This window comes from Saccoglossus kowalevskii, chromosome 5 (assembly GCF_978046115.1).
Source record: "Saccoglossus kowalevskii chromosome 5, keSacKowa6.1, whole genome shotgun sequence".
Classification (NCBI taxonomy): domain Eukaryota; kingdom Metazoa; phylum Hemichordata; class Enteropneusta; family Harrimaniidae; genus Saccoglossus; species Saccoglossus kowalevskii.
Window position 1 is genome coordinate 18147601 of NC_140645.1, and position 72089 is coordinate 18219689.

Consider the following 72089-nt stretch of genomic DNA (forward strand, 5'->3'; position numbering starts at 1 on the left):
TCTGTTTGATGTAAACCGTTTATGTTCACCATACACTGAATAAATGAAGTTCAAAACATGAAATAAAAAAAAATCAGACAAACATGCTCAAAAAACGCATCTCCAAATAAACACTGTACATACACCACAATTGGGATTAACTTTAATAGATTCAGTTGCCATGAAGTCATTAACACCTAAAACAATTTCTCCTCATTCGTAGATAAGACCGCTGTCTGTGAGCATGTAAACTCAAATTTAAAAAAAAAACAATCTTGATCAATGGCAGATTTGCCTTTGAGACAAAGACCAATCGACTATATTAGAGGGAGCGGGTTACAGATGCGATTGCCATGAAGACAGGAAGTAGTTTACAAATGATAGACATTTTGCTTACTCAGTTTGCCTTCTATATAGTTGATTATGTATTCTGACTAGACCGGTTGGTTCCGGTTGACTTGCCACGAGTTCTGTAGAGGTTATTTAGGATATCCCTATAAAAATTTCTTGTCCGAGAATTACAAATGAAGGAAAAAAAGATGAATACTCCCTGTAAACTGTTACACACTATGAATAGATAGGAAACAATATCAGAGTTAGTAAAAGACTCGATCAATCCAAATATCCAGGTAAACCCCATAACCAAAGACAACTTTACACTTAGTATAATTTGACGTCTTGTAACCGGAGGGCTGGTAGTAGAATTCGATTTAAGCAATATGCTACTCTTGCTATGTAATTTGGTGAGTATTACAATATAGCAAACCAAATTACAGGAAAGAATGAGAAACAGTGGTAAGTCAAATAACATCACCAATGACAATGGTTCGGTAATCCAACATATGCCGATCCCGTACCCTACACTGAATGGGGTACAGTCACATACATCAATATACACTGAAACGCCAACTAGAATAGCTGGGGACAACCATGCATACGTCATATAAAATATAAACCGTTTCACTCGGTTTTTTGAGGAACATGCCGAACCAATTGACTGAGAAAATTTGTGACAGAGATCAACAGCTAGAACGTTCATCCAGAAAAAACAAACCAGCCACAGATAGTGGGAAGCAATTGCAACACATTTACAAATGATGACGTGTTTAGTTTTACCGATGGCTGTTAGAAACAAGAGTTGTGCCAGAAATAAAGCAATTGTTAAATTGACAACGAGCCCACTAGAGAGTGTTCGAAGGTTTGGAAATACCATATATGTGAGTAATGAAAGTAAGCATGCAGACAAAGACAAGGAAATTCCAATATTGCTGATGATCGTCTTGCGAACATCGTATTTAAAATTGTGTAAATCCGTGAACGTAGTGCTATCTTTACTTATGCAGATGTATGCAAACGAACCATTCTTACTAAGTGCAAACCGAGAAGCTGGTATCACAAGTTTTCTATCTTTGAGTGACAGCTCTCTGTCATTTATAATGAAATCAGTATTTGCAAGAACTAATAGCGTGAAGTGATCTTGGCAAATTAATACGTGATGCTTATCTGAACATTTCTCGATTGAAACTTTACTGTGATTGACCCTGCAATCCTCGCAACATTGTGAGTTTATCGTGTGAGTGTTTATAATGTCAACCACGTGTCGATACCCTTCATCGGAATATGCCGAGAATGGAATATTGTCCAATTGGTCTGCATCAGATATGAACAAAGAATCGACAATTTCCACAGTGTCATTCGGACAAAACACACCCTGGTCTCTAAATTCCTCAAGATGTGCAGACATCATATTGGAAGAAGGAGACTGAACTATGTGAAACATATCTGCCAGATCACTGACCTTTGCTAGAAATGTCACTGAATATGTTTCATTGCCATGTTTATGTAGCATTACTGAACTCAAATCAATATCAACTGATGTCAAGTTCGTTTCAATTTCAAGACTGGCAAATAAAGTAACGTTACGAAGCATGATGTTCAGTTGGGTTTCACTCATGTGTTCATGGCAGTAGCCGATTTGTATCAGATACTCATTACTAACTTTGGTTGGCGAACGATTGTTTGTGTCCACGACAGGGGCATCAATACAGTTCTTCGTAACCTGATCAAACATGGTATTACCTTTGCATGGATTTTCCCACAGATCCGACTCACCGTCACTATACAGTTCAATGTTGCCTTTCAAGTCTACTTGAAATAGGACATTCAGAGGAACATTTGTGTGGGGATTATTATACGAATATCCGTCCGTATTCAGTCCACATCTGAGCTGTTGATCAGCGGGATTAAAACCATTACATAAAGCGCAGAATACATTCTTATATGTATTTGTATTCAATTTCACAACGGAGAATGGCATGGTGCGGCACAGGTGGTCATAGCTGTGATGGTCAGAATTGTTTGAAGTAGATGGACACCAGTCTATTATATCAAAATAACACGAATGTGTGCGTGACATATCGTTAGGCTCTGGTGAATAAGACCTTCCACATCCATAGTCATTCCTTAACGTCTCTATCAATTGTACTGTGTCATATCTACTGGTAACAGCCACTGCGGTTTCCAATGATGGGTTTCTACATTCCCATTTCATTTTCCAGAAACTTACTTCAGTCATATTTATACCATGACAAGCAGCGCAGTAGACATTTTTAAATACTGTAATATGACCTCCTTTTCCATGTTCAACAGGTGTTGATTGGAGAATTGTCGAATTTGCTGAAAATGTCAGATGAAATCATGATAAAGAATTGTTCTTAACAGTGACTGCCACGATCACCAGGAATTGGAAATAATATAATAATAGTAACTGGTTGTATAGGAAACCATATGCAAATAAATAATACTCTTACCTTTATAGACATTTCTACACATCATTTTCAAGTTGGTATCGATCATCTCATTTGCTGGACATCTTGTAACCATGGACACGAAATTGTAGTCAGGGGAAAATTCTACACACTCGGAAAAAACGCTATTGTAAGGGTCGAACCCTTTGCGGAGCAGTTCCCCAGCCAGGATACCGTATTTGCTTGAACTGTTGAATATGCAGACCTCAATGAAATCAGGACAACAATCTCCATACTTAATGCAATCAATATTACAATTGCACATCCATTGAGTAATATCTACTTCTAAATTTGTCGATGCATTGCAAATTGGGTTACCACTGATGTTACACGAGTTTAGCGCATCGATACCATTCGGACCTGGACATGCTGAAGCTATATCATATATGGGGTGAGTCGTAGATAGTGTCAATTCTACCGGGGACGACGTTGACGTTGATACGTTATTCGACAGTTCATCCGTGGAAAACGGTACGTAACTTCTCCTCGAACGCACAGACCCTACATTTCGTGTACGCCTCTCGGGTTCGTGGAAAGACTCCGAACTGAAACTCACTCCTTTAGTAGTAATGTCAGACGGAGTTACCCCGAATTGTCCGTGTTTCATAAATGTACACGATATTCCGACTAAAACCATCAATAGAAGATTAATGAGTGTCAGTGATCCCATTGTTCTGGCTAGTTGCGAATTCTTATTCCGGACCCTGTAATATTGAAAAGCTTATTAATAATAAACAAGTTTGAAGTTTTCGGTTGTCGAATGGCAGCTATGGCAATTAAGTGACAATATGGGAACGGGGGTGGATCGAATGCACAAGCAATCCTCCGTGAAAGTATCTATCGTAGTTTTTGAAAATGATAAAAATGTCTTGAATAAAATAAGAATGCTGTTGCTTGATCACTATATAATACGTTGTAATATTATTAAGTGCAATATTTACGATGCATACAAGTAAAAAACGTTTTTGAATTCCCCACACCTTCGTGATGGAGATAGAAACATTATCTATTTTATTTTGTAGTGCGCATCGTTGTTATGCTACCAATTCGAACAGAAGCGTAGCGCCGCGCAGAACGACATGGCATAACCAAGTTGATTCAGTAGATGGAGAAGGTGAACAAATCAGGACTACGACAAATATTTCACGTTCTCAAATTTTTACGTTTAGTAAATACGAATATATTGCTCGTCAACTCCAGCATTGGTGCTAAGGATAACACACATAGTCATTTGAAATATGAAAGTGTTTGTTTTACGGAATCATAAAGATGTAAATATCTAAATCAATTATGTTAACTTTTTCTTAATATTCAAAAACCCTTCTTTCATGTGCAGATTCTTAGTCGTTTTGTTGGTCGTGCGCACTGTTATTAGCGACTTTAAGCACATGTCAGCAAGATTGCGTATAGTGCTGAAATTCGTGTTAAGCAACCACGTGTGTTGTAGTCAAAATATCGGTGTCTCCCAGCACGGCTAAAATCTATTCAATTTCCGGTGGCTCATAATTTCTGTCTTCGTTTAGAATGAACCAAACTACGAATGACTTTTGTTTTACCATCATGTCATAAATCTTTCCAACTACAATTAAAGCTAAAATTAATAAGCATCGTCGGGTAAGCATTAGAACAATTGTGGTTTTATATTATGTTCACCAGTAATATTTACATGCCTTTTCCATTGTACTATACAATGCTCCTGTCTGATCACATCTACACGATTTGAATTCCAATTTCGGAAAGACAGTAGAATTGTGTTTTTCAGTTTTAGAATTCTTATACAATGCTTTTGTGTATATGTTTCTGGCTTCCTACATATGCAAACTTTCGTTTTGTCTAAATACGTATGGTAAATGAATGATTTGTTTGTAATATTCTGTTGTAGTTTGTTTTTATAATATGCAACTATGTATTTATAAATGAATAATAATAACAAACAAAATCATGGTAGATCAGACCACAAAACATACATAGACAACAAATTGTTGGCCATAATATATATTATTTTATAACCGCTTTCAAATAATAGAAGAAGTAACATTATCCAGATTTTTAATATTTCCGTCTACATGAAACAAAATAATACAAATGATCTACGTAATCATACGTTTTCGATTAAAGGGTCCCAAACATATCACCTCAATTGCATGTGAAAGTTGAATAACTAATTTTCATTTGAGAAAAAAAAATTAAGTGAAATATCTGAGCATCGACTTGTTTAAAAGTCAAGTTTTCTTTCTGGGTACTAGCTTGTCAACTGGATGTCTGCTATGGGCACACAGCGGCGTTCGTTCACAACTCTTAAAATAATAAAGAAATAATAAAGTTCTGCATTTCTTTCATAATTTACAAGCATTCAGAAAAAATGGCATGCGAATAATGTTCCACAGTTTCATATATATAACAGTATTCTACTGAACAAAATCACAATGATTGCATGCAGGTCATTCTTGATTTCCCTCCCACAATGCTGTCAGCTTCGAAGACAGCTATTGCATAATAAATTCTCCACACATGTACCGTTCTTATACTAGCGAATGAACATGCTAGTATGTATTTGTTTGACGATGATTGTGATAGTGTGAAGCGTAACAAATCTATAAAACATTAAGCCTGGATCGCGATAAAATGACGTACGTACCTTACTGAGACGGAGGTATTTCTTCGCGAGTCTGTTGACAGAAAGGAATAATGCTGAAGCAACGTTTAAGCTTTTTTAAATGTATGTGAAATCCGGGTCTACGACACAATATCCACAACCAATAGAAACGCTAGAACGAATAACTGATTGGCTATCAACACGTAGTCGGATAATACATTCAAATACAAAGTTATATTTATTTTAATTTTTTGCGTTTAATTTTTACATCAATGAGAAATGAAATTCTAATAATTAAAATGGTACAATTACTACATAATCTATTGACATGAACAATACAATACACATAATTGTTTCCGTTCGACAAATGTTGTTCTTTTAAAAAGACTCAAAACACCATAGCCTACTTGTATACTGTGATTTAATTACATATCCAATTTCAATATTTTTTTACTATAGTTCTTTACTGACTCAATGTGAACATTTTGGTTTGTTATGTTGAATCTACCTGGTATAGCAGTTTATTTATTTGTGTAACGTCATTAATATTACAAACGAGCTATTAGGATTCTTTTGAAGATTTATTTCCATAAAACGACGCAAAATCCAGAAATTTGTCGGATAATATGTAAAAAAAGATAACGCCGTAAAATCAAATTATTATTCATGGAAATCGTCGCACAGTGATATCCAATGTAGTTACTTTGTTTGATTGAGACCTTCTGGTTTTTATAATGACTCATCGGATGGATGTATATCCATCATGGTTTGGTCGATAGAGGGCACGCCTTATGCGTGGGACGTACACAATTTCACCAACGATAGGCTTAGGGTATTTTAAACCATTCATCCTCACTACTCGCTTTTTCTTTGTATTAATATATTGGCAAATTGTGTTTTCTTTAATTATTGTGTCGCACGTGTAACGTAATGTAGAAAGTTATTGCTTGCCTACCATGGGCGTGAGAGGCTGAATATTAAGACCGCTGATGTTTATCTGTTGTTCATATTTGTGGCAAAAGAAATAAATGAATATGTGCATTATCGTTTACACAAAACATAAGATAATTGTCTTGTGCTCGTTTTTTTTTCTGTAGAGGATATGACAACTCCTATCCTCGGGGGCGGACATCCGGGCATTTTCACCGCCTGGCAACCAGCGGCGGTGAAAACAAAGGCCCAAAACTCGCAGAAAACGGTACTTTGGGATGATTGTTGAGACTCCTCTGAACAGTGTAACAAGATTAGCCCTACGTGTGTAACATATATAAATTTGGTTGTTCGGGATTACTTCAAAGTTGAGTTTGTGTTGTTTTCTCGAATTTTCACCGGCTCGACCGGCGTTCCACAGCAGCGCGCACAGATCCCATAGAAATGCGTGGCACAGTGGTGCGCGTCTTAGCAACGTGGAACGTCTTGTGACGTAGCTCCGCCCCCGAGGATATAACAAAACATTTATAATCATTGGGGTTGGCCGGAAGATTTGTTCCCCTTTATGTTTGTCTCCTAATATTGATGGACAGGGGAACTCATATTTGAAAAATAAAACAAAATTATAACTAAAAACCTTGAAGCATCTACAATCGATTTGCATTTCTGTAACTAGCTTGTGCTGTACTGTATGTTGGCTCACAATTTATGTGCAGGCGGTTGTCTAGCCACACGAGGTGGAACCACAGTATCGCGAAGATGGGGCGCAAGAATCCAATCTATCTATGCAGCTAGTTATTTGTGATGCCGTATAAGAGATTGTATTGACAATCATATCCCATTCTAGGGCATATTATTTCAAACAATGGAAAAATAATATCACAGACAAATTACGCACATACGTGTATTTTAAATCAAGATCCTCGACCAAAAATATTTTTCTTCTCGAATATGATGGAGCATACATCCAGTAATTGCTTGCTGTTTCGCGTGCTACACTTTTCTTCAAAGTTGAATTGGAAAGAAGGCATAATTGCTTCTGCGCGCTACCATTGTGTACGTAGAACTTGAGATTTGGGAGATGAGTGTTTTCTATTAAATATGGCATATACACACATTTGCTGCCTCCTGGAAGTTATATTTTTTTTAATCAGCCTACCAGCGAGATCTGCAACCATTAAATCAACCTGTAGCTCAATGTCTTCACGACACAATTTCAAATATAGCCGCAATTAATTTTTTTCAAGGTTATAAACATAGGCATTAAGTGCTACATAAATTAGCATAACTGATTGAAGTGCGTTGTTCATGATTTGCAATGAATCATGAATGACTGGGCATGCGCCATATCAGCTATATATTGTCTTTACCATAATTATTAATAAACGAAAACACGCTTTGTGCGACATATATGTTTGAGGCGAGAGCCAAGCACAAGTATGTGCATTTTAGCCCAGGTTGCAAATTCTTATCTCGCAACAGTGCTTGAAATATTACAATTACGCATATTAAAAAGATCCCATGACCTCGCATGGTCATCAAATTTACATATTTCTTGTCAGCTAACAACATTATTGAATCTGAAAGAGCGCTCAAGATATTACTGATATGTGCATTATAATAAGGTTATATGATATATTCGAGATATTTCTTGCCCGATACCATCATTAAATCACTGGTTGCATGTTTCTCTCTGTAACAGTGCTTGAGATATCACGGATATGTATATTAACAAGGTCACATGACATTATATAGTATATATGTCATGTTAGACTTCTTGGCTAGTTCCTTCAGTATAGCATCGGTTGCAAGTTCTTATCCATAACAGTGCTAGAGATATTGCTGATATGTAATTCATGAGGTCACATGACCCCAATTACAACATGTACTGTCAACTACTATTTCTGCATTAAAAACACAAAGTTTGAGTTGCAGCTCCCTTTCTTGATGTATTATGCATTCCCCTTTCAGTATACAGTGCATACTGGACACTCCCCATTTCCCCATAATGCATTTCTTAATATGAAAACAAAATGGAATAAAAACATCAAATATCTTTTTCTTCAGAACGACTTGGTTTCGAGATATTGGCAGTGTGGATGGCCTACACAATGCTTGTTTTGTATTTTTTCTTAAATAACGATTAAATAACATACAAAATTCAAATAAAAAATAGCTACGTTGACGAACAAGTCACGTGATTTCGGAAAAGTCGGGAAAAAACAATATGATTTAAATCTCGACAGGCTTTGAAATTGTCCTCACCAGCATTGTGACTCTGTGAGTCAAAAAGCAACAACTATTCATAGATTTTATAGATATTCCTGTATATGGACTTTGTCAATAACAAAATACGAATATTTATCTTGTTCAAAGCAATAACCATTTTAAAACAGTATTTCATGGTTTTATCTCTAAAAAATAAACGAATTATCCCAAGAAATAATGACTTCAGTTAACATTTGGAAAATAGCATGATAGAGAAAGAGGGGCGTTGGATGAAGTTTCAGCAAAGTACAGTGACATTTGGTATTAGTAAAAAAAAAGCGGAATGAAAAAAAAAGCCTCTGAAGATAATATGCATTTCAGGCGTTTTGTGTGGGCTTCATAACGCACGACACTATTACAATAATTGCCTTCGCCTGTAGCATGATTCTGTATGTCAGAGAAACAACAGCTAAATGAATAATTTACATTTGTACGGATGCTTGTGCGCTTATAATATCACAATAATATCATACACACATCTTTTTCCAGCTTTTTAATCTGTGGCCAATCGCACTCATTACCCAATTTGGACACTAATATCAATACGCGTTCGTTTTACTCATTTTGGAAATATCTCTTCTAATTTGGAATACTGAAAACAATCGACTTGTTATACGAACATGAAGTTCGTCGTCTTTAAACAATCTGCACTATGGGTGACCAACCATGACCATGTTTCAATACTGAGAATGATATGAAGTTATTACGAGGATACCTCAAAGTATAAACACAGACTGTACAGCGGCAATATCGCTGCGCGTCGGTCGATGCGGCGGCGTACTGTCTGAGTGTATACTGAGGTATCCTCTTGATAACCTTATTATTTTACATCTTTTACTTTCAAGGATACATCATAGGAATGCCGAAATCCAAAAAGTTTAGAACAGAATCAGCGAACTTCTTTGTGTGGAGTCCGGTCAAACCCTGGTGGCAACCATGTTGTTTCTATTATTAGAGGACGCTTCCGCGCGTAATCGTTTCATATTTGGAATCCGCGTTTCCTTATATGGTAGGATGAAAATACGCTATAAAATACCGCAAAATTACGGCACGCTGTAACTTATGGCGTTACGGTGACAGATGTATGATACTCAATGTTATACATATCGCAGAATACATCCTTCTCCACTTTGAGTCGTTGGTTCATTCTAGCTTGTTTCTGCGCCCTCTGGACCACAACACCATATATTCTGGTACATTTATTCTGAAGCATGGCATATTCCATGTCGCGGGATTTATCGTGGCTGGGATTTGCGCGTTTTATTTTTTCGAACCAGTGTCTCGCATGCACGTCGTGATGCGAAAGTGAAACATTTGTCAGAAAGAATAGCGACGCGCTGTAAAATCCTGAGAATTACTTGTGGTAGGACGCGACTAATGGGGTTCCCAGGGATTTGAAACAAGAAAATTTAGGCGATTTTGTATATACTTTCATGTTACATTTTGATATTGAGGTCGATATGCTACAGGTGTATTTGACCCCAGAAGTATACTACATGTACTTCTTTCTCTCATTTGCAATTTACACATAGCTATGAAGACCAGTTTAAAACGTGGGAGTCGTCACCTGCGCATGCGTCAGATGGCCATAGCGTGTCATTGTTTACAAACAAGCGTCTACCCAGTTTTTAGCGTGTGTTGTTATCGTCGCTTGGGACTCAATTCCCGCTCGTGCGCAGGTGACAACCCTCCCGCTTTAATGAGACACGGAAGTCAGTCTTTTCAATCGAAATATCTGAAAATTGGAATAGAATAGTAAATACAGATTGGTCACAGAAACGAATGAATTATTATAAGAACTAAACAATGTTGAAATATTACATTGAAAATGATAGCAACAAAATAATGGTTTGACCAATTCAAAGGTTGGGAGGCCAGAAAAAAAATTGCAAAATCAATTTCTTCTTGAGTTTTAAGCTGGATTATTTTCTCAAGATGATACAGTTGTAATGTTGTATTTGTCTTTATTCAAAAAGAAATCTATCTTCCCCAGAGTCGAGGTGTCACGTGATAACTCGTGTCGATATTCCGTATCAATTCCATTAAGAAAAAAAAAACAGAAAAAAAATCATGATTTGACACACTCCCAGTAATTTCTTTCAGTTGTGTGTACAATACATCTAAGTTGAATTGCTGAACGGTATGTCAAACAGCAGATGTTGAAGATGAGTAGGTTCCATTATTAAGGCATATACATACGCACATTTGCGGTCGTGATATTTGCAGAATTGATATTTGTTTAATCAACCTATGAGAAATATATGAAACCATGAAATCAACCTGTATGTCATTATTCTGATTAAAATTTAAAAGTTCACATTGCAATTTTTTTGTTGGGGGGGGGGGGATTTACCTTCAGTTACTGAGCGCTTTTGGTAACAAAACACACGAATAATGATTTTGTTCTACCTAAGCAAACAGCAATTCAAAGCAATACTTCATAGTTTGTAAAAAAAAATGGTTGAAGGGAATTTATACATATCAAACAATAATGACATCATTACGCATCTGAAATATATTGATAAGACGTGAGAAGATCGGAAGAATTCACAACGTGGCGTGTTTGCTAGGCGTTAAAATATCTGCCGATATTTGTGGCTGTAAATGAGTTCTACCCCGCTGTGAAATGAAAGTTAATATCCAATATAAAAATAAGTTATGAGCGAGCAAAATATAGTAGACAATATCCAGCAAAGTAAAGTAACTTTTAAAAGTAATACAATCAGTGCAGATTAAAAACAATATCATCTAAATGAGGTACGCATTTTCAGGTTTCCACGTGGGATTCAGATGTTTATTCAAAATGCGTGGTACAATTACAATAATTGTTTTCACCCGTAGGGTGATTCTCTATGTCAAAAAAGCAATAATTACTATATAAATCGCTTACAATTACACACACAGATGTACGTATGATTATATTATCACTCCAATAAAATACAAAACTTTAATTTGTGTTCATTCCCTGGATTCTTGTATATGTATACTCGTATGTATATGTTGGAAGTTTTTGTTTCATCCGTTGAAAATGTAATTCAAATATTTCGACAAAAATAATTCTCGCAATCATGGTGTTATGCTTGATATTGCGAAAATTATGTCTCACTAAAACCAAATAATTTTATTACATAATTGGTTAGTGTATTATATTATCTAAGAGTGTTTTACGTTGGCAATGTAACTAGTTGAAATTACCAGAAGAATCATGGGAAACAAATTACCATAGTCAATCTTGGAGCTGTATGATTAAGGGCAGAAAAGTACATTCAACTAGGTAAAAACGACCATCTACAAGATGTGATTAATTGGGTTTGGTGTAGAAATGGGGGTGCGTAGAAACCTTTTGAAAATACAATTTTCGTGATACAAATTGTACACACCAAATACTTTCTTTACGATTTAATTTCAAAATGACTTTCGTCATTTAAGAAAAAAAAAACTACACTCAGTTTGCTTTAACATGAAGAAAATTTCCCTACAGTCCAAATGAGCGAATTTGTAAAAACGGCTTACCATGATTCAACATGGCCGCTTATTTTATTGCGGTCGCTATGACGCAATGGTAAGTTACTTTTCCATAATTTGAATTACGTGTCTTAGCACTAGATTGAAGGGGCAGGAAAGTGGTACGACATAGAAATAAAATATTGGGCAAATTGTCAACATTCTGTGTTTCTAACTTTTGCCCTGACTCAACTCTAGTTTATTAACTTGTAATATGCGTCGCGAATTGAATCAACAAAAAAACAAATTAATTAAATAATTTTGCCGTAAGTGGGCAGAGTATTTTTCAGCTTCATTGTCACCGTTTGGTCATTGAGCGCAATTGAAGACGTTTGTCAGAAATGAGTTCGTAATGTTATTTTACTAATAAATAGTTGATACAGTACCATATTTGTGTCCCATGTGAAGATTATTCATCAAATAAGTATTACATATGTACCGATTTTATCGCTAAGATTGTATATTGTATATTTGAGAAATCACTGCGTGAATCAGATTACGCGAGATCTCGCAAACTACAGAAAATGGCTCTTTGTGCCATTCCTTTATTGAATAATCACAATTGTGTATCAATACCAAACAATTACAAACTTGAATAAAATCAATTCAGATATCGTATAATAATAAACATTCACCATGTTACTGCATAGGAAGACATAGAGGATACCACAGTATGCACTCAGACAGTACGCCGCCGCATCGACCGACGCGCAGCGATATTGCCGCTGTACAGTCTGTGTTCATACTTTGAGGTATCCTCGTAATAACCTCATATCATTCTCAGTATTGAAACATGGTCATGGTTAGTCACCCATAGTGCACATTGTTTAAAGACGACGAACTTCATGTTCGTATAACAAGCCGATTGCATGGGGGTCGGCGACGAAATCTGCTCACTATCCCTTGCGCCCCATAGCCACAATGGGTCGCGCATTTTTTTCGAGGGGCGACCTCCCTTCTGCCCACCCACTCGTGGTAGATGTTGCGACCATAAATGTAATATTATCAACAACAGAGGTACTAACCCAATTTTAACTGTTATTATTTTGTTAAAGTTTCTAATTATTTGGTTATGCAAATACTAGTTTTTGAACGCAATGAATTATGACCAAAACCTCTACACATTGAAAAATATTCAATCAAATGTGTTACATTTTGAAATTGACGCATACAAACTTCAAGCTACCGGTAAGCTGTTCCCAGTGAATGAAATACCCATAGTTCATTTGCTAATTGATGAATGACAGTGAAATGGACATTAATATAACGAGATGAGTACGTATCGTACATGTATACACGTGTCGTGGACAGCTTATTTGTCTTTTTATCGTCATTTAAATATTGAGATTGTAATAAAATTCATAATCCTACTGTCGATAACGGCACCTTCAATGCTGTCTTATGTTTTAACGTTCTCGGCACAACTCATGTCAGAAATACTGTGAAACCATTATTTGTATGTTTTGAGCATATTCACTGTCTTTTAATTTCACGAATTTGTCAAAGAAACAATGAGTTTTATTGTTATTTTACATGTTCACGTAGAATTAATTTAGCGGATTTTACTTATCAGCGAAAATAACAAAATTAAAGCCCAGTGAATAATTAATGCATTTATAGTACATTATCAAAACAATTGAACATTATTGGTTTGAAATAATGTGTGTTCATTCACTTATTAACGATTAACTCAGCTTTGTCTCAATGAGAACTTCGGGCGCTTTTAGAATGCAAATTTGTAATATCTGAAAACAGAAAATCTGGCACTTAATCGTACATGTCATTTTTCGAAGGCAGTAATGCTTGATACATGTTATTGTAAACATTCAGTAAGTTTACTGCCCCGTAAAAACACACACACACACAACATTCACAGAAGACACAATCCTCAACTGAATTGTATATCCTCGGGGGCGGACATCCGGGTATTTTCACCGCCTGGCAACCAACGGCGGTGAAAACAATGGCCCAAAACTCGCAGAAAACGGTACTTTGGGATGATTGTTGAGACTCTTCTGAACAGTGTAACAAGATTAGCCCTACGTGTGTAACATATATTAATTTGGTTGTTCGGGATTACTTCAAAGTTGAGTTTGTGTTGTTTTCTCGAATTTCCACCGGCTCGACCGGCGTTCCACAGCAGCGCGCACAGAGCCCATAGAAATGCATGTACAGTGGTACGCGTCTTAGCAACGTGGAACGTCTCATGACGTAGCTCCGCCCCCGAGGATAGTAATCCGGGAACATGTACACTGGGTCCAATGAGGGCGCTATCACACTGAACCACTTATGTGATGCGACAAACCAAAATTATTGTTATAGATATTGCTAAACTCTCATAATCTATATCATGGGATAAGCAAGAAGAAGACATGATTGGCAGAGTAATCAGTGCATAAGCATGGAGCACGTGGCCGTCGCGCTGGGCATGTGCGACATTTGTGTTGATAAACAGTGATTTTCCCACAATTCAATACGCTCTTCTAATGGAAATCACGAGTATGAGGTTTGACCTGGGCGCGACTTGCACTGAATACCGCCGGTGACTCCTTCGATGCCTTCCAATCAACTAAACATTATCTAATTAAAGCTTGGAGACGTCTCAGTTTGTACTTGTCGATCTGCGAAACAGTCAAAGTCGCCATCTTTGTTTATATGAAACCCATATATCTCGCGCATGCGTGGCGCGACGACTACCGCCCTTTAAAATACAGAAAATTAGCAGTAATTGCAAGTCAGTAACCCAAATGATGCCAGGAAACAAGTAGGTCTAGGTAGCATTGCTGTTTTGTTTTAACTGTCCCGCACTAGGTGGTCCGCTTATGACATTGCATCTGAGTCGTTGAACGCCCTCAATGTATAAAGAAAAAATTTCATGTTCCAGACAGTCGAGGCGCTGTGAATATCTAGAATTCAAATAACAGGGTATATCTAGCTTCACAGTACCTGAAGTGTATTCTTATGGAAATAAAATAAAATAGGAATACAATGTATACAGTAACGACATAGATTTGTTCCTGCATTTGTACAAACCAGCTGAACACACATTTAAGATCGCACACACATCGTACGACCTGTGAAATTAAAGCGGGAGGGTCGTCACCTGCGCACGCGCGGGAATTGAGTCCTAAGCGATGATAACAACACACGCTGAAAACGCAAAGGCTCATGGGTAGACGCTTGTTTGTAAACGATGACACGATATGGCCATTTGACGCATGCGCAGGTGACGATTCCTTTGCTTTGAAGCGGCAATATATATTTTTTTCACTATACTAACCCGAAATTTTGAGACAAAATTTGTTCAATGCCAGATCTATCATCATTACTATGTTGTTTGATACAGGAAAGGAAGTAGTTCGCCGACCATAACTTTTTATTAGAACGTTGTGAGCAACAGTATACAATACTTAAGATTAAGTCAGTTTCGAATTAGGTACTCACTTCAAATCCTTTTACCTGTTTGATGTATACCATCTTTACATTAAATAAATGTACACACTGATCAAGTTATTAACAGCAAAATTAGCCAATCAATTATAGCGTCACAGCTGGCAGTTCCCTGTAGCTATAAAAGCCATGGTGTTATTGGCCATGAGCCATGAGATCTGTTTCAAACGTTTTAGTTATTTTAAGCAGTGAGTTATGAAGCAGGCGTGGTGCTGGGTGATCAGCGCCAACAAACAGTGGACATTAGAGAAATATTTATTGAACTGGAAATTATGTATACTTTAAATTAAATTGAACACGTCAGTGTAAACGTAGTTAACAACTTGGGACATCGGGAAATGTTTTGGGGCTATACTCTCACAATACCCTCCCCCTATGATGAATCCTGAAGTCCAAACATGTACGCATTTTCTTTTTTATTCTTGTTGCGTTTTTGTTTCATCATTAGAGGTACTAAACTTCGCCGATTATTTTTACTTTAAATGGTCTGTAGCCATACTGTACGTGTGCCTCGGCCAATCATGACGTAACTAGCCTGGAAAATATAGGCATGAGAGTGGTGCATTTGCATCTAAATTCAAAGGAAAAAGCAATGGAGAAGTACCACTTTTCATAAATATAATTTCAGCTTCGGCATTTCAGGTTTGTTACACTGTTCATGGAAGTCTCAATAACAATCCCAAAGTATCGTTTTCTGAGAGTAATATTTCTTAATAAGCGGGTGTTTTGGATCTTCCAACTCTTGTATCGGTAATGGTAATTGTTTCACTTTCAATTTAAATAATGTTTACACAAACGAGTCACAATGGGCAGCTCTATTGGTCTGAGTTATGTCTGTTTATTCATGTATTATCAAAAGGATTTTTGTCAAGTTATAGTATAGAGATGATACTATGGCACCACTTCAAATAGTCGTGACGAATTGTTGCAGTTCACCGCATTTATGAATAATTTTAATTCTGCTATACAGTACACAGATGAGACATAAAATATTGTTTTATTTATCCACCTTTGGAATCGTATTTCTGCCAAAATTAGAACATGGCATTCCAAAATGCATCGCACCATTTGACGCCGTTACGTGCCTTTTCGAGATGCGAGATTTTAATAGCGAGTATTTATAATGCCATTCCACTATGTGCCTTGACTTTTGGATGATTTTTCACTAGTACTATGCCCCTTGGCATTTACGACATTCGATTCCACTGTGCGCTGTGCCATTCTACAATGATCATGCCAATCGAAGCAACCTCATTCCACGTTTTCGCACCCTGCCTTCTGTCATTTGAAGCAACCCATTCGTCAAATGCGCCCTCTGTCGACAAATTGAGGAAAATTTCGCAGGTCGAAAATTCGTCATTTGAAGGGCAATCGTTTCTGAATCGAACGAGACGTTATTTGTCAATAGCGGCGCCGCTTTTATAACACAACGATGGGGAAGAAGCTACTCAACTATCAACATAGCATGATTTGAATCACGGAAGAGCACATTCGACCAGCATAACTAAATCAACTGGCGTCACTAAATTCTAACATATCAGCGACGGTCAGAAGAGCGCAGACTATAAATGAAAGTAGAACATATTTTCATATTATATTGTATAACATTTGTTATTGTCATAGAACCATAATATGTATGTATATTATGACATTTTCATACTTTTAGATTTTAGTTTGTAAGTACATGAATAAAACGTCACGAATTAAACGTGGGTTAAATTGCGAAGCAGTCATTTCAGCATATTTCACGCTATTGTATTACACTTTCGGCGTCTGCAATGCGCGACTGGGCTCGATCTTTTCCACACACCCGCCATGGAGGAATTTCCAAACTTCGAATCATGCGAATACATTATGTGCATGCATACATAATACGTAATATCCAATTACTCAAGTTGATCTGTTTCGCCGAGTAATGCAACTAACGCTAGTCAAAAATATTTTCTCACAGCAAATTATATGTACATCGAATTACAAGAAGGACTTTAAAATTGACACGAGCGTTGACTTTGCATCGAGATAGAGGGCGAGCAATATTTATTTAATGCCCCCGCCAGCACTAGAACAATTGATCAGGGAATGCGTTAAAACACAACAGGCTGTAATATTAAAATCTGATTCATTTTGGCAATATGTGTTATTAATTCTGGGAAAAACACATTTGATAGAGAAAAAGATACAGCAATATCATCGTGAAAACAAATATCTAGCTCGAAATCTTATGAAGAAAAAAAAAGTGTACAGTCGTCCAACCTTCCCTCCTGACCATTGTTTCAAATGGTCAACTTCTGAACTATGACATTAAAATTATCGTATCGATGTGACAATTTGTCACGTTTGCGACAGTTCATGATCAATATTACCGAAATTTTGATTCAAATTAATAAACATAGTTTTATTGCCAATTCAACACGATTCTAGGGATGGTTGATGAACTCCCATACACGAAATACTAGTAATATATACTTCTGAATCTGTAAACAGGAAGCACAGTAATTCAGAAAATAAATCCTAAAATAAATAACCGTACTTGAGAGTATAGTTTGAACTTTTATTCACAAACGTACGCAACTTTTTTATTCTGGTTGACAGTAGAAATATTTGTGACAAAATTCACGTCCCTCCGAATGGACGCCATATTTCGAGCCCTGAGTGACATTAGCTCGGCTAGTAGGCAGTACGTACGCATTTTAAAGCTGCTTATATTAAACCTCAAGTACACATTAAATTACACTAACATAACATACACATTAAATTACACTGACATATGTTAAATTCTGACTGGGCTCAATATCGTTGAACCAGTTAGTATTCGTGAAAGAACGGATTGAAATGTTTATTCCCTTCCATACCAAATCAGTAAGGTAAAGCTAACGAAGGTCTAAACCCTCCTGATTCGAGTTTGAATTGAACTTTGTTTTGTCTTCGATTTTTATGGCAAATTGAACACGTTAAAAAAGCACTTGCTTCACTTGCTGCTTGCCACATGTTTTTTCCCCGAGTATTTGCCTGTAAAATAAATACACCAGCGAACAAATAATGCTATGACATACGTGGCAACGTATTATATTTTAGATTGCAGAATCCGATTTATTTGGTTCGATGTGACTGTCCAGCTGAAAAAGATACGGAGTGTTCTATTTCAAATCACCACCACTTGAAAAACAAAAACAATGTCATGTCGGCGTTGCAGCTCGTCTTGCTAATTTTCACAAAGCATATATCGAGCGTCAATATCGAAGTACTGTCAATGTTTATAATTTTCCGTCGCAAAGAGACATGGCCAGACGATGTATAAATGTAGTCATAACGTTTGATATCAACTAAAATGTATTTTAAGAACTGGCCAGCCATGTATAAACAGGGATATAGAGAAAACAGGAAAAAAAACAGATCTTGCCACATCGTGATACTGATCTTTGTCATTTGTCGTGGCAGTTTGTTCGACATGTGAGGTAATTCCAATGCAGCAATACTATCGATGCTATTCATTTGCAAATCCTTTCAAGTTCAAAGTCGCTGATACACGCGTCTTGATATAACCTCTTTTTTCAAACACAAATTGTTATTGTTACGATCCCAAATAAAGTGCATGTCACGCGTATATCATTAGATGTTACGGTGTACATTGTGTTTAAAGGTAAACATCTGTTTGCTGATTTAATTAAAACTAACAAATTTATTATATCTTGTTTCACGAACAAAATAATATTCAACATTTAAATTTGCTCGTGCTGTACTGAACAACTCACGAATTCAAAAATGTTCGCTGTGGCAGGAAAGCAAGTCCGCGCTTCATTAAAGAGTTACGTCATCAAAATCGCTGATTGTAATGGTAGACGCAAGAAGTCGACTGAGAATAATTCTTTGAACCAATTTTAAATCGTCAGTTATACGAAATAATAGAAAACTCCCGGAGTTTAAGTGTTTTTACCATGTAATAGCACATCATTGACCACTTTCCTCTAAATGTCACAAAGTCGCATGTATTGGATCAGAAGACACTCAGTTTAGATAATAATACCGAAAGTGTATTGCGCACGTCCGGTGCGCCCATAATAACATATGATTAAAGGAAGTACAGATCTCACTAGCATACCTAATTCATCGCCGATAACCATTGTCTTCAGCGGCGTAACATCATACGTATAAATATCCATAATGATATTTACCCTGTAGCAGATGTGTTGTACAGTGTGCCTGTATCAACTGTTTCAATTTAAAAACATATTTGGACGAACCTACAATTAGGATACGTTCTCCGGGTTGCCATCGACAGTGATGTTATTGAACTTGACCGTACTCATTAATGAGTACTAGAAAAAATCTAGAATTGGACGACAAATAATTCGCGCTGTTTTGGGTTTGAAGGCTGCCGAGTTCATTTTGTGTCGCACTTAGACAGTTGGATATTTAATTTATAGGTTTTTATTGCAATCAAATGCCCGTGGCTCAAAATTCATAAACTATAAATTAAATATAAAGTAACAAAAACAGTAATAACACACTGTGTTTATAAATTTCATAACGTAATTTAAGGGAATGAAAAAGGAAGGCTGCAAGAGATTTCAATTCATTTCTGTCTTCAGACAATAATAACGTTAAAAACTTCTCATATGAGGGCGGGGTAAAATAATACCTAGGGATGTATGTTTTCCTAAATTCATCAAAGAAGGGACAAATCAACAAAAAGTGTAACTCATCTTCAATTTCTACCTTTTCACAAAGTGGGCAAAGGTGTTCATCTCTTGGGATATCATTTCTCTTGTCGGTTTCTATCCTAAGACAACGAGAAGAACAACGAAAATGGGATAACATAAACCTATGATAGGGAATACAAATAGCAAACAAATAACACTCGGGCTCAAGCTGTGTTTTAAAATTTCAATAATTGTTAAGTTTGTCCTTGCCAATAGTCTAGAAACAAAAAATGTTAACAAAATTACTGGCAGGAAAACAACACTCCCAAATACTTATAATATGATGTGGTTATAAAACCACTTTTCATTACTTGAAATCCTACTTCCCCCTTTAAAAACAACAACTTTAGTCTTAGACAGATTGACAGACATTTTCCAAACATTACAATATTCACTATTCAACAGCCTCTGTAACCCAATAATCGAATAAGAAAATAAAACAACATCGTCTGCAAATAATAAACACATAATTTCCACGCGATCAGGTGATAACTGAACCCCTGCACTAATGTCTGTAAATGAGAAGCAAACTCATTTACAAAAAGGAAAGGGCTCAGTATGCACCCCTGTCTTGTAGAGATAACCAATATATGATAATACATATAGCGCCCTCTGGTGGTCATATATCCAGATACTTTTGCTCTGTATGTTTGTTCGTGTTACAGTGGAGTAAACCTCATGTCTGTAAGTTTCACCTGACCTAATAGTCTGTTGTTTTATTAGCGAATATTACATGGTGGCAGCGGTGTTTTGACTTACAAAAATGGCAGATCAAAACCAAGCAGTTCCAGGAACACCACTACAGGCAACTCAACTACCAATTCCCGAGAAATTTGATGGATCAACCGGACCAAAACAAGCAGAACTGTGGCCAAAATGGCTGAAACGTTTTGAACGCTACAGAATGGCTTCAGGTCTCCAAAACAAGACAGAACGTGAACAGGTCAGTACACTACTGTATGCTATGGGAGATTGTGCAGATGATATCCTCACAACACTGCGAATTGACGAGGAAACCTCCACATATGAGGATGTGAAAAAAGCTCTGAATGACTATTACCAAGTTCGTCGTAATATAATAGTGGAGCGAGCAAGATTCAATAAACGGGTCCAAACACATGGGGAACCCATTGATGTCTTCATACAAGATTTATATCGCTTAGCTGAAGACTGTGATTATGGTGTGCTGAAAGATGACCTTATAAGGGACAGAATCGTTGTAGGAGTTTTAGATGACTCACTGTCTGACCACCTGCAAATGAAATCAACCCTTACACTCGCTATCGCTGTACAAACATGTCGTCAGGCCGAAGCTAGAAAACAAAGTCGTGAAGTAGTTCGTGGGGACACTAGTATAAAGCCAAGTAATGTTGATTTTGTAAAACACTCAACTGCATCCCGTAGAAGTAACCAGAAATATAAAGCACAGCCAAAGAAAAGTGACAAACATGGTTACAGCCGTACTAGCACACAAACACAAGATAGCTGTCGATGGTGTGGTGGTCAACGTCACGATCGTCGTATATGTCCTGCCAGAGACTCTACATGTCATAAATGTCAGAAATCCGGACACTTTAAAAAAGTTTGTCGTAGTACAAGACAAGAAAGCAGTAAAATAAACGAGGTACACAACCTTGAAGAGATACAGATTCCATTTCTCGGAGAAGTATATGGAAGTGATGACTACTGGAGTGCAGAAATAAAGGTAAACGGACATGACACACACTTCAAATTAGATACTGGTGCTACAGTGTCGGTCATTAGCGACAAATTACCATGGCTGAATGAGGCAAAACTGAGTTCAACTCGTCAATCGCTTCGCGGACCAGCAGGTACGCAGCTTCCAGTAATCGGTACATTCCGAGCTACACTAGTGTACCGTGAAAATAAGAGATCCGAGACTGTTTATGTGATAAAGAACCAGGCATGTTCATTACTCAGCAGGAATATGTGCGTTCAACTGGGACTTATCTCACGTGTTGATGAAGTGGGAAAATCAGACCCAAACACACCAACCAACTTCAGAGCAGAATTCCCAGCATTATTCTAAGGTCTAGTTAAAGTCTGAATATCACATAACACTTTGCGCTGACCCAGAGCCAGTATGTCTGTATACACCGAGAAAAGTACCACACCCATTACTGCCCAAAGTGAAGACAGAAATTGAGGCAATGCTACAACAGGAAGTAATTTCTCCAGTGCCTACTGAGCCACTGATGTCATCATCATTTCCATCTCGTCCATGGGAACGAGTGGGAATGGACCTCTTTCAATACAAATCCAGAGTATACATAATAGTGGTAGATTACTACTCTCAATGGGTGGAAATAAAGAAACTACCAACGTTAACATCCGAGTGCGTGATCACTACGCTGAAAGAGATGTTCGCTGAACATGGAATACCTGAGATTGCAATGTCTGATAACGGACCACAATTTAGCTCAGAATTGTTCAGTCAGTTTGCAGTAATATATGGATTTGTCCACATAACCAGTTCACCCAGATATCCACGATCCAATGGTGAAGCTGAAAGAGCAGTACAAACTGTCAAAGATCTGCTCAAGAAAAATGAAGATCCATACCTCGCTCTTCTCTCCTACAGAACCACACCACTACAAAATAATCTTGCGCCAAGTCAGCTACTGATGGGAAGACTACTACGCACACAACTACCGATGCTCCCAAATACTCTACAAGCACGACTTCGCAATTAAGATCTTGAGAAAGTGAAAGAGAGTGAAGACATCTATCAATCTAATCAACAAATTAAGTTCAACCAGTGACATCGAGCGCGTGAACTTCCCATACTTCACCCCGGTGACAAAGTATGGATTCGAGATCAAGACCGACATGGTCATATAGTAAAGACCACTGAACATCAACGATCTTATCTTGTCAAATCTAATCAAGGTATTGTTAGACGCAATAGGAGAGCACTAGTTCACACTACTAATGAACTGGAATCTCCAAAATCTAAAGCTCATTCATCTCCAGTGAAATACACACCAGATTCTACTGATCAACAAACAAACACCCAATCTATCACTGCAAATGATCATCCAAGCAAACCTGGTAATGGCATTGTAAAAACAGGGTCTGGAAGAATTGTGAAGATGCCAGTACGTCTAGATTTATAGTAATGTCACCAAAGCAGACATTGAAATTAGTTTAGCAGTTCATTATTAGTGAATATTATGTTAGTTGATATATTGCAGTTAGAGTTAATGAATTACATTATGTTGTGTTGTATTCAGAGAAAAATTCGTGGACTTGTTACGAACAATAGTGAGAACACTTGATACAGGACATTAGTTTCAGTTCAGCCCTTCTGTACTTTAAAGGGAGGTGTAGAGATAACCAATATATGATAATACATATAGCGCCCTCTGGTGGCCATATATCCAGATACTTTTGCTCTGTATGTTTGTTCGTGTTACAGTGGAGTAAACCTCATGTCTGTAAGTTTCACCTGACCTAATAGTCTGTTGTTTTATTAGCGAATATTACAGTCTAACACCAACAGGACAGTCAAAGAATTCAGTGAAACCATTTAAAGATTTCACACATGCTTCGACATTACTACAAATAACATTTTGAACATTTTCCCAAATTTAATAGAATATACCAAAGCCTTTGACGCTCTACAGTGTCAACGGCTTTGAAAAAGTCAATAGAAGGCACAATAGAATTTCCCTTCACTTCTGGTAATATACTTTTGAATGATTGCCTGCAAAATAAATACTATCTAATATCTATGGTTGAATAGCCTTTACGAACCCCAGTTTAACCCTCTGTAATTTTATTAAGAACAGCTGACCAATTAACTAGGCGTCTATTTAAAATGCCTGTGAAAATTTGCTAAGTAGTGAAGTACCCTATAATTCTCCGTACTGTTTGGAGGCTCATGCTTATACAAAGGAATAATAATAGCTCCCGTTCACTGCTCGGGGAAGCCATTTTTCCCCCCACATTTTATTATATTTATTAGTAATATATCAAAGGTTTAGTTACTTCTGTTGTCACATTTTTATTTACTTTCCCCATCATTTCATATTTATGTGGTCTTTCTATAACAGTAGCTCATCAATATACAGCCCCAATTATTGTTGAAATAAACAACACTAATATTCTCAACGCTTGTAATAAACATGAGCTTTTCAGTTTGATATTATTGGCACTGAACCATGCCTCGAGTCAATCAACTTATAAATAAATACCACTGAAATCAATCATAGACAGTTGTGTTAATACAAGACTACGATCCATTGTATCAAAAGACCCTTTACGGTGTAAAAATTGCAGTTAATTTGTGTATACTCAGTTACTCTCAAGCATAACTACGGTTTCAATGTAATGGGTTTTTCTAAACCAAGATTGACGATCTTTCACATAAGAATTAATTTGATTATAAACTGCACGCTACAAGATCTTAGATAATATAAAAATACTTTATAATGTATGTACTTTCCAGGGTTTACTTGTGTTTATCCAATCTTGTTCTATTTTCCGCGACACCGTGTACTGAAAAAACAACAACATGTTATAGCTTGTGTCCCTTTGAATATATAAGCTGGATTTGTTTCATTTCATAAATCTATTTCATTTCGATTACGGAAAGTAACCTCCATGTATTCATAATTATTTGATGAATCATGATACTCAATTTTCTCAATAATTGTTCAACTTGAGTTTTTTTGTCGATGTGTCGCGTCACTGGGGGTCTCCAGACGTCATACGATACTGTTAACGTTTGCGAAACAGATACCCTACCGCAAATTGATTTGATGTGGTGTATTCAATAGCGTAGAATTGGGGAAATAAATACGTGTTTATCATGAGAATGCAGAGTAATTACGAAGGCAGTGCCTAAATGCATATTTTGCGGTGTTCCTAACATAACCATATTATTTTACATCGTACTGCTTGTAATAACGCAAATGATAGATAACAACCCAACATATCAGAGACAAACGTTTTCAAAAACTTGCGCAGGTGTACACGGTAGCGTGCTATGCCGCCAGGATTCCATTTCAGTGACGTGTTACACGTGGCAAATTATTTATCAACGCGTTCAAAAGTCGACGACGTTTAAACTTTGTTAATGCTGAATGTATAAAAATAATTAGTGTCACAAGTTGTAGAATCGTGATAGCTTCGTGTATCGACATCGATATAATTTTATTTCATTAATGGCATAGAATTCTACGCGTCAGGGCCACTCGTGCATCAGGGCCGAGTTGAAGAGATCAGATTAAGTTGGTTTCCATCTAACGATCATTCTACTCATTAGCATTTCTCCTTTGTAATTGCAAACACATGCGAACACATTTACCAGTTGTTGAAAAGTAGCGCCAACGCTACAAATATATTTCTACAAATAAGGATAAAGAAATTATTCTATAAAAATATAAAATTGCCACAGCCGGACAAGTCTAAAATGCATGTTGTTTTTTATTTTATTTGAACAAATTTGTCTCATCTATTCACGTCATTTTGACGCGATTAAAGTTCTCCATCGCTAGAGGACAAAGAGGAAAGACGTATTAGTTCTTCCAAAGAATATTGTGATAACGACTGACATTATATTGTTATTGTTAATAGCTTTAATGTCGAAAGATTGTATATAATCGGTACTAGAATTCTAACTGCCAAAATGAACCCTTTTGCGAAGCACTCCGACCATAGCCGCGGTTTAATGTCGTCACACAAATAAGATAAGCAAATTGATATAAATTTGTGTTTCAGGTACTGGTCACATGATGAGCCCAGACGTTTATATCAAATCAGTAATAAATTTAACGATAAATACAGTGAAATTGCTATTGAATATGCAATCAAATCGGTATATACAATTGAATCACTTATTTACCCCTTTTTGCTAAAAGAGTTACAATAAATCACGACAAATTGTTTTGACATTACATATTGTTGTTTTGTATATGCGTTTATTGTAATAATTGCGCAATTTTGTAACAAAGTTCAAGATAATTACTGGCATCAATTTCTTACTGAATGCTACCATGAATACATTTTTTGCATTTGTAGTTTGCAACTGAATCTTTGTTGACAGTCACCTAGTCATTCCAGCGTTCTTATTGGCTGAGGTAAATGTGTCTTTTACCCGGATTTCAATAAATGTATCATCTTTAACGGAGCTGCAGCATTACTTCTCCCTGCCATCAGAATCACAGAAGGGATAATCCTGTTTCAAAGGTACGTACGTTTAGCACTATCGCTTTTCCTGACTTTGGATGCAACTTTTGACTTTCTGATAACAGAATTCCTATCTCAGTTACGATGGATCGCGATAGAGCGAAGAAATATGAAGTCTTTAAAGTGGTTTGTAGGCAGAGCAAATTAAGCGAAATGAAATTTATTACTGCAGTAAATTTATTTTTTAATCATAAGAAAATCCACCGTCTGTCCGAGTTCAATTGCAAAATTGAGATTCAAAAATTGACATTTCGCATGTAAACTGTATCTAAGTTGAATAACTAATTTTCAATAATGAGAGACATTTTGAAATATCAATACTTTTCTAACTTTCATCAATTTCACCGGACCGTTTTTCCTTATCTATGTATGTCTTGACACATTTGTTGGAACACATTCAAAAACAGACCATTATTCACATCTAATTTGCTCGAACATGATCTCACCAAAACCAAAAACGAATAATAAGCATTCTACGTATAAACGCAAGAAGATATTGTTATATTGACGAGTTCGTAACATTGGTAAACTTAACTCGTGGCATCTATATTCAGAATACAAAGTCAGATTTGATAATTCTAAAATACAAAATGGCTTTAGTTCACCCATTACTACAAAGTTCAGTCAATCATTATGCAGATGTAACACACAACGACCCAACATAAAGATGAATATTTTCTATACACATTGGAATGTGAAAACTCTATATATCTCATATCCGTATAAAAGAATTGGTAGGATAGAGGTATCAAATATCTTCCGCATAATAGAACCATCTGAGTGAACCATCTTTCGGGAACATGACGCTGTTTTTTCGCTTATTTGGAAATTACTTTCTCCAGGGAAGTTTTCAATTCATTTGATGTAAAGGCTACGCCATAGAGGTGAACTATTCCAGAGCTTCTGTGGACCAACATCACAATAAAATGAGTTGTCAGTCTTTGGGGTTGTTTCGATGTATGATTTCACAGAGCTATACATAAATTCGTGAATTTAAAAAAGAATTCCCCCAGCATTTCAATCTTGGTTAGTTCGAAAGACAGCGAAATATGATCTACTCTATCAAATGCATTTTTGTAGACGATCAATCTCACCGACCACATGGATAAGACACTTATTTGCGCGGACCGTGCCAATATTACACAAACACTGCCATACGCTAGTTAAATAATAACACATGTTTGTGAGGGTAATATTATGATTTGTTGTCTACCTTCGGCTCTGGCATCATCAATATTGTGGTCGTCACCAACAACCCGAGTGCAGACAACAAATCGTTATATTGCTCGAATGACTATGTGTTATTTATTTTATCACAACAGATGTCCACCATGTACAATTACGTCTACCATATATCACACAAACACGCTCTGCCACAAAATAACAACATTTATTTTTGAAGTATGCAATATTCTATATATATTATAACAAGTTTCACATACATACATTGTTTACTGTAAAAAAACTGCGAAATACACACAGTAAATGCTATTTTCAACGGAGGATTCTTTCTTAGTAACCGTGTTTCAGCAGTGTGACCCACTCAATGTATCGAGTATAACATTTTTAAACGAATTTGAAAATTCTTAAACGCGATTTTTTTGGCTACTCGCTAGATAAAAATGTCAGAGTGCCGTGGAAATGACTGAAACTACTTTCTCGTGAACGTACTACACCTTTTATACACAAGTCACACAGCTCAGAGCTTTTTCGATTAGCATCGGCGTGGAACGCGTAGAAATGCACATAACGTAGAACGCGCCGTAGCGATCCCGGCTGCGACGTTTCAGTGGCGGCTTTACCGTACATTTTTGCTTCATAAAAGAATGCAATAAACATCAAAACAAAGTATCTTACTCAATATCCATTCTGGCACGTTCGCTGTCTATTTCGGGTGGCTAAAGTTTCTTCAAAACCTTTAAAGTATCCCCGAAAACAACAGCGGCCGGTGCAGCACCAGAGCAGCGAACGACAATTTGTTTAGGCAGTATCGTTGTGCAGTAGTTTCATTGACGTCATCCATGTGATAAACTCATGTAATATCCACTTGGCGGGCAAAATACCATGTAATATCCATTTTTATTCGAAGTCATGTGACCGAGTCTCAACTAATTACAGCGACGTAACAGCAGTGAGATGTGAAATTGTAGCTTGTTTTCTTCTAACATACCGTCAATCATATTTTTTAAAGATTCTCAAAAATTGTTTGTAAACATATCCCAAATATATTTCATGACCAGTATGATGGTTGGTTGTATATTCTGTGCGGTTCGGACCTACTTTGCGATATCAGGTATTCATGCACATGCATTGTTTAATTTGCCAAGTTAAATTTAGTTTCTTTTGCTTAATTCAGTAGATTATTTTGTTATGCTTAGTTTAGTATATTTAGTTTGTTATGTTTTGTTTAGTAGATTTAGTTTGTTATGTTTATTTTAATAGATTTAGTTTGTTATGATTAGTTTAGTAGATTTAGTTTGTTATGCTTAGTTTAGTAGATTTAGTTTAGTATGCTTAGTTTAGTAGACTTAGTTTGTTATGTTTAGTTTAGTTTAGTAGATTTAGTTTGTTATGTTTAGTTTAGTAGATTTAGTTTGGTATGCTTGGTTTAGTAGATTTAGTTTCGTATGATAAGTTTAGTAGATTTAGTTTGTTATGTTTAGTTTAGTAAATTTAGTTTGTTATGCTTAGTTTAGTAGATTTAGTTTGTTATGTTTATTTTAGTAGATTTAGTTTGTTGTGCTTAGTTTAGTAGATTTAGTTTGTTATGCTTAGTTTAGTAGATTTAGTTTGTTTTGCTTAGTTTAGTAGATTTAGTTTGTTTTGCTTAGTTTAGCGGACTCAGTTTGTTATGCTTAGTTTAGTAGATTTAGTTTGTTATATTTCGTTTAGTAGATTTAGTTTGTTATGTTTAGTTTAGTAGATTTAGTTTCTTTTGCTTAGTTCAGTAGATTATTTTGTTATTCTTAGATTAGTAGATTTAGTTTGTTGTGGTTAGTTTAGTAGATGTAGTTTGGTATGCGTAGTTTAGTAGATTTAGTTTGTTATGTTGAGTTTAGTAGATTTAGTTTGTTATGTTTAGTTTAGTAGATTTAGTTTGGTATGCTTGGTTTAATAGATTTAGTTTGTTTTGCTTAGTTTAGTAGATTTAGTTTGTTATGTTGAGTTTAGTAGATTTAGTTTGTTATGTTTAGTTTAGTAGATTTAGTTTGGTATGCTTGGTTTAATAGATTTAGTTTGTTTTGCTTGGTTTAGTAGATTTAGTTTGTTTTGCTTAGTTTAGTAGTTTTAGTTTGTTTTGCATAGTTTAGTAGACTGAGTTTGTTATGCTTAGTATAGTAGATTTAGTTTGTTATGTTTAGTTTAGTTGATTTAGTTTGTTGTGTTTCGTTTAGTAGATTTAGTTTGGTATGCTTAGTTTAGTAGATTTAGTTTCTTTTGCTTAGTTCAGTAGATTATTTTGTTATGCTTAGATTAGTAGATTTAGTTTGTTGTGGTTAGTTTAGTAGATTATTTTGTATTATATTTTGTTTCACTGTGTTCATCTCGTAGACAACAACACAAATGAAACCCAATTATTACATATCGCAAAACAACAACTCGTCGTTTCATGATATTATTCAGTCAGCTAAGATAAAAACAACATTATTTTCGATACACTGTGTTGAAAAATAAAATGTGATTCGAGTTACATAGGAGAGTCTATACACCAAATTGTATAAACATTAATCACCATTGCATAAAAGAAACTGGCGCAAGCACGTGACGTGACAATCAGCAAACAATATTTAATTATCAAATTGTGTAACATTTTACAGGATCTGGAAAAGAAATCCGCAACTAGGAAGAACAATGGACTCACTGACAATATTTAATTTTATATTGATGGTTTTAGTCGGAATATCGTTTACTTTTATGAGACATGGAACATTACAGGGAATGAAATCTAGGCAGGACTCTTCCTATGAAACCGACAAGCATCAGCGAATTATTGATTCTCTGCGTTGGAAAAGAAGTAATGTGGCTCAGCCTACAAATCAAGAGTTTGATAATATATCAGCATCGACTTCGTCAATGGAGGAATTGAAACCAACTATGACCTACCCCCAGTATGACACGGTTCCGCCATGTCCTGATTCGAATGGTGTTGATATGTTAAATTCGTGCTACAATAACAACACTCGTGTCTGTAATGCATCGACAAATATCCACGCGACACTGCCTATATCTCCGTGGATGTGCAATTGTAATATTGATTGTATTAAATATGGAGATTGCTGCCCCGATTTTATCGATGCCTGCATTTTCAATAAGTCGGACAATTTTAATACTTTGGCTGATGATCTGCTTCGCAAGGGATTCCACCCTAACTATAGTGTTTTTTCTGATTGTATAGAATTTTCACGGGATTACAATCATGTATCCATGGTTACAAGATGCCCACTAGACAAGACGATTGATAGTGAGTTGCGCATGATGTGCACAGATGTCAACGAAGGTCAGAACATAATTCATGCATCTCATTATCAGTTAATAATAACCCTTCGATAATTATGTATTTATCAGTCCCTGTTTAGAACACTTATTTATTATGATTTGATGTTTTTTACAGAAAACTCCTTAATTCTACAATCATTACCTGTTGAACACAAGACTGAAGAAGGGATCACATACTTTCAAAATGTATACTGTGCTGCTTGCCATGGTATCAACTTGACGGAAGTAAGATTCTGGAAAATGAAATGGGCATGTAGATTTCCATCACCTGAATCAAAAAAAGCTCTTGTCAATAAATATGACATATTTCGGTTAATGGAAACACTAAAGAATGACAGTGGATGTGGACTGAAACTTATTCCACTACCTGAGGACTTGTCTCTTACACATTCGTGTTATAAGGACGTGATAGATTCGTGTCCATCTACTTCAAACAATTCTGAACACAACTATGATCAACTATGCCACACCATGCCAATCTCTGTTGTGCAGCACAATAACGATAAATATCGGAATGTGTTCTGTGCTGTATGTAATGGTATTAATCCCGTTGAGCAAGAACTTGAATGTGGATTGAATAGAATACCATATTTGGCGTATCCGACCGGATCGATTCTTTCCCTAGATGTTCTGTTTCAAGTTGATTTTAAAGGCAACATTCAAATAACTATTGGCAAGGAGTCTGAACAGTTGGAACATCCATGCGAAGAAAATACCATATTGGATATGGCTACGATGGACTGTATTGCTATACCTGATATACCTTCGGTAGACAGATACCATATGTTGTCATATAAAGTCAGTAGACATACCTTCATCGGTCAGAACTACCTAATACGGATCGTCTTTTGCCAAGAACACATGGGTGAAAACCAAATGAACACCTTGCTTCGGAACGTCACTTTATTTGCTAGTCTTGAATTTATGCCAAGGCTGGCATCAGTTGACATTGATTTGAGTTCAGTTCTGCTACATAAACATAGTAATGAAACATATTCAGTGACATTTCTAGCAAAGGTCCATGATCTGGCTGATACATTTCACATAGTTCAGTCTCCTTCTTCCAATATGATGTCTGCACATCTCGAAGAATTTAGTGACCAGGGTGTGTTTTGTCCGAATGGCAATGTGGAAGTTGTCGATTCTTTGTTCATATCTGATGCAGGCCAATTGGACAATATTCAATCCTCGGCATATTCCGATGAAGCATATCGACACGTGGTTGACATTATAAACACTCACACGTTAAACACTCAGTGTTGTGAGGATTGCTGGGTTAATCACAGTAAAGTTTCAATCGAGAAATGTTCAGATAAGCATCACGTATTAATTTGCCAAGATCAATTCCAGTTATCTATTCTTGCAAATACTGCGTTCGTTATAAATGACAGAGAGTTGTCACTCAAACATAGAAAACTTGTAATACCAGCTTCTCGGTTTGAACTTAGTAAGAATGGTTCGTTTGCATACATCTGCATTGACATTGATTGCACTACGTTCACGGATTTACACAATTTTAAATACGATGTTCGCAAAACGATCATCAGTACTATTGGGATTTCCTTGTCTTTGTCTGCATGCTTACTTTCATTAATCACATATATGGTATTTCCAAACCTTCGGACACTCTCTAGTGGGCTCGTTGTCAATTTAACAATTGCTTTGTTTCTGGCACAACTCCTGTTTCTAACAGCCATCGATAAAACTAAACACGTCATCATTTGTAAATATGTTGCCATTGCTTCCCACTATCTGTGGCTGGTTTGTTTTTTCTGGATGAACATTCTGGCTGTTGATCTCTGTCACAAATTTTCTCAGTCAATTGGTTCGGCATGTTCCTCAAAAAACCGAGTGAAACGGTTTATATTTTATATGACGTATGCATGGTTGTCCCCAGCTATTCTAGTTGGCGTTTCAGTGTATATTGATGTATGTGACTGTACCCCATTCAGTGTAGGGTACGGGGTCGGCATATGTTGGATTACCGAACCATTGGCATTGGTGATGTTATTTGACTTACCACTGTTTCTCATTCTTTCCTGTAATTTGGTTTGCTATATTGTAATACTCACCAAATTACATAGCAAGAGTAGCATATTGCGTAAATCGAATTCTACTACCAGCGCTCCAGTTACAAGACGCCAAATTATACTGAGTGTAAAGTTGTCTTTGGTTATGGGGTTTACCTGGATATTTGGTTTGGTCGAGTCTTTTTCTAACTCTGATATAGTATCTTATCTATTCATTGTGTGTAACAGTTTACAGGGAGTATTTATCTTTTTCTCCTTTATTTATAATTCTCGGACAAGACATTTTTATCGGGATATCCTAAGAAACCTCTACAGTACTCGGAACAAGTCAACCGGAACCAAGCCTACTCAGTAGAAAACGTTTTACAACAATACATAAGCATAGCACATAACTTCATTGCAGTTTGTAAGTGCTTATTTATGTTACCATTGAAGATCTTTTCCAAAATCGATTGGTATTAGTTTCAAGGCAAATCCCCTCCTAAACGATTTTGAAAATTTTACTTTAACTATATTTGCGTATTGTCTGACCTGCTGATTATAACTAACAGAGTTGAACTATAACTTGAAAAACAATCCCGTCTCCAGGACAACCAGTTCCAAACTACTACCAAATCATTATCGAGAACAAACCGTCCAAATAATGTTATCCAGCTCACTATCAAAACAACACTGATAAGTAGATAAACGCCTTGACAGAGGTTATGAATCGGAATACATGTTATTACTCAAAATGGTAGAAGTGAAAATTTTAGTCATATCAGCATGTGTGGTAATGCTATGTGTACTCAATTTGGACCCAAATTATAGGGAAATTTTGACGAATACTATTTATATTGAAGTTATATAATTATAAAGCCTTAGGTTAATTGGATAATATTTTTACATTTCCTCTGTCCTCTGTATCCACCCAGGTTGTTAAAATTCAGATAGCAGCCAGATGTCGCAATATCACAAAATATGTTCTAAAGCACATTTAAATGTTGTGAGAGGATTCCCCACTATTTTCTAAACCGGAAAATGATGTTTACCGTACAGTGATACTAAAAATATTATATATATAAATTATGGAAACAATAATTAAAAATAAATAAGTATGTAAATACATACAAATTTATACCCTCTTACATATTATTTATAACAGGAATATATATGAATATGCTTTTACCTTTGTTGATTATGTTTTGTTAGTCATTTAGCGCTTTTTGTTTTATGTCATACGCTCATAGAACAAACACAGTTTACACACATTTCAGGTGAAATGGTTTCTCAGATTATATATATGCTCTTTAAGAATGTACATGTTTGATTATTATTAGTCCGCTCATATCCATGTTATTCCTAGCAAAACGCCATTCTACTATCTTAATATGTCGTGACAGTAACAAGTTTATTTGCATTTTATATGAATCGATGCTGAGCTTGATGCCCACATGACATACCTTGACATGTATTGAAAATGATCATGGCGTCACAATGAGACAACACCATCAAATTTCACCGCCCGCCTCCACGGTGTTGTTCCGTTTGGATATTCCTCCCTCCCCATAACCGTGTATGTCAGGTGGTTGCACGATATAAAATTTACTTAACAATAGAAAGCTTTGTTACAAATGACTAACAAAAGCACTTGGAATTTTGCATTATTTTTGATCTCTTCATCTTTGGACTTATTTCTGCCGATTAATGTTGCAGTGGTATCATGAGCCCTGAGGTATAACACCTGCTCCTCCATAATACTCAACAGTGGTGACAACACTATTACCACGTACCCTCGATGGTCGCAAGGCTAGTAAAGCATAATAACATAATTATCTACCACTTCCAGTCCGACTAAGAACGAATACACCAGACACAGAATTAAGTATAGCTTGAATAGTTTTGGTCTGTATATCTGTGAGTTGTATGATGTTTCGATATCATCGCTGTCGACATCCGAGCAAACATAGCCTCCATTGTGCGCAGACATATTTGTTTTGATAGCATGGCCAAGCTCGTTGATGAAAGAAGCAATTTGATTGGCTGTTAATAAACTGATTCTAAACTGTGAGGACACTGTTACATACACATAGTCCTAATGAAATACTTCAAGGTGATAGTGCTTTGCCGAACATTCACCTTGAACACCCAAAACGTTAAATCTGTTTGTTGGCAAATAGAGGGCCTACACAATTTTTAGAAACATTGTTCCAGTTAGCCCAAAGAGCACGGGTAGTGCCGTTAACAGCGGGAATGAATGTTGGTAGAGAGTCGAGCGATTAAACATCCCTTGCGGACGATTGTGTGTGAACGTACTTGTGTGAACGAATGTTATCTTCAATTCTGAATCATGTATAACCCAATGCTGACTCGTATCTGTTTACAATTTAACTGCTAATTGTTCGTATTACAGACAAAGTACATTCTGTGTATGCATTGGTCACTAGACTATGTGCTGTACACTATGCCAACAAGGAGTTGCTTTAACCCAATTTTTTCCTTCTCAGACCCCAAACTTTAGCACAAAACGGGTCCCATTTGTATACAGAATATATTTTCCATTGCATTTTCTCATCGGGATTCTCTAACGCAATAAATGCCAACCATGTTTTTTGTTATTATGAGTGGTCGGCAGTCATTTCTAGCGCCCTCAATGATCTTATTGGACCCCTTTTATTTATCTGGTATATTATATATATAATATAATTTTATGTGCTGGTTGTTATTATCGCAGCAATACATCTTTTACAATATAGTTATAATAGCTGGTGTTGTATGCCTCTCCATCTGAATATTTTACACCATTTAGTACATAATATGTTTATCGAACATGGTACTTTTAATTGAAAATATAGGTGTTAGAATTCACGAACACTGGTACATATATATATTTCTTAACTTTCGCATTTATTTCCCTATAAGACAGTAAGAAATTGACAGATCCATGTTTTTTTATGATCGTATTCATGCCAATATCGAATATTTGATCAGATCTTTGCCCTTTTTCAAAATGCCCTTAAGTCGTATATTTTATAATACCTTTTTTAATCTATATTTTAATAATATTTATAATATTTATTGTATTTTTGTGTATAATTGAATCTTATTAGTGAGTGATTCTTGTGTTGTTTAATTGACAGCTTAATGTTATTGTTCATCCAAATAAGTGATCTGAAAACTGTCTCATCATCTATGATACATAATGTACATATTTCAATACAACTTTCACAAACGAGTTTAGCTATATCTGATACAGCAATAATTGCTAATAAACATGATATTAATTTAGTCATATTTATATTGAGTGTGCATCATATGTTTTTGTCAAGTACAATGAAACACGTGGTTCACCGCGATGACGCAATTAAGTTGTCTTTATGTACAGGTCTACAGATTACTAATTACTATATAACATTATGTGATATTGCCCTATGGGATGCTGTGAATTGTTTTGTTTTTTATTTAATGGCGTGGTAATAATTACAATATGATTACAATTGTAGGTATGTCCATTTATGCAGTAACGTTGTCAAGGTTTACAGTGTTTGTATACTGTGTAATTGCAATTGTTTAATTGTACTGATTGATATACAATTTTTGATAGTCATGTTTTACCTGTTTACCTGAAACTAAAAGAATATTGTTTTTCACAAACCCAGTTCGATTTTGAAATCACTTTAAAAGGGCGCTTGATGGAACAAATATGTGTACAATAATATGATGCTTGTAAAACTGCTAAAACGTTATTTTTATTGTATAAGTATAACAAAAAAAGTAATTTGACATGCATCTATGTAGTTGTGTGCCATTGATATACATAATCACTCTCTAGGTGAAACCATATGGAGATTCCTTCAATACTTTTTTCACCATGTGCCTTTCTTATAATGTATGTACAGTCTTGCTAAGCAATAAAAAGTGAGAATGTTTGTACTTGTTTTCTATATTTTAAAATCGTTTTTTGAGTATGTTCCACTATTCACAATGCTGGGAAATGTTAACAGTCTATAGCCAAGACTGTTTAGTTAATAAAAAGCAAAAAAAAAAAGAATCACTCCCAAGTACCACGAACCTGCGTCCATACCTTAAGTCATGCGTTTTGTCGACATGCATAAATTGCATACCATGTTTAGAGACGATTTTTTTTATTTTTGCATCACTGTCAGGAATTGTTATATTCAATATATTTTGTTTAATGTTTATTTTCCCCCAAAAACAAACATTAGTTTTTAATTTCACGAGGCAGTAAAATTACTTTACAGTTATTTACAGTTATATTTGAATGCATAGGAATTTAACTATGTTGTCAATCGTTCCAACATCTCTCTTGGTAAAACTTCACATCCCCTCTCAAATTCTTCATCGACATGTTTCACGTGTGTACTGGATCATATCGCACACTGTGGACTTTTAAAAACGGTAGGCTAAATTGTCCAAAAAATGCAGCCAGAATTTATCCAGGCCGGTGGTAGCCACTTTTTGATTGGTAAGAATTTTCAAGAAGTGTTTTATTATACCTAAAATAGAATTTGCAATGCTTTCTGGGATTGCGAGTCATTCTATTAATCAAAATTACATATTGGAATTGGGAATTCTTAAGTGGACAGTGGTACAACACTACATGTGCTTATCATAGCCTAGGAGATCGTTAATATAAAATCTGAAGATTCAAATGGTGTTGGTTACCTTCTCCTACATAGAGACTAGACGGGTACTGTGAAGTGTAGCACGGTTGGGCTATTGAAAAACTATCCTCAGTATTTGCTGGTGCCAAGTGTATTGACAAGTACTAAATAATTCAATTAAATGTGTTACATTTTGGAATTGACGCATACAAACTTCAAGTTACCGGTAAGCTATTCCCAGTGAATGAAATAGCCATAGTTCATTTGCCAATTGATGAATGACAGTGAAATGGACATTAATATAACGAGATGAGTACGTATCGGATATGTATACACGTGTCGTGGAAAGCTTATTTGTCATTTTATCGACATTTAAATATTGAGATTGTATTAAAATTCATAATCCTACTGTCGATAACGGCGCCTTCAATGCTGTCTTATGTTTTAACGTTCTCGGCGCAACTCATGTCAGAAATACTGTAAAACCATTTATTCCCACTGACATTTAATTTCACTATTTTGGTGTTTTGAGAATATTCAGTGTGCTTTAATTTCACGAATTTGTCAAGGAAACAATGAGCTTTATTGTTATTTTACATGTTTACGTAGAATTATTTTAGCGGATTTTACATATCAGCGAAAATAACAAAATTAAAACTCAGTGAATAATTAATGCATTTACAGTACATAATCAAAACAATTGAACACTATCGGCTTGAAATAATGTGTGTTCATTGACTAATTGGCGATTAACTCGGCTTCGCCTCAATGAGAACTTCGGGCTCTTTTAGAATGCAAATTTGTAATATCTAAAAAAAGAAAATTTGGCACATAATCGTGCATGTCATCATTTTCCGAACGCAGTAATACTTGCTACATGTAATTGTAAATATACTGTAAGTTTACTGCCTCGTAAAAAAAAAAACACACAAATCATTCACAAAAAAACACAATCCTCAACTGAATGTTAACCGGGGTATAATAACACTGGGATATAATGAGGGCGCTATCACACTGAACCACATATGTGATGTGGCATACCAAACTGTATTCATTATAATAAAAACTAAATTAATTTCATAATTACTGACAAAATTGACAAAATTATTGCTATAGATATTGCTAAACTCTCCTAATCTATATGATTGGTAGAGTAATCAGTGCATAAACATGGAGCATATTGTTTAAAGTGCAGTGGTCGTCCGCTGCGCATGTGCGACATTTGTGTTGATAAACATTGATTTTCCCACAATCCAATACGCTCTTCAAATGGAAATCGCAAGTATGAGGTTTGGCCTGGGCACTACTTGCACTGATTACCGCCGGTGACTCATTCGATACCTTCCAATCACCTAAACATTACCTAATTTAAGCTTGGAAACATCTCAGTTTGTATTCGTCGATGTGCGCAACAGTCGCCATTTTTGTTTATATGATACCAATATATCTCGCGCATGCGTGGCGCAACGACTGCCGCCTTTTAAAATACAGGACATTAGCAGTAATTGCAAGACAGGGGCCCAACATACAGATGCCAGGAAACAAGTAGGTCTAATTAGTATTGCTGTGTCGTAAGTCAGGGGTGATATCAAAGGTCGGTTTAACTCTCTGTCCCGCGCTAGGTGGTTTGCATATGACATTGCATCGGAGTCGTTGAACGCCCTCAATGTATGAAGAAAAAATGTCATGTTCCCGACAGCCGTGGCGCTATGAATATGTGAAATGCATATAACAGGGTATACTGTGAGTAACTGCATCCAGAATTATGGGGAAACCAGAAATGTAATTGCATATTACAGCGTATGACAAAGTGGGAGTGTGTACAAATTCGCAGTAGTTGCTGGGTTGGTGTGGCTTGTTAGATGTTTTATATATCTGGTAGCGTCGCTTATGTGTTGGATTCAAATACGAACACAACCTGCAGCACCATCAATGTAGTGAAACCTTAATTAATAAGAAATAGGATATTGTTTTATTCTTCCACCTTTGGAATCGTATTCCTGCCAAACTTAGAACATGGCATTCCAAAATGCATCGCACCATTTGACGTCATGACGATCCTTTTCGAGATGAGAGATTTTAATAGCGAGTATTTATATTGCCATTCCACTATGTGCCTTGTCTTTTGGATGATACGAAATGCCATTTCAGTAGTATTATGCACCTTGCCATTTACGACATTCGATTGCAATGTGCGCTGTGCCATTCTACAATCATGGTCATGCCAAACGAAGCAACCTCATTCCACGTTGTTACACTCTGCCTTCTGTCATTTTGCGCAACCCATTCGCCCTCTTTCTACAAATTGAGAAAAAAGGCGCAGGTCGAAAAAATCGTCATTTGAAGAGCAATCGTTAGTGAATCGGACGAGACGTTATTTATCAATAGCGGCGCCGCTTTTATAACACAACGATGGTGAAGAAGCTTCTCAACTATCAACAGAGCATGATTTGAATCACGGAAGAGCACCTTCGACCAGCATAACTAAATCAACTGGCGTCACAAAATTCTAACATATCAGCGATGGTCAGAAGAGCGCAGACTATAAATGTAAGTAAAACATATTTACACATTTGTTACTGTCATAGAACCATAATATGTATGTATATTAGGACATTTTCATACTTTTAGATTTTGGTTTGTAAGTACATGAATAAAACGTCACGAATTACATTGTTCAGATATCGATTCATATTTTGGCAATTACGACGAAACTCACTGATTATGATTTGATGAGTGGTTTCCAGTGAAAGGCTGCACAGCAAAAAATACTACATTCCCTCCTTCTTCACACCAGGGGTGTTTTGAGGGTGAATATTGGGGTGAATATTAGACAAGATACAAACCTTTACTTTATGATGCATTAGATACGCTTTATACCCGATTCCACTGGCAGTGAAAAATAACTACTTGATTCTAATTAAGCACTAGTGTATATCTACGATAAAGAGGTTATTTTGCACTGGGGGTAAATGGGGTGAAGACCAAACTTCGCGCAATCTGAGCCCTACACATAAATGGCGAGGAAGGAGTGTTTTCACCTATCGGGATTATATCCTATTTATCTAAAATACACACAGGGATGAATCTGCACTTTTCACACATTTACTCACATAGAGTCAATGCTCAAATTCATTCGTATTAACATAAGGTGTGAACTGGTGTAAAACTGAATTTTAGTGCGGATTAAGTATGACCTAATTTTGTTTAATAAACACATGGGTCGCAGTGAGTTGAATCACAACATTCACCCCCATTATCGCCATGCATGGAATGAGTTGATTTCAATTTATTCGACATGGGGTGAAATCATGTCATGTGATAAGTATGTCACACATGTTTATTAGTCTGGTTTATGCACCATGTGTAGACTGTAGTATAAAATGCTTTTACATTATTCAACTCGTAGTGAAATTATCACATTCAGTCCCATTCATAGCGGGTGTAAACTAATGCCAATATCTACTTTATCGCCGTCGCATTATGGTACAATTTGTTTTAATAAACACATGGGTCTTAATGAGTTGAATCACGACATTCACCCCCATTATCGCCATGCATAGAATGAGTTGATTTCAATTTATTTGACATGGGGTGAAATCATGTCAAAACGTCCCATTCTTCTATGGTGGATAAGTATGTCACACATGTTTATTAGTCTGGTTTATGCACCATGTGAAGACTGTAGTATAAAATGCTTTTACATTATTCAACTCGTAGTGAAATTATCACATTCATTCCCATTCATAGCGGGTGTAAACTAATGCCAATATCGATTTTATTGCCGTCGCATTATGGTACAGTTTGTTTTAATAAACACATGGGTCTTAATTCATTTGATATAGTTTTGAGCGCACGCCCGTAAGTGTAAACAAGCGACCTGATGGTCGAAATAGCTCTGCTGTCTTCATTATCATGGAACATTTGTCAACTTATAAGTTCATAGGTGTTCTGTTTGTAGGCTGTATGATCTAACCATGTTTTCACCATTGTGTTACTCTTCTCAAAATTTATGTAAAATTGCGTTTTCTTCGAAATTTTTATCAAGACATTTAGGGCAACTTAAAATGCTGTCTTGTCTAAAATGAAGTAGGAAATAAAATAAAACATTTTTGGCGAAAAGATTTAAGGATCTGGGGAATGCAAGGAACAAATTTGGTATCTTATTTCTTAATTTTCTGTGGAATGTTGATACACAAAGTTTTGCTGGAAATGCCTTGAACCAGAAACTTGACACTGCATGAAATATTACTTGCGCAACTGTGATTGTGAGATCGTTCACGCTCGCTAATACTCTGTTATCATTTGGTCTTATATCCAAAGTACTGAACGGAAATAGAGTCAGTGACTGGAACTAATTAAAGATATAAACTTTGCCAACGGACTGTTGTTTTACCACACATGATAACCCTGACATCCAACGAGTGTTCTGGCAGTGTTTTATTTGAGTAGTCTTCCAATATTATGAACAATTAATCAAGTATATAATGGCGTGTTAAATATTTCGTGTGTGATTGGCTACATGAGTGGAATGTGTGGAGGCCACGCCTCAGGATCTTAAATTTCCGTATAGTAGATTATGATTTGAAAGTGGAATAAAGTCAATTCTCTACGAGGCAGCGAAGACTAGAGGTTGACACGGATACCATCTGTGTGTGTCTTTGCTTGCTTGAAAGGTTTGCGAATGTAACGATGCCGGGTACCTGATTTGACGTTTAATAACATGAGAATTAACCCTCATATAAACACCAAAAACGCAACTTATAGTAATCAGGGCGTTTGTATTTTGGAGTTTGTTTTGCTGCACTAACAATATATAGTTCCCAAATGCAAACGGATATAAGCTAGCAAAGATGATTTCGGCGATTATCGCTTTTCTCGTTCCTTGTTCAAAGCTGAGTTCGATATATTTAGTATCCCGTGTTATTACCACCCTCCAGAAACAACATATTATTTCGAACGAGTCTTTAATTGTTTTTAATATCTACACATATGCTTGGTAGCCCTCAACATATTTAACGTAATAAAGTTGTACACTACTGTTGTGTTGTGTGGCAACAAATAACAAACAAACATACTCTGTAATTTTAAGATTAAGTTTGATTTATAAGTATCCTCGGGTGCGGACATCCGGGCATTTCTACCGCCTGGCAACCCTCGCGGTGAAAACAAAGGCCAAAAACTTGCAAAAACGGGTACTTTGGGATGGTTGTTGTGACTCCCCTGAACAGTGTAATAATATTAGTCCTACGTGTGTAACATATATAAATTTGGTTGTTCAGAATTACTTCAAAGTTGAGTTTGTATTGTTTTCTCGAATTTTCACCGACTCGACCGGCGTTCCACAGCAGCGCGCACATAGCCCATATAAATGCATGGTACAGTGGTGCGCGTCTTAGCAACGTGGATAGGACAATGAATAGCATGTGAATGCTGCATGACACACGTACATTGTCTCTTTCATAATTAACACTGTACTGGCCAATCACGATAAAATTATTCTGTTGGTAAAAATGTGTATACGTATTTTGAGATGTAATTCTATTTTTCACAGCAAATTACATCGAATTACAAAACGGACTCTTAAATTGATACGAGCGTTAACTTTGCATCGAGATAGAGGGCGGGCAATATCTAGATAATGCCCCCCCCCCCCCCAGCACGAGAACAATTGGGCAGGGAATGTCTTACGAACACAAAAGGTTAGACCAGGTGCTGTGCTGTAATATTAAAATCTGATTCATTTGGCAAAATGTGTTACTAATTCTGGGAAAAACACATATTAAAGAGAAAAAATACAGAAATATCATCATGGAAACAAATATCTAGCTCGATATCTCATAAAGAAAAAAAAGTACAGTCGTCCATCCTTCTTCGTGACAATAGTTTAAAATGGTCAACTTCTGAACTATGACATTACAATCGATGTGAAAAGTTGTGACGATTGTGACAATCCATGATCAATATTATTGCAACTGATTAGCAACTGAAATGTTGATTCATGATATTTTGATTTTTTTGATTCATGAAATGTTGGCGAAGTCAAATTAATAAACACAGGTTTATTACTAATTGAACGTGGTACTAGGGATAGTTGATGAACTGCCATACATAAAATACTAGTAATATATCTGTTTAATTTGTTTAAAATCTATTGGAACAAGTTAAAAGTCATGCCATAGTATGTTTTCAGATGAGTGAATTGTATACCTTCATTAATTAAAGCATAACTAGATACTCACTGCTTGTAACATTAATGAATTAATTTTAATATTTTATTTTAATTTCAGAACTAAAGCAAAATCACTACCTGAGACATATATCGTACATGTATTCACTGCGCCTAGACTACAAAATCTATAGGAACAAGTTAATAAAAGTCAAGCCATAGTATGTTTTCAGGTGAGTGAATTGTATACCTTCATTAATTAAAGCATAACTAGATATTCACTGCTTGTAATATTAGAATTAATGAATTAATTTTTATATTTTATTGTAATTACAAAACTAAAGCAAAATCACTACCTGAGACATATATCGTACATGTATTCACTGCGCCTAGGCTACAAAATCTATAGGAACAAGTTAAAAGTCATGCCATAGTGTGTTTTCATGTGAGTGAATTGTATACCTTCATTAATTAAAGCATAACTAGATACTCACTGTTTGTAATATTAATGAATTAATTTTAATATTTTATTTTCATCTCAGAACTAAAGCAAAATCACTACCTGAGACATATATCGTACATGTATTCACTGCGCCTTGGCTACAAAATCTATAGAAACAATTTAAAAGTCATGCCATATTATGTTTTCAGGTGGGTGAATTATATACCTTCATTAATTAAAGCATAACTTGATTCTCACTGCTTGTAATATTAATGAAATAATTTAAATTTTTTATTTTAATTTCAGAACTAAAGCAAAATCACTACCTGAGACATATATCGTACATGTATTCTCTGCGCCTGGGCTACAAAATCTATAGGAACAAGTTAAAAGTCATCCCATAGTATGTTTTCAGGTGAGTGAATTGTATACCTTCATTAATTAAAGCATAACTAGATATTCACTGCTTGTAATATTAGATTTGTTAATGTTTAATTTGTCTAAAATATTCCTCTCATAAGTAAATAGCGCCCTCACTCAACAATATTGAGAATGAGTGGTTGGTCAAAAGTTTGATGAGTCAGGTGCATCTATTGGCTAAGCTTGTTGAACATAGATTCAAATGAGTATAGAAACCATTAATGCTGTAGGGTGTACTGGGAGGGGTGGTGGATTTCATGTTTGTAATGATTGGTTGTAATGCGGTATCTCGTTGTTTTCAAGATGCAGCCTGATATTTGTTGCTTTCTTGGTTGTTCAATTGTGGCTAAAATGTGTGTGGTGGGTGGAAGATGTGTTTATTGTTTGTTGAATCATTGTTTAGACACCCTGCAAGTTGAAATGGTATGGTCCAAATCCAAATTCGATATATAGGTGTTGAATATCTGTGCGATATGGCAGTGTCGTCTAAAAACATGGTATCAAAATGATTTCTCTTTATTTAATTACTGTTGTAGATCCTGAGAACTAGCCATTGAATATGATGTCGGGAATAAATGGTTTTCTGAACAAGCTTTATTAATTATTGCTGGCAATATTCCAGTATGAATTGGGAGCAAACTGTGACACCAAATTTAGTTGTTGTATTGTTATGCTTCTAAAATATTTTTTTTCTAAATAAAATAAATTAAATAGAAATATTATGTGTATTTTTGTATGTGGAAACATGGCTAGCCCACTCAAAAATATAAAGAAGTGGGTTCTGCATTACTTTTTTTTTCAATTTTTATTTGTGAAAAAACTGGTATTTTACAGAGTGTAAACAGTAAAACACTCACAGTGCAAGGCTAGTTCACCAACATGTCTATTCTCTTGCCTTAGTGTGAAAGTACATGGTTTAGTGACTACCTCTCATGTTTTTAAATTTTAGAATTTCTTTTATTTGCGAAGGTTCTTCTATAAAATTCGAACAGATATACTTGTATAAAACCCCATAATCAATGTTATTGCAACTGATTAGCAACTGAAATGTTGATTCACGATATTTTGATTTTTTGATTTTTTTGATTCATGAAGTGTTGGCGAAGTCAAATTAATTAACATAGTTTTATTACCAATTTAACGTGATACTAGGGATAGTTGATGAACTGCCATACATAAAATACTAGTAATATATACTTGTATAAAAGCCCATAGTTCTGAATTTGTAAGCAAGAGACACATTAACTTAGAAAATAAATTCTGCAATAAATAACCGTACTTGAGAGTATAGTTTGAACTTGTATTCACAAACATACGCAACGTTTTTTTCTGGTTGACAGTAGAAACTTTTGTGACAAAATTCAAACCCAAATTACGTAGGAAAATATCACATGCCTGGAAATGGCTTCACGTCCCTCTGACTGTACGCCATATAACCCTGGATGATGCTAGATCGGCATGTAGACAGTAGGTCGACTTGTTTATTTCTCGCTCTCTTTCATATCCAATCAGTAAGTTAAAGCTAACGAAGGTCTGAACCCATGAGTCGGGTTTGAATTGAACCTCTTTTGTCTTCGATTGAACACATTACATAAACACTAATTATACCAGCTCACTTGCTGCTCGCCACATTTTTTTCGATTACAGAATCGGATAATATTTGGTTTGATGCGACTGCCCAGCTGAAAAGAAAAACTAGTGTTCTATCTCAATCCCAGCGAGGAATTACCACCGCTCGTAAAAAATAAAATGCCATGTCGATGTCGCAGTTCGTCTTGCTAATTTTCATTGAGCAATGCATATTTATACATTTATTTATAAATACCGTGTGTTATACACAGATAAGTGAACACAAAGTATACATCGAACGTCAATAACGAAGTACTGTCCATGTTTAATTTTCCATCGCAAAGAGATATGGCCAGACGATGTATAATTGTACTCATAATGTTTGATATCAACTAAAATGTATTTTATGACTGGCCAGCCATGTGCAAACAGAGTTATAGAGAAGACGAGAAAAAACATATCTCGTCGTATCGTGATACTGATCTTTGTCATTTGTCGTGGCAGTTTTTTCGACATGTGAGGTAATTCTAATGCAGCAATATTAATCACGCGTCGTGATTTAATCTCATTTTCAAACACAAATTTTGATTGTTACGATCCGAAATAAAGTGCATGTCACGCGTATATCATTAGATGTTACGGTGTACATTGTGTTTAAAGGTAAAAATATGTTTGCTGATTTAATTAAAAGGAACAAATTTATTATATCTTGTTTCACGAAAAACATATTATTCAACTTTTAAATTTGCTCGTGTTATAAAAAACAACTCACGAATTCAAAAAGTATTCATTTTCGCTGTGGAAGAAAAGCAAGTCCGCGCTTTATTAAAGGTTTATGTCATAAAAATCGCTGATTGTAATGGTAGACACGAGAAGTCAACTGAGAAAAATTCTTTGAATTTTTAAATCGTCAGTTATACTAAATAATTAAAAACTCCCAGAGTTGAAGTGTTTTCACCAAGTAATAGCACATCATTGACCACTTTCCTCTAAATGTCACGAAGTCGCATGTACTGGATCAGAAGACACGCAGTTTAGAGAATAATACCGAAAGTGTATTGCGTAAGTCCGGTGCGCCCATAATAACATCTGATTAAAGTACCGAACTCAGCGGCGTAACATCATACGTATACATATCCATAATGGTATTTACCCTGTAGCAGGTGTGTTTTCAAATTGTACAGTGTGCGTGTATCAACTGTTTCAATTTAAAAACATATTTGAACGATCCTGCAAATAGAATACGTCCTCCGGGTTGCCATCGACGTCATGACAGTGAATGTTATTGACCTTGACCGTACTCAGTAATGAGTACTAGAAAGAAACTAGAATTGGTTTACAAATAATTCGCGCTGTTTTGGGTTTGAAGGCTGCCGAGTTCATTTTGTGTCGCACTTGGAAAGTTGGATATTTAATTAATTTATAGGTTTCTATTGCAATCACATGCCTGTGGCCTAAAATTCATAAACTATCAATAACATATAAAGTAACAAAACAGTAATTACACACTGTATTTATAAATTTCATAACGTAATTTAAGGGAATGAAAAAGAAAGACTGCAAGAGATTTCAATTCATTTCTATCTCCAGACAATAATAACGTTAAAAACTTCTCATATGATGAAAACAACACTCCCAAATACTTATGGTATCAAGCAACATCTAGTCTTTTGTTATTATAAAACCACTTTTCAGTACTCTCCCTTTAAAAACAACAACTTTAGTCTTGGACAGATCGACAGACATTTTCCAAACAATACAGTATTCACTTAAGCTACAGTATTCAACAGCCTCTGTAGTCCAACAATCGAATCAGAAAATAAACCAACATCGTCTGCAAACAATAAATACAGAATTTCCACGCGATCAGGAGATGACTTAACCCCTGCACTGGTGTCTGCAAATGAGAAGCCAACTTATTTACAAAAAAAGGAACAAAGGAAAGGGCTCAGAATGCACCCCTGTCTAACACCAACAGGACACTCAAAGAATTCAGTGAAACTATTCAAAAATGTCACGCATGCTTCGACATTACTATTAATATTAAATAACATTTTGAACATTTTCCCTCCATTTAATAGAATATACCAAAACCTTTGACGCTCTACAGTGTCAAAGGCTTTGAAAAAGTCAATAGAAGGCACAATAGAATTTCCCTTCTCTTCTAGTAATATACTATTAAATGATTGCCTGCAAAATAAATACATTATCTTTGGTTGAACAGCCTTTACGAATACCGGCTTGACCCTCTGTAATTTTATCAAGAGCAGCTGACCAATTAACTAGTCGTCTATTTAAAATTCATGTGAAAATTTGCAGAGCAGTGAAATACCCTTATAATTATCCAGACTGTTTGGAGACCCATGCTTATACAAAGGAATAATAATAGTTCCCGTCCACTGCTCAGGGAAGGCACTTTTCCCCCATATCTTATTATATATATTATTATTACTATATTAGTAATTAGTAATTACTATATTAGTAATGTAGTAAAGGTGTAGTTACTTCTGCTGTCACCTTTTTATTCACTTTCCATATCATTTCATATTTATGTGGTATTTCTATGACAGTAGCTCATCAATATACAGCCCTAATTATTGTTGAAATAAACAACACTAATATTCTCCACGCTTGTAATAAACATGAGCTTTTCAGTTTGATATTATTGGCACTGAACCGTGCTTCGAGTCAATCAACTTATAAATAAATACCACTGAAATCAATCATAGACAGTTGTGTTAATACAAGACTACGATCCATTGTATCAAAAGATCCTTTACGGTCTAAAAATTGCAGTTAATTTGTGTATACTCAGTCACTCTCAAGCACAACTACGGTTTCAATGTAATGGGTTTTTCTAAACCAAGATTGACGATCTTTCACATAAGAATTAATTTGATTATAAACTGCACGCTACAAGATCTTAGATAATATAAAAATACTTGATAATGTATGTACTTTCCTGGGTTTACTTGTGTTTATCCAATTTTGTTCTATTTTCCGCGACACCGTGTACTGAAAAAAACAACAACATGTTATAGCTTGTGTCCCTTTGAATATATAAGCTGAATTTGTCTCATTTCATAAATCTATTTCATTTCGATTACGGAAAGTAACCTCCATGTATTCATAATTATTTGATGAATCATGATACTCAATTTTCTCAATAATTGTTCAACTTGAGTTTTTTTGTCGATGTGTCGCGTCACTGTGGGTCTCCAGACGTCATACGATACTGTTAACGTTTGCAAAACAGATACCCTACCGCAAATTGATTTGATGCGGTGTATTCAATAGCGTAGAATTGGGCAAATAAATACGTGTTTATCATGAGAATGCAGAGTAATTACGAAGGCAGTGCCTAAGTGCATATTTTGCGGTGTTCCTAACATAACCATATTATTTTACATCGTACTGCTTGTAATAACGCAAATGATAGATAACGACCCAAAATATCAGAGACAAACGTTTTCTAAAACTTGCGCAACTATGCCGCCGGGATTCCATTTCAGTGACGTGTTACAGGTGGCAAATTATTTATCAACGCGTTCAAAAGTCGATGACGTTTAAACTTTGTTAATGCTGAATGTATAACAATAATTAGTGTCACAAATTGCAGAATCGTGATAGCTTCGTGTATCGACATCGATATAATTTTATTTCATTAATGGCATAGAATTCTACGCGTCAGGGCCACTCGTGCATCAGGGCCGAGTAGAAGAGATCAGATTAAGTTGGTTTACATCTAACAATCATTCTACTCATTCTACACATGCGAACACATTTACCAGCCGTGGAAAAGTAGCGCCAACGCTACAAATAAATTTCTACAAATAAGGATAAAGAAATTATTCTATAAAAATATAAAATTGCCACAGCCGGACAAGTCTAAAATGCATGTTTAACATGTTGTTTTTTATTTTATTTGAACAAATTTGTCTCATCTATTCACGTCATGTTGACGCGATTAAATTTCTCCGTCGCTAGAGGACAAAGAGGAAAGACGTATTAGTTCTTCCAAAGAATATTGTGATAACGACTGACATTATATTGTTATTGTTAATAGCTTTAATGTCGAAAGATTGTATATAATAGGTACTAGAATTCTAACTGCCAAAATGAACCCTTTTGCGAAGCACTCCGATCAGAGCCGCGGTTTAATGTCGTCACACAAATAAGATAAGCAAATTGATATAAATTTGTGTTTCAGGTACTGGTCACATGATGAGCCCAGACGTTTATATCAACTCAGTAATAAATTTAACGATAAATACAGTGAAATTTCTATTGAATATGCAATCAAATCGGTATATACAATTGAATCACATATTTACCCCTTTTTGCTAAAAGAGTTACAATAAATCACGACAAATTGTTTTGACATTACATATTGCTGTTTTGTATATGCGTTTATTGTAATAATTGCGCAATTTTGTAACAAATTTCAAGATAATTACTGGCATCAATTTCTTACTGAATGCTACCATGAATACATTTTTTGCATTTGTAGTTTGCAACTGAATCTTTGTTGACAGTCACCTAGTCATTCCAGCGTTCTTATTGGCTGAGGTAAATGTGTCTTTTACCCGGATTTCAATAAATGTATCATCTTTAACGGAGCTGCAGCATTACTTCTCCCTGCCATCACAATCACAGAAGGGATAATCCTGTTTCAAAGGTACGTACGTTTAGCACTATCGCTTTTCCTGACTTTGGATGCAACTTTTGACTTTCTGACAACAGAATTCCTATCTCAGTTACGATGGATCGCGATAGAGCGAAGAAATATGAAGTCTTTAAAGTGGTTTGTAGGCAGAGCAAATTAAGCGAAATGAAATTTATTACTACAGTAAATTTATTTTTTAATCATAAGAAAATCCACCGTCCGAGTTCAATTGCAAAATTGTGCGCTGAGATTCAAAAATTGACATTTCGCATGTACACTGTATCTAAGTTGAATAACTAATTTTCAATAATGAGAGACATTTTGAAATATCAATACTTTTCTAACTTTCATCAATTTCACCGGACCGTTTTTCCTTATCTATGTATGTCTTGACACATTTGTTGGAACACATTCAAAAACACACCATTATTCACATCTAATTTGCTCGAACATGATCTCACCAAAACCAAAAACGAATAATAAGCATTCTACGTATAAACGCAAGAAGATATTGTTATATTGACGAGTTCGTAACATTGGTAAACATAACTCGTGGCATCTATATTCAGAATACAAAGTCAGATTTGATAATTCGAAAATACAAAATGGCTTTAGTTCACCCATTACTACAAAGTTCAGTCAATCATTATGCAGATGTAACACACAATGACCCAACATAAAGATGAATATTTTCTATACACATTGGAATGTGAAAACTCTATATATCTCATATCCGTATAAAAGAATTGGTAGGATAGAGGTATCAAATATCTTCCGCATAATAGAACCATCTGACTGAACCATCTTTCGGGAACATGACGCTGTTTTTTCGCTTATTTGGAAATTACTTTCTCCAGGGAAGTTTTCAATTAATTTGATGTAAAGGCTACGCCATAGAGGTGAACTATTCGATAGCTTCTGTGGACCAACATCACAATTAAATGAGTTGTCAGTCTTTGGGGTTGTTTCGATGTATGATTTCACAGAGCTATACATAAATTCGTGAATTTAAAAACGAATTCCCCCAGCATTTCAATCTTGGTTAGTTCGAAAGACAGCGAAATATGATCTACTCTATCAAATGCATTTTTGTAGACGATCAATCTCCCCGACCACATGGATAAGACACTTATTTGCGCGGACCGTGCCAATATTACACAAACACTGCCATACGCTAGTTAAATAATAACACATGTTTGTGAGGGTAATATTATGATTTGTTGTCTACCTTCGGCTCTGGCATCATCAATATTGTGGTCGTCACCAACAACCCGAGTGCAGACAACAAATCGTTATATTGCTCGAATGACCATGTGTTATTTATTTTATCACAACAGATGTCCACCATGCACAATTACGTCTACCATATATCACACAAACACGCTCTGCCACAAAATAACAACATTTATTTTTGAAGTATGCAATATTCTATATATATTATAACAAGTTTCACATACATACATTGTTTACTGTAAAAAACTGCGAAATACACACAGTAAATGCTATTTTCAACGGAGGATTCTTTCTTAGTAACCGTGTTTCAGCAGTGTGACCCACTCAATGTATCGAGTATAACATTTTTAAACGAATTTGAAAATTGTTAAACGCGATTTTTTTGGCTACTCGCTAGATAAAAATGTCAGAGTGCCGTGGAAATGACTGAAACTACTTTCTCATGAACGTACTACACCTTTTATACACAAGTCACACAGCTCAGAGCTTTTTCGATTAGCATCGGCGTGGAACGCGTAGAAATGCACATAACGTAGAACGCGCCGTAGCGATCCCGGCTGCGACGTTTCAGTGGCGGCTTTACCGTACATTTTTGCTTCATAAAAGAATGCAATAAACATCAAAACAAAGTATCTTACTCAATATCCATTCTGGCACGTTCGCTGTCTATTTCGGGTGGCTAAAGTTTCTTCAAAACCTTTAAAGTATCCCCGAAAACAACAGCGGCCGGTGCAGCACCAGAGCAGCGAACGACAATTTGTTTAGGCAGTATCGTTGTGCAGTAGTTTCATTGACGTCATCCATGTGATAAACTCATGTAATATCCACTTGGCGGGCAAAATACCATGTAATATCCATTTTTATTCGAAGTCATGTGACCGAGTCTCAACTAATTACAGCGACGTAACAGCAGTGAGATGTGAAATTGTAGCTTGTTTTCCTCTAACATACCGTCAATCATATTTTTGACAGATTCGCAAAAATTGTTTGTAAACATATCCCAAATATATTTCATGACCAGTATGATGGTTGGTTGTATATTCTGTGCGGTTCGGACCTACTTTGCGATATCAGGTATTCATGCACATGCATTGTTTAAATTTAGTTTCTTTTGCTTAATTCAGTAGATTATTTTGTTATGCTTAGTTTAGTATATTTAGTTTGTTATGTTTTGTTTAGTAGATTTAGTTTGTTATGTTTATTTTAAGAGATTTAGTTTGTTATGATTAGTTTAGTAGATTTAGTTTGTTATGCTTAGTTTAGTAGATTTAGTTTAGTATGCTTAGTTTAGTAAACTTAGTTTGTTATGTTTAGTTTAGTAGATTTAGTTTGTTATGTTTAGTTTAGTAGATTTAGTTTGGTATGCTTGGTTTAGTAGATTTAGTTTCGTATGATAAGTTTAGTAGATTTAGTTTGTTATGTTTAGTTTAGTAAATTTAGTTTGTTATGCTTAGTTTAGTAGATTTAGTTTGTTATGTTTATTTTAGTAGATTTAGTTTGTTGTGCTTAGTTTAGTAGATTTAGTTTGTTATGCTTAGTTTAGTAGATTTAGTTTATTTTGCTTAGTTTAGTAGATTTAGTTTGTTTTGCTTAGTTTAGCGGACTCAGTTTGTTATGCTTAGTTTAGTAGATTTATTTTGTTATATTTCGTTTAGTAGATTTAGTTTGTTATGTTTAGTTTAGTAGATTTAGTTTGGTATGCTTAGTTTAGTAGATTTAGTTTCTTTTGCTTAGTTCAGTAGATTATTTTGTTATTCTTAGATTAGTAGATTTAGTTTGTTGTGGTTAGTTTTGTAGATGTAGTTTGGTATACGTAGTTTAGTAGATTTAGTTTGTTATGTTGAGTTTAGTAGATTTAGTTTGTTATGTTTAGTTTAGTAGATTTAGTTTGGTATGCTTGGTTTAATAGATTTAGTTTGTTTTGCTTAGTTTAGTAGATTTAGTTTGTTATGTTGAGTTTAGTAGATTTAGTTTGTTATGTTTAGTTTAGTAGATTTAGTTTGGTATGCTTGGTTTAATAGATTTAGTTTGTTTTGCTTGGTTTAGTAGATTTAGTTTGTTTTGCTTAGTTTAGTAGTTTTAGTTTGTTTTGCATAGTTTAGTAGACTCAGTTTGTTATGCTTAGTATAGTAGATTTAGTTTGTTATGTTTAGTTTAGTTGATTTAGTTTGTTGTGTTTCGTTTAGTAGATTTAGTTTGGTATGCTTAGTTTAGTAGATTTAGTTTCTTTTGCTTAGTTCAGTAGATTATTTTGTTATGCTTAGATTTGTAGATTTAGTTTGTTGTGGTTAGTTTAGTAGATTATATTTTGTTTCACTATGTTCATCTCGTAGACAACAACACAAATGAAACCCAATTATTACATATCGCAAAACAACAACTCGTCGTTTCATGATATTATTCAGTCAGCTAAGATAAAAACAACATTATTTTCGATACACTGTGTTGAAAAATAAAATGTGATTCGAGTTACATAGGAGAGTCTATACACCAAATTGTATAAACATTAATCACTATTGCATAAAAGAAACTGGCGCAAGCACGTGACGTGACAATCAGCAAACAATATTTAATTATCAAATTGTGTAACATTTTACAGGATCTGGAAAAGAAATCCGCAACTAGGAAGAACAATGGACTCACTGACAATATTTAATTTTATATTGATGGTTTTAGTCGGAATATCGTTTACTTTTATGAGACATGGAACATTACAGGGAATGAAATCTAGGCAGGACTCTTCCTATGAAACCGACAAGCATCAGCGAAATATTGACTCCCTGCGTTGGAAAAGAAGTAATGTGGCTCAGCCTACAAATCAAGAGTTTGATAATATATCAGCATCGACTTCGTCAATGGAGGAATTGAAACCAACTATGACCTACCCCCAGTATGACACGGTTCCGCCATGTCCTGATTCGAATGGTGTTGATATGTTAAATTCGTGCTACAATAACAACACTCGTGTCTGTAATGCATCGACAAATATCCACGCGACACTGCCTATATCTCCGTGGATGTGCAATTGTAATATTGATTGTATTAAATATGGAGATTGCTGCCCCGATTTTATCGATGCCTGCATTTTCAATAAGTCGGACAATTTTAATACTTTGGCTGATGATCTGCTTCGCAAGGGATTCCACCCTAACTATAGTGTTTTTTCTGATTGCATAGAATTTTCACGGGATTACAATCATGTATCCATGGTTACAAGATGCCCACTAGACAAGACGATTGATAGTGAGTTGCGCATGATGTGCACAGATGTCAACGAAGGTCAGAACATAATTCATGCATCTCATTATCAGTTAATAATAACCCTTCGATAATTATGTATTTATCAGTCCCTGTTTAGAACACTTATTTATTATGATTTGATGTTTTTTACAGAAAACTCCTTAATTCTACAATCATTACCTGTTGAACACAAGACTGAAGAAGGGATCACATACTTTCAAAATGTATACTGTGCTGCTTGCCATGGTATCAACTTGACGGAAGTAAGATTCTGGAAAATGAAATGGGCATGTAGATTTCCATCACCTGAATCAAAAATAGCTCTTGTCAATAAATATGACATATTTCGGTTAATGGAAACACTAAAGAATGACAGTGGATGTGGACTGAAACTTATTCCACTACCTGAGGACTTGTCTCTTACACATTCGTGTTATAAGGACGTGATAGATTCGTGTCCATCTACTTCAAACAATTCTGAACACAACTATGATCAACTGTGCCACACCATGCCAATCTCTGTTGTGCAGCACAATAACAATAAATATCGGAATGTGTTCTGTGCTGTATGTAATGGTATTAATCCCGTTGAGCAAGAACTTGAATGTGGATTGAATAGAATACCATATTTGGCGTATCCGACCGGATCGATTCTTTCCCTAGATGTTCTGTTTCAAGTTGATTTTAAAGGCAACATTCAAATAACTATTGGCAAGGATTCTGAACAGTTGGAACATCCATGCGAAGAAAATACCATATTGGATATGGGTACGATGGACTGTATTGCTATACCTGATATACCTTCGGTAGACAGATACCATCTGTTGTCATATAAAGTCAGTAGACATACCTTCATCGGTCAGAACTACCTAATACGGATCGTCTTTTGCCAAGAACACATGGGTGAAAACCAAATGAACACCTTGCTTCGGAACGTCACTTTATTTGCTAGTCTTGAATTTATGCCAAAGCTGGCATCAGTTGACATTGATTTGAGTTCAGTACTGCTACATAAACATAGTAATGAAACATATTCAGTGACATTTCTAGCAAAGGTCCATGATCTGGCTGATACATTTCACATAGTTCAGTCTCCTTCTTCCAATATGATGTCTGCACATCTCGAAGAATTTAGTGACCAGGGTGTGTTTTGTCCGAATGGCAATGTGGAAGTTGTCGATTCTTTGTTCATATCTGATGCAGGCCAATTGGACAATATTCAATCCTCGGCATATTCCGATGAAGCATATCGACACGTGGTTGACATTATAAACACTCACACGATAAACACTCAGTGTTGTGAGGATTGCTGGGTTAATCACAGTAAAGTTTCAATCGAGACATGTTCAGATAAGCATCACGTATTAATTTGCCAAGATCAATTCCAGTTATCTATTCTTGCAAATACTGCGTTCGTTATAAATGACGGAGAGCTGTCACTCAAACATAGAAAACTTGTAATACCAGCTTCTCGGTTTGAACTTAGTAAGAATGGTTCGTTTGCATACATCTGCATTGACATTGATAGCACTACGTTCACGGATTTACACAATTTTAAATACGATGTTCGCAAAACGATCATCAGCACTATTGGGATTTCCTTGTCTTTGTCTGCATGCTTACTTTCATTAATCACATATATGGTATTCCCAAACCTTCGAACACTCTCTAGTGGGCTCGTTGTCAATTTAACAATTGCTTTGTTTCTGGCACAACTCCTGTTTCTAACAGCCATCGATAAAACTAAACACGTCATCATTTGTAAATATGTTGCCATTGCTTCCCACTATCTGTGGCTGGTTTGTTTTTTCTGGATGAACGTTCTAGCTGTTGATCTCTGTCACAAATTTTCTCAGTCAATTGGTTCGGCATGTTCCTCAAAAAACCGAGTGAAACGGTTTATATTTTATATGACGTATGCATGGTTGTCCCCAGCTATTCTAGTTGGCGTTTCAGTGTATATTGATGTATGTGACTGTACCCCATTCAGTGTAGGGTACGGGGTCGGCATATGTTGGATTACCGAACCATTGTCATTGGTGATGTTATTTGACTTACCACTGTTTCTCATTCTTTCTTGTAATTTGGTTTGCTATATTGCAATTCTCACCAAATTACATAGCAAGAGTACCATATTGCGTAAATCGAATTCTACTACCAGCGCTCGGGTTACAAGACGCCAAATTATACTGAGTGTAAAGTTGTCTTTGGTTATGGGGTTTACCTGGATATTTGGTTTGGTCGAGTCTTTTTCTAACTCTGATATAGTATCTTATCTATTCATTGTGTGTAACAGTTTACAGGGAGTATTTATCTTTTTCTCCTTTATTTATAATTCTCGGACAAGACATTTTTATCGGGATATCCTGAGAAACCTCTACAGTACTCGGAACAAGTCAACCGGAACCAAGCCTACTCAGTAGAAAACGTTTTACAACAGTACATAAGCATAGCACATAACTTCATTGCAGTTTGTAAGTGCTTATTTATGTTACCATTGAAGATCTTTTCCAAAATCGATTGGTATTAGTTTCAAGGCAAATCCCCTCCTAAACGATTTTGAAAATTTTACTTTAACTATATTTGCTTATTTTCTGACCTGCTGATTATAACTAACAGAGTTGAAATACAACTTGAAAAACAATCCCGTCTCCAGGACAACCAGTTCCAAACTACTACCAAATCATTATCGAGAACAAACCTTCCAAATAATGTTATCTAGCTCACTATCAAAACAACACTGATAAGTAGATAAACGCCTTGACAGAGGTTATGAATCGGAATAAATGTTATTACTCAAAATGGTAGAAGTGAAAATTTTAGTCATATCAGCATGTGTGGTAATGCTATGTGTACTCAATTTGGACCCAAAGTATAGGGAAATTTTGACGAATACTATTTATATTGAAGTTATATAATTATAAAGCCTTAGGATAATTGGATAATATTTTTACATTTCCTCTGTCCTCTGTATCCACCCAGGTTGTTAAAATTCAGATGGCAGCCAGATGTCGCAATGTCACAACATATGTTCTAAAGCACATTTAAATGTTGTGAGAGGATTCCCCACTATTTTCTAAACCGGGAAATGATGTTAACCGTACAGTGATACTAAAAATATTATATATATAAATTATGGAAACAATAATTAAAAATAAATAAATATGTAAATACATACAAATTTATACCCTCTGACATATTATTTATAACAGGAATATATATGAATATGCTTTTACCTTTGTTGATTATGTTTTGTTAGTCATTTAGCGCTTTTTGTTTTATGTCATACGCTCATAGAACAAACACAGTTTACACACATTTCAGGTGAAATGGTTTCTCAGATTATATATATGCTCTTTAAGAATGTACATGTTTGATCAGTATTAGTCCGCTTATATCCATGTTATTCCTAGCAAAATGCCATTCTGCTATCTTAATATGTCGTGACAGTAACAAGTTTATTTGCATTTTATATGAATCGATGCTGAGCTTGATGCCCACATGACATACCTTGACATGTATTGAAAATGATCATGGCGTCACAATGAGACAACACCATCAAATTTCACCGCCCGCCTCCACGGTATTGTTCCGTTTGGATATTCCTCCCTCCCCATAACCGTGTATGTCAGGTGGTTGCACGATATAAAATTTACTTAACAATAGAAAGCTTTGTTACAAATGACTAACAAAAGCACTTGGAATTTTGCATTATTTTTGATCTCTTCATCTTTGGCCTTATTTCTGCCGATTAATGTTGCAGTGGTATCATGAGCCCTGAGGTATAACACCTGCTCCTCCATAATACTCAACAGTGGTGACAACACTATTACCACGTACCCTCGATGGTCGCAAGGCTAGTAAAGCATAATAACATAATTATCTACCACTTCCAGTCCGACTAAGAACGAATACACTAGACACAGAATTAAGTATAGCTTGAATAGTTTTGTTCTGTATATCTGTGAGTTGTATGATGTTTCGATATCATCGCTGTCGACATCCGAGCAAACATAGCCTCCATTGTGCGCAGACATATTTGTTTTGATAGCATGGCCAAGCTCGTTGATGAAAGAAGCAATTTGATTGGCTGTTAATAAACTGATTCTAAACTGTGAGGACACTGTCACATACACATAGTCCTAATGAAATACTTCAAGGTGATAGTGCTTTGCCGAACATTCACCTTGAACACTCAAAACGTTAAATCTGTTTGTTGGCAAATAGAGGGCCTACACGCTTTTTAGAAACATTGTTCTAGTTAGCCCAAAGAGCACGGGTAGCGCCGTTAACAGCGGGAATGAATGTTGGTAGAGAGTCGAGCGATTAAACATCCCTTGCGGACGATCGTGTGTGAACGTACTTGTGTGAACGAATGTTATCTTCAATTCTGAATCATGTATAACCCAATGCTGACTCGTATCTGTTTACAATTTAACTGCTAATTGTTCGTATTACGGACAAAGTACATTCTGTGTATGCATTGGTCACTAGACTATGTGCTGTACACTATGCCAACAAGGAGTTGCTTTAACCCAATTTTTTCCTTCTCAGACCCCAAACTTTAGCACAAAACGGGTCCCATTTGTATACAGAATATATTTTCCATTGCATTTTCTCATCGGGATTCTCTAACGCAATAAATGCCAACCATGTTTTTTGTTTATCCAAAATATTATGAGTGGTCGGCAGTCATTTCTAGCGCCCTCAACGATCTTATTGGACGCCTTTTATTTATCTGGTATATTATATATATAATATAATTTTATGTGCTGGTTGTTATTATCGCAGCAATACATCTTTTACAATATAGTTATAATAGCTGGTGTTGTAGATGGCCTCTCCAACTGAATATTTTACACCATTTAGTACATAATATGTTTATCGAACATGGTACTTTTAATTGAAAATATAGGTGTTAGAATTCACGAACACTGGTACATATATATATTTCTTAACTTTCGCATTTATTTTCCTATAAGACAGTACGAAATTGACAGATCCATGTTTTTTTATGATCGTATTCATGCCAATATCGAATATTTGATCAGATCTTTGCCCTTTTTCAAAATGCCCTTAAGTCGTATATTTTATAATACCTTTTTTAATCTATATTTTAATAATATTTATAATATTTATTGTATTTTTGTGTATAATTGAATCTTATTAGTGAGTGATTCTTGTGTTGTTTAATTGACAGCTTAATGTTATTGTTCATCCAAATAAGTGATCTGAAAACTGTCCCATCATCTGTGATACATAATGTACATATTTCAATACAACTTTCACAAACGAGTTTAGCTATATCTGATACAGCAATAATTGCTAATAAACATGATATTAATTTAGTCATATTTATAATGAGTGTACATCATATGTTTTTGTCAAGTACAATGAGACACGTGGTTTACCGCGATAACGCAATTAAGTTGTCTTTATGTACAGGTCTACAGATTACTAATTACTATATAACATTATGTGATATTGCCCTATGGGATGCTGTGAATTGTTTTGTTTTTTATTTAATGGCGTGGTAATAATTACAATATGATTACAATTGTAGGTATGTCCATTTATGCAGTAACGTTGTCAAGGTTTACAGTGTTTGTATACTGTGTAATTGCAATTGTTTAATTGTACTGATTGATATACAATATTCGATAGTCATGTTTTACCAGTTTACCTGAAACTAAAAGAATGTTGTTTTTCACAAACCCAGTTCGATTTTGAAATCACTTTAAAAGGGCGCTTGATGGAACAAATATGTGTACAATAATATGATGCTTGTAAAACTGCTAAAACGTTATTTTTATTGTATAAGTATAACAAAAAAAGTAATTTGACATGCATCTATGTAGTTGATATACATAATCACTCTCTAGGTGAAACCATATGGAGATTCCTTCAATACTTTTTTCACCATGTGCCTTTCTTATGATGTATGTACAGTCTTGCTAAGCAATAAAAAGTGAGAATGTTTGTACTTGTTTTCTATATTTTAAAATCGTCTTTTGAGTATGTTGCACTATTCAGAATGCTGGGAAATGTTAACAGTCTATAGCCAAGACTGTTTGGTTAATAAAAAGCAAAAAAAAAGAATCACTCCCAAGTGCCACGAACCTGCGTCCATGCCTTATGTCATGCGTTTTGTCGACATGCATAAATTGCATACCATGTTTAGAGACGATTTTTTTTTATTTTTGCATCACTGTCAGAAATTGTTATATTCAATATATTTTGTTTAATGTTTATTTTTCCCCAAAAACAAACATTAGTTTTTAATTTCACGAGGCAGTAAAATTACTTTACAGTTATTTACAGTTATATTTGAATGCATAGGAATTTAACTATGTTGTCAATCGTTCCAACATCTCTCTTGGTAAAACTTCACATCCCCTCTCAAATTCTTCATCGACATGTTTCACGTGTGTTCTGGATCATATCGCACACTGTGGACTTTTAAAAACGGTAGGCTAAATTGGCCAAAAAATGCAGCCAGAATTTATCCAAGCCGGTGGTAGCCACTTTTTGATTGGTAAGAATTTTCAAGAAGTGTTTTATTATACCTAAAATAGAATTTGCAATGCTTTCTGGGATTGCGAGTCATTCTATTAATCAAAATTACATATTGGAATTGGGAATTCTTAAGTGGACAGTGGTACAACACTACATGTGCTTATCATAGCCTAGGAGATCGTTAATATAAAATCTGAAGATTCAATTGGTATTGGTTACCTTCTCCTACATAGAGACTAGACGGGTACTGTGAAGTGTAGCACGGTTGGGCTATTGAAAAACTATCCTCAGTATTTGCTGGTGCCAAGTTTATTGACAAGTACTAAATAATTCAATTAAATGTGTTACATTTTGGAATTGACGCATACAAACTTCAAGCTACCGGTAAGCTATTCCCAGTGAATGAAATACCCATAGTTCATTTGCCAATTGATGAATGACAGTGAAATGGACATTAATATAACGAGATGAGTACGTATCGGATATGTATACACGTGTCCTGGAAAGCTTATTTGTCATTTTATCGACATTTAAATATTGAAATTGTAATAAAATTCATAATCCTACTGTCGACAACGGCGCCTTCAATGCTGTCTTATGTTTTAACGTTCTCGGCGCAACTCATGACAGAAATAATGTAAAACCATTTATTCCCACTGACATTTATTTTCACTATTTTGGTGTTTTGAGAATATTCAATGTGCTTTAATTTCACGAATTTGTCAAGGAAACAATGTGTTTTATTGTTATTTTACATGTTTACGTAGAATTATTTTAGCGGATTTTACATATCAGCGAAAATAACAAAATTAAAACACAGTGAATAATTAATGCATTTACAATACATAATCAAAACAATTGAACACTATCGGCTTGAAATAATGTGTGTTCATTCACTAATTGACGATTAACTCGGCTTCGCCTCAATGAGAACTTCGGGCTCTTTTAGAATGCAAATTTGTAATATCTAAAAAAAGAAAATGTGGCACATAATCGTGCATGTCATAATTTTCCGAACGCAGTAATACTTGCTACATGTAATTGTAAATATACAGTAAGTTTACTGCCTCGAAAAAAACACACACAAATCATTCACAAAAAAACACAATCCTCAACTGAATGTTAACCGGGGTATAATAACACTGGGATATAATGAGGGCGCTATCACACTGAACCACATATGTGATGTGGCAAACCAAACTGTATTCATTATAATAAAAACTAATTAAAATTAATTTCATAATAACTGACAAAATTGACAAAATTATTGCTATAGATATTGCTAAACTCTCCTAATCTATATGATTGGTAGAGTAATCAGTGCATAAACATGGAGCATATTGTTTAAAGCGCAGTGGTCGTCCGCTGCGCATGTGCGACATTTGTGTTGATAAAACATTGATTTTCCCACAATCCAATACGCTCTTTAAATGGAAATCGCAAGTATGAGGTTTGGCCTGGGCACTACTTGCACTGATTACCGCCGGTGACTCATTCGATACCTTCCAATCACCTAAACATTACCTAATTTAAGCTTGGAAACATCTCAGTTTGTATTCGTCGATGTGCGCAACAGTCGCCATTTTTGTTTATATGATACCAATGTATCTCGCGCATGCGTGGCGCAACGTCTGCCGTCTTTTAAAATACAGGACATTAGCAGTAATTGCAAGACAAGGGCCCAACAGATGCCAGGAAACAAGTAGGTCTAATTAGTATTGCTGTGTCGTAAGTCAGGGGTGATATCAAAGGTCGGTTTAACTCCATTGCATCGGAGTCGTTGAACGCCCTCAATGTATGAAGAAAAAATGTCATGTTCCCGACAGCCGTGGCGCTATGAATATCTGAAATGCATATAACAGGGTATACTGTGAGTAACTGCATCCAGAATTATGGGGAAACCAGAATTGTAATTGCATATTACAGCGTATGACAAAGTGGGAGTGTGTACAAATCCGCAGCAGTTGCTGGGTTGGTGTGGCTTGTTAGATGTTTTATATATCTGGTAGCGTCGCTTATGTGTGGGATTCAAATACGAACACAACCTGCAGCACCATCAATGTAGTGAAACCTTAATTAATAAGATAAATAGGATATTGTTTTATTCTTCCACCTTTGGAATCGTATTCCTGCCAAACTTAGAACATGGCATTCAAAAATCCATCGCACCATTTGACGCCATGACGAGCCTTTTCGAGATGAGAGATTTTAATAGCGAGTATTTATATTGCCATTCCACTATGTGCCTTGTATTTTGGATGATACGAAATGCCATTTCAGTAGTATTATGCACCTTGCCATTTACGACATTCGATTCCACTGTGCGCTGTGCCATTCTATAATCATGGTCATGCCAATAGAAGCAACCTCATTCCACGTTTTTACACTCTGCCTTCTGTCATTTTGCGCAACCCATTCGCCCTCTTTCGACAAATGGAGAAAAAAGGCGCAGGTCGAAAAATCGTCATTTGAAGAGCAATCGTTAGTGAATCGGACGAGACGTTATTTGTCAATAGCAGCGCCGCTTTTATAACACAACGATGGTGAAGAAGCTTCTCAACTATCAACAGAGCATGATTTGAATCACGGAAGAGCACCTTCGACCGGCATAACTAAATCAACTGGCGTCACAAAATTCTAACATATCAGCGATGGCCAGAAGAGCGCAGACTATAAATGTCAGTAAAACATATTTACATATTATATTGTATGACATTTGTTACTGTCATAGAACCATATGTATGTATACTATGACATTTTCATACTTTTAGATTTTGGTTTGTAAGTACATGAATAAAACGTCACGAATTACATTGCGAATTAAAGTGGTTCAAATTGCGAAGCAATTTGTCAGTCATTTCAGCATATTTCACAGTATTTTTTTACATGCCTTTATCCGCCCACCAATCAAACACACACTTTAGAATAGGAATATCCGGGGATTTTTGCAGTCCAGTGAGCCATGTACGGACCGTCGTCAATGGCAAGAGAGAGGTCCAATGATCAAAGAAATTCCCGGAACTACTTTCGTTTGATTGGAGAAAATTTATTAAAAATAAAAAGGACAATCATAATGATGTTAATATTCAATATTTTAATAAAAGTTTGCAACTACACAAAAATCCAATTTCACAACAATACACATCGGATACATGAGCTTGTCAACCAAAAATGAAATTCAAACAATTCGTAACTCGCAACAGTTCAACAACTTGCGACAACAGTGCATACTAATTTAAAATGAATTTCCTGACTAGATTCTGAGCTGGTGTCAATAACCCGTATACGACTGAATATGCGTGATTTAACATGCGTGGGTGACACATTCTTCCGTGTTCCCGGAACAGTTACATTCATTGTGATGGTGCAATTGTTCATGATGACGCCGGCAAACATATTCTGAAAATTGTCATTTTCGGTTCCCATTAGTGAGACAGGGTCAAGTTTATTCATACCTTGATCGTGAGGTACAACTTGCTTGTTTTTCATCGCTCAAAATATACGATAATTCTTTCTGTTCGGTTAAATTGAGTCCGTGATCGTAGTGTTGGAGACCAGCTGGATTCTGATGACCGGTCAATTTTTCAATTTTATGGGCGGCGACACCTGCAGATAACAAACTTTCAACGCAAGTCCTGCGTACAGAATGATTAGTTCTTCGACCTAACGTCGAGCAAATGATCACCTGCGCTCGGGCATAATATGTTCTGTATATCGCGCCAGAGCTCGATTTGTCCCACACACCCGCCATGGCGGCATTTCCAAACTTCAAATCATTCGAATACATCATGTGCATGTGCGTATCATACTTAATAGGCAATTGCTCAAGTTGATCTGTTTCGTAGTGAATGCAACTAACGCTAGTTAAAAATAATGCATACAGTAATAGACGCCGTTTACGACGTGTAGTCAAGTCAGTTGTAAATCTACAACGTAAATGTCATGATTGTATTTTCATGTGTTCAGATATGGATTCATATTTGGCAATTACGACGAAACTCACTGATTATGACTTGATGAGTGGTGTCCAGTGAAAGGCTGGGTGAGATCGTTCACGCTCGCTAATACTCTGTTATCATTTGGTCTTATATCCAAAGTACTGAACGGAAATAGAGTCAGTGATTGGAACTAATTAAAGATATAAACTTTGCCAACGGACTGTTGTTTTACCACACATGATAACCCTGACATCCAACGAGTGTTCTGGCAGTGTTTTATTTGAGTAGTCTTCCAATATTATGAACAATTAATCAAGTATTTCGTGTGTGATTGGCTACATGAGTGGAATGTGTGGAGGCCACGCCTCAGGATCTTAAATTTCCGTGTAGTAGATTATGATTTGGAAGTGGAATAAAGTCAATTCACTACGAGGCAGCGAAGACTAGAGGTTGATACGGATACCATCTGTGTGTGTCTTTGCTTGGTTGAAAGGTTTGCGAACGTAACGATGCCGGGTACCTGATTTGACGTTTAATAACACGAGAATTAACTCTCATATAAACACCAAAAACGCAACTTATAGTAATCAGGGCGTTTGTATTTTGGAGTTTGTTTTGCTGCACTAACAATATATAGTTCCCAAATGCAAACGGATATGTATATGTTTATTTCATCAGAAAAAAAATGAAAATACAAGTAATTAAATAGATAAAATACAAAAATCTGATGAGGACTGTGAAAATAGTTCTACTGAACTAGTCTAGTCCACAGCCCTGCCATGCTAGTAAACTTATGTGCATAGGTCATTGACAGACAGAAATTATTTATAATTTTAAATCTATATTAGGAAACAAAATAGATGAAAAATACAATTAATCAATAACTATTTATCAAAAAAAAAATAACCAAGCAACGAGTTGATATAATAATTAATTAATCTGTTATGAAACAATTATATGAATCAAACTGCTAATCAAACAAAAATAAGAAATATAAATAATGAATTGGTAGGGAAAAAAACAATAAACAAAATCTTCCAAAGAAGTAACAAATATGCCCTGGTTAGCAAATATAACACAAAGAAAATAAAGTAACTAAAATACTAATAATAGTCAAGATGGATATGCCAGTTAACTACTTAGGAGATGGGTCTTTAAATCTGATTTAAATTGATTTCTATTATTTGAACTTTTTAATAAAACTGTGAGGGAGTTCCAATGTGTAACAGCTGCATATTTAAAATTATGATGGGAAATAGACAAATGTAATTTCGGAATTGACAGGTTTCCTTCAGTTGATGCTTTAGTAGGATAGCTCTGTGACGGATTGCTTGCATAATACCTAAGACTACGGGCAACACGGTTGTGTTTGAGGTCAAAAATAAATAAACATGATTGAAGTTTGCAGATTTTGTGAATATCGGGAATTCCAAGTTGGCGAAAAAGGGGAGCAGAGTGAGCATGAAAGTCGGAAAAAGTGATAAGTCGAACTACCTTTTTTTGTAGACAAAGAATTGGCTCAAGTAAAGTTGGATAAGTGTTTCCCCAAATTTCAATACAGTATGTTAGATGAGGAAGGATTAATGTATTATATAGTACAATTAGTATAGAACGAGGAATATAGTGACGAATTCGGGATATAATACCAATTTTGGGAGTAATAATTTGTCTCACTTTTGTAACTGTTTAGGAGTGAAATATAATTTGCAGTGGATTGAGTATTCAAACTGACATCAATGTTAAAATCACCAAGAATCATACATTTTTTATTTGCAGAAGAGAACTTGTCGAGGCATTTTTCTAAAGTGTCGAGAAATTCCTGTAAAGGGGTATTTGGCTGCCTATAAATTACACCAACAATAATTTTTTGGCCAATGAAGACTTCCACAAATAATGATTCACAGTGGGCAATTTCAAAATTATCGATGCGTGAAAAAGACAATGAGTTGTGTATATACATTGAAACTCCCCCACCCTGGGAATGTTCACGGTTACATGTAACAAGTTGATAGGAAGTGAGATTAAACAGAGACAAGTCTGAATCATTTCGTAACCAAGTTTCTGTAATAGCGATGATAGCGATTTTTTGTTTGATGACACTTAAAAGGTAACCCAGGTCATCAAAATGCTTTCCCAGTGATCTGACATTAGAATGAAAAATTGCAAAATGCTGGCGGAATGGAACTATACCTGTATTAAATTGATCAATGGAGTACTGTTTACAGTTATATGTTATTAGGTGTGTATCAAGGGGGTCCATGAAAATGAGTCCAGTCTATATTGGTGGTCCAGGATAATAATTCCAGTCTATGTTGGACGGATAGGGTCTATGTCTAAGCTAGCAAAGATGATTTCGGCGATTATCACTTTTCTCGTTCCTTGTTCAAAGCTGAGTTCGATATATTTTAGTATCCCGTGTTATTAACACCCTCCAGAAACAACATATTATTTCGAACGAGTCTTTAATTTTTTTTAATATCTACACATATGCTTGGTAGCCCTCAACATATTTAACGTAATAAATTTGTACACTACTGTTGTGTTGTGTGGTAACAAATAACAAACAAACATATACTGTCATTTTAAGATTAAGTTATATTTATAAGTATCCTCGGGTGCGGACATCCGGGCATTTCCACCGCCTGGCAACCCTCGCGTGAACAGTGTAATAAGATTAGTCCTACGTGTGTAACATATATAAATTTGGTTGTTCAGAATTACTTCAAAGTTGAGTTTGTGTTCTTTTCTCGAATTTTTACCGACTCGAGTTCGTTCCACAGCAGCGCGCACACAGCCCATATAAATGCATGGTACAGTGGTGCGCGTCTTAGCAACGTGGAACGTCTGTGACGTAGCTCCGCCCCCGAGGATAGGACAATGAATAGCATGTGAATGCTGCATGACACACGTGCATTGCCTCTTTCATAATTAACACTGTACTGGCCAATCACGTTAAAATTATTCTGTTGGTAAAAATGTGTATACGTATTTTGAGATGTAATTCTATTTTTCACAGCAAATTACATCGAATTACAAAACGGACTCTTAAATTGATACAAGCGTTAATTTTGCATCGAGATAGAGGGCGGGCAATATCTAGATAATGCCCCCCCCCCAGCACGAGAACAATTGGTCAGGGAATGTATTACGAACACAAAAGGTTAGACCAGGTGCTGTGCTGTAATATTAAAATCTGATTCATTTGGCAAAATGTGTTACTAATTCTGGGAAAAACACATATTAAAGAGAAAAAATACAGAAATATCATCATGGAAACAAATATCTAGCTCGATATCTCATGAAGAAAAAAAAGTACAGTCGTCCATCCTTCTTCGTGACAATAGTTTAAAATGGTCAACTTCTGAACTATGACATTACAATCGATGTGAAAAGTTGTGACGATTGTGACAATCCATGATCAATATTATTGCAACTGAAATGTTGATTCATGATATTTTGATTTTTTGATTTTTTTGATTCATGAAAAGTTGGCGAAGTCAAATTAATAAACACAGTTTTATTACTAATTGAACGTGGTACTAGGGATAGTTGATGAACTGCCATACATAAAATACTAGTAATATATCTGTTTAATTTGTTTAAAATCTATAGGAACAAGTTAAAAGTCATGCCATAGTATGTTTTCAGGTGAGTGAATTGTATACCTTCATTAATTAAAGATAACTAGATACTCACTGCTTGTAACATTAATGAATTAATTTTAATATTTTATTTTAATTTCAGAACTAAAGCAAAATCACTACCTGAGACATATATCGTACATGTATTCACTGCGCCTAGACTACAAAATCTATAGGAACAAGTTAATAAAAGTCATGCCATAGTATGTTTTCAGGTGAGTGAATTGTATACCTTCATTAATTAAAGCATAACTAGATATTCACTGCTTGTAATATTAGAATTAATGAATTAATTTTTATATTTTATTGTAATTACAGAACTAAAGCAAAATCACTACCTGAGACATATATCGTACATGTATTCACTGCACCTAGGCTACAAAATCTATAGGAACAAGTTAAAAGTCATGCCATAGTATGTTTTCAGGTGTGTGAATTGTATACCTTCATTAATTAAAGCATAACTAGATATTCATTGCTTGTAATATTAATGAATTAATTTTAATATTTTATTTTAATTTCAGAACTAAAGCGAAATCACTACCTGAGACATGTATCGTACATGTATTCACTGCGCCTAGGCTACAAAATCTATAGAAACAAGTTAAAAGTCATGCCATAGTGTGTTTACATGTGAGTGAATTGTATACCTTCATTAATTAAAGCATAACTAGATATTCACTGCTTGTAATATTAGATTTGTTAATGTTTAATTTCTCTAAAATATTCCTCTCATTAGTAAATAGCGCCCCCACTCAACAATGTTTATAATGAGTGGTTGGTCAAAAGTTTAATGAGTCAGGTGCATCTATTGGCTAACCTTGTTGAACATAGATGCAAATGAGTATAGAAACCATTAATGCTGTAGGGTGTACTGGGAGGGGTGGTGGATTTCATGTTTGTAATGATTGGTTGTAATGCGGTATCTCGTTGTTTTCAAGATGCAGCCTGATATTTGTTGCTTTCTTGGTTGTTCAATTGTGGCTAAAATTTGTGTGGTGGGTGGAAGATGTGTTTATTGTTTGTTGAGTCATTGTTTAGACACCCTGCAACTTGAAATGGTATGTTCCAAATCCAAATTCGATATATAGGTGTTGAATATCTGTGCGATATGGCAGTGTCGTCTAAAAACATGGTATCAAAATGATTTCTCTTTATTTAATTACTGTTGTGGATCCTGAGAACTCGCCATTGAATATGATGTCGGGAATAAATGGTTTTCTGAACAAGCTTTATTAATTATTGCTGGCAATATTCCAGTATGAATTGGGAGCAAACTGTGACACCAAATTTAGTCATTGTATTTTTATGCTTTTTTTTCTAAATAAAATAAATTAAATAGAAATATTATGTGTATTTTTGTATGTGGAAACATGGCTAGCCCACTCAAAAATATAAAGAAGTGGGGTCTGTAGTTCTTTTATTTTAAGTGTAAACAATAAAACACTCACAGTGCAAGGCTAGTTCACCAACATGTCTATTCTCTTGCTTGAGTGTAAAAGTACATGGTTTAGTGACTACCTCTTATGTTTTTAAATTTTAGAATTTCTTTTATTTGCGAAGGTTCTTCTATAAAAATAGAACAGATATACTTGTATAAAAGCCCATAATCAATATTATTGCAACTGATTAGCAACTGAAATGTTGATTCACGATTTTTTTGATTTTTTTGATTCATGAAATGTTGGCGAAGTCAAATTAATTAACATAGTTTTATTACCAATTTAACGTGATACTAGGGATAGTTGATGAACTGCCATACATAAAATACTAGTAATATATACTTGTATAAAAGCCCATAGTTCTGAATTTGTAAACAAGAGACACATTAATTTAGAAAATAAATCCTGCAATAAATAACCGTACTTGAGAGTATAGTTTGAACTTTTATTCACAAACATACGCAACGTTTTTTTTCTGGTTGGCAGTAGAAACTTTTGTGACAAAATTCAAACCCAAATTACGTAAGAAAATATTACATGCCTGGAGATGGCTTCACGTCCCTCTGACTGTACGCCATATAACCCTGGATGATGCTAGATCGGCATGTTGACAGTAGGTCGACTTGTTTATTTCTCGCTCTCTTTCATATCCAATCAGTAAGTTAAAGCTAACGAAGGTCTGAACCCATGAGTCGGGTTTGAATTGAACCTCTTTTGTCTTCGATTGAACACGTTACATAAACACTAATGATACCAGCTCACTTGCTGCTCGCCACATTTTTTTCGATTACAGAATCGGATAATATTTGGTTTGATGCGACTGCCCAGCTGAAAAAGAAAAACTAGTGTTCTATCTCAATAAATAAATAAAATGCCATGTCAATGTCGCAGTTCGTCTTGCTAATTTTCATTGAGCAATGCATATTTATACATTTATTTATAAATACTGTGTGTTATACACAGGTAAGTGAACACAAAGTATACATCGAACGTCAATAACGAAGTACTGTCCATGTTTAATTTTCCATTGCAAAGAGATATGGCTAGACGATGTATAATTGTACTCATAATGTTTGATATCAACTAAAATGTATTTTAAGACTGGCCAGCCATGTGCAAACAGAGTTATAGCGAAGACGAGAAAAAACACATCTCGTCGTATCGTGATACTGATCTTTGTCATTTGTCGTGGCAGTTTTTTCGACATGTGAGGTAATTCCAATGCAGCAATACTA

At 35.5% G+C, this 72089-nt stretch overlaps 2 protein-coding genes across 2 annotated transcripts; one reads left to right on the forward strand and one right to left on the reverse strand.

The window, feature by feature from the left end:
- Nucleotides 1–400: 400 nt before the first annotated feature.
- Nucleotides 401–3456, reverse strand: LOC146745835 (uncharacterized). The gene is made up of 2 exons (XM_085498772.1): nt 2790–3456; nt 401–2655 (listed from the first exon to the last, which is right to left on the reverse strand). The coding sequence occupies exons 1-2, from the start codon at nt 3454–3456 to the stop codon at nt 401–403; spliced, it is 2922 nt and encodes a 973-aa protein (XP_085354898.1).
- Nucleotides 3457–20997: 17541 nt separating this feature from the next.
- On the forward strand, nt 20998–22284 carry LOC144348253 (uncharacterized). The gene has a single exon (XM_078007723.1). It carries the CDS (start codon nt 20998–21000, stop codon nt 22282–22284), a length of 1287 nt encoding a protein of 428 aa, XP_077863849.1.
- The last annotated feature ends 49805 nt before the right edge of the window (nt 22285–72089 follow it).

What these genes read in the sequence shown, in the direction of transcription:
- LOC146745835 (XM_085498772.1), bottom strand. Translation starts at nt 3,456, where the DNA reads ATGGGATCACTGACACTCATTAATCTTCTATTGATGGTTTTAGTCGGA. An exon ending in GTGTAGAAATGTCTATAAAG is followed by an intron (nt 2,656 to 2,789) that starts GTAAGAGTATTA and finishes TGACATTTTCAG; the next exon opens with CAAATTCGACAATTCTCCAA.
- LOC144348253 (XM_078007723.1), top strand. Translation starts at nt 20,998, where the DNA reads ATGGCAGATCAAAACCAAGCAGTTCCAGGAACACCACTACAGGCAACT.